General features: G+C 42.1%; 1 long non-coding RNA gene across 3 annotated transcripts; it reads left to right on the forward strand.

Annotated features, from left to right (window-relative positions):
- Positions 1-18,658: 18,658 nt before the first annotated feature.
- On the forward strand, positions 18,659-48,227 carry LOC121720818. Of its 3 annotated transcripts, none has more exons than XR_006034636.1 (4): positions 18,659-18,914; positions 27,959-28,089; positions 28,541-28,629; positions 48,123-48,227. It is a non-coding gene; the product is annotated as an uncharacterized LOC121720818 (long non-coding RNA). The 3 variants fall into 3 exon arrangements; XR_006034634.1 differs by lacking the exon at positions 48,123-48,227 and adding an exon at positions 31,998-32,128; XR_006034635.1 differs by lacking the exon at positions 48,123-48,227 and adding an exon at positions 30,706-30,916.
- The last annotated feature ends 23,862 nt before the right edge of the window (positions 48,228-72,089 follow it).

The following is a 72,089-nucleotide window of genomic DNA, read 5'->3' on the forward strand; positions in this document are numbered from 1 at the left end:
TTTTTGTATGTTGCATGGCAATTGGAAGGGGAAAAAAAGAATGAAAATAACAGAAACGAAAAGAAATATCTTTTGGCACAGAATTGATGCTTTCCTTCCCGCAGCCGGTCTCAATGTTTCTGTGAGTGACGGGGAGAGCTCAGCTCAGCTGGAAAAAAGAGAAGAAAAAAGTCTTAAGTAGTCTACAGAACATTCACATGGAGTTTAAGGGCATACTCACACTATGCCATCCGTACCGTACCCGAGTATGTTTGACCACCAAAGTCCAGTTTGTTTTACCAGTGTGATCACTCTGTACTGTACCCGGGCACGGTACGCTTATCGGTGCTCAGGTTCGCTTATCCATGCCTGGGTTTGCTTGAGGAGGTGGACTCGGGCGCGGTACGGTTGGGTATGATCGCGCCTATGCAAAGATTCTACAGCACAGTAGTTCAACAGTGTCTGGGTACAGTTTGATAGTATGCAGTGTGAGTGCGGACCAAGAACAGGAGAGAACCGTACTCCGGCACGGTAGTGAACCGTGCCCAGTGTGAGTACGCTCTAAGACTAATGGAGGTAATACATTTTAGAAGAATGTTGCTTGGCAACTACATAACTCATACCATGTGCTCTGATGGGGATGATCACGATAATTTGCCGAATGATGATTCTCCAAAAATGACCAATTCCAGTGCTCCAATGGGAATATGCCCGAACACCAATCCTCATTTCACATTGTCCATCGGTTTAAGATCCTAAATGGACCTCAGCTTGTATTGAAGATGCAGTGCCAATGTCTCTTCACTAGTTCGCCCAACAGATTGCTTGATTAGGAGGCTGAGAATTTAAGCATGTTTGGCCTGGTAGCTAGCTGGCCGTGGTCTGGGATGGCAATAGCGGAGATCATGTGGAGGACACCCCCTATGGATGAGAGGTAATATAAGCGTTATAGTTATAGTGAAATGGAGGAGAAGGGGAAGAGGCGGGAGAGCTGAGGCGGGTGATGTAGTGGGCAGGTAAGGAGGGTTTAAATTTCCTACAAACGGAAGTGGGGTGAGTGATGGCTGTCAATCAACCCTATGGGCTCCTCCCAAACATAATTTGGGAACTGAAAGGCTGTAATCTCTTAGCAGCAGATACAGTTCTGAACATCAAGCACCAAGTCACATGACTCTACACAACAAATTACAAAACAGACCAATTAAGCCCTTTCTATGAATAAGTCTTAAAACATGAGTCAATATATTATTTTATCTGTCGCAATTGTATATTATTTTTAAATATATTATTTTATCTGTCGCAATTTGCATTAAGATGTAGAGAAGTAGGACCTCATGTTGTCTTATGCTTTTCAGAAGAACAGAGATACTTTTCAAGCTCCCTTTCACAGTTCCCACTGCACATAAGAAACAGCTGCATGAGAATCAGTGTCAGTGTGGATTTCAGATTCCCAGTTTGCAAAGGCACTTAACCTGAATTGGTGGTGCTGGAAATAACCCTTTCCATCAATCATTGAAAGCAAAGCGCTGCTAATACACTCACCAGTGAAAGTGAGGGGAAAGTGGGGGTCAGAGCTCATGAAAACATTATTGTACGGACGAAAAGCAGTCAAATGATCCGCTGTTAAATGAATGGATGACACTCTGTCGCCAGCTCCTTTGGAGCGACAAAGAGAGTGACTAATCAAAGTTTCATTAGCACGGCTCTGCAGTGACGGCGGGTCAGACACAACGCTGCCGTTGCTCTCTCTCTTTGTGTGGGGGTCGTTATGCTGAGCATTGTTCATTTCCCCTCCCCCTTATCAGGTATTCCACTACAAACACTTGCCAAAACATGCCCAGCCAGCACTTTTTTGGTATCGTAGCATGCCATGCAGCTAGAGAGCTTGTGTTCCATATGCGTGTAAATGAAGTAATTCATAATACTGTGTGGATTTGGGAATGACTGATACGTTCCTTGTGGAACATTCCAGTTTATGGATATTACTGTGGCGTGCATTTTTTGCGTTGACGATCACAATCACATTTCTTTTGCTACCGATCACTGTGGTTGTCTCTGGTGTTCCGTGCATTGCCTACCCTCTCCTTCGGTCTTGTGCCCACCTAAGCCTCTTATCTGCATATCTTTCATCCTCTATTAGTGTCTGAATCTGTCTCCGTATAGGCTCACTACTATATTAATGCTTGTGTCTGTAAGGCAGCTGATAGCACCATGGAGGTATATAGACTAGGGAGAGAAGTAGCCTACAGCCCCTATTCTGGCCACATTTTCTCAAATTTACATTTCTCAATTACATGCCACATTACTGTACATCTTTTGAGTCCACCAGTAATGTGGCTTGTTGAAAATGTAGAGCAAAAAAGTTATTGTGTGCACATCCCACCTTCTGGCTAACCTGACTCTCGCCAGATGAATTTCGTTCCGTCTAGCTCCACTTATCCATCTGGGATTGATCCATTGGGGTGGTGCTTCAGAAGGCTGGGCCTTATTAAAAAAACCCTTGCATAAGATTGGATAAGCCACTTGTCCATCATCTATTGACGTGCTACTTCAACCACTCACACGCCAACCTGTGATGCTCAGAACAGTCTCACAGTCGCTTCTACGCTACGTCACATCTATGAAACTCCTGCCCTGATTGGCTCATACAATCTCGTGCTGAAATCACTCTCAACAGAACTGATCCCAGATGGATGTGAGTGGAGCTAGGCGGAGCTAGGCAGAACCAAATTCATCTGGCGAGAGTCAGGTTACCTTCTGGCAGGTGCAGGACAAAAAAACCTTACCTAAATGAAAAGATACAATGTCCGCAACACTGCTTTTGACTACCATATATTTAATATACAAAAGGCAACGTTTCGACCCTGCTGGGTCTTCTTCAGGCAAATGAAGAAGCCTAAAGAAGACCCAGCAGGGTATAATTGATAAAACCAACATAGTTTCCATACACAGGCAACTCACATAGTGATGTGTAGCCTATCAGTGTTGTAAAATATATATCTGTGTTGCAATGCATTAGGTAAATGAATAAATGCAGGTCTAGTCACCCTTCCCTCCAATGCGGTACTCATTGGTTGTCTGCCTGGCCTCGCTGTGGTGTGATATTCGTGGCGTGAAAGTTTATGATGGCTGCTTCAAGGCACGCTGAAGTGGTAATGACTGGATAAACCAGTGAGCGGCAAAACAGACTGAATAAAATATGGGGGCTGTAAAATAGATCACCCTTAAGTGAGAGAGATGTTTATGAGCCTGTGCCGCCGATGCTACCGCTGCCACTGCTGTAACTGCGTGCTCGATGGCTCCCAGATGGATTGTGCCATGCCTCGCTGGTGCGGCGCAACGCCTGTTTACATGCGACGCGCTTAACCGCGAGAGGCTCCATCAGGACAGGAATTACAGCGTGGGCGCAGCCTTTTATGATGGATTAGCACGCCAATGCAGCAGAAAGGGGCCATGCTTTACATGACATTTATCACACGCAAAAGCAGCCTCTCAACAGCATGTGCAAGGCCAATAGATTGTCAATGTATAAAAGTCTTTATTTTCTGGTTGTTTACAAGTAGAAACATGGACTGTGTTATCTTGTAAGATTAATGGTGGAAGGAGATTGCCTTCCCTATTTCACCCTCTAACACTTGGAGGCGCAATGTCAATACTTAATACTTCTAAGTTGATGTAAAAAGCCATATGCTTCTTCTGATTGGAAGGTTACACTGGATAGCTTTGTGAGAGTTTAACCTATAAATGCTCATAAACATTTCTAGCACAATGTATCATCTTTCATCTCTTGCTTATGTAATTTCCAGGCAGAAGAAACCGATTTGACAAATAGATATTCATGCATTAATATTTGATTTGCATATGAATCCTTTTTGCCTTAACAGTATCTCTGAGAGAATCATGGTAACACTTTACATGACGGGTGAGTTCATAACACAGCTGAATGTAGGCTAGTTTACAAAAACGGCAATGCTGCTTTGCGATTGTTGGACTTTTATTTTGACAAGTTGTTGTCATTCTGTCTTCCACATTCATTAGAGGTTTGGTATGAATGTTGAGTAATGTCTCATAAAACAGTCATGAATGCTTTATGTGCAGTTTATGACAGCTGCTATGAATGTGTTATGAACTCACCTGTCAAGTAAAGTGTTACCAGAATCATATATCTGTGTACACCAAAACAAAAAATAATTTTCTCAATTTATCTGGTACATGGCACCATTTCTTTTCCCCAGATGTCTTAAGCAGGGGGCATTCAGACTGACTGATTCAGACTGAATTCAGGCTTTTTTCACCTCTAGGTCAAATGATGATTAGAAAGTAAGGTTGTGTGCTGATTGTCCAAAATCTTTCTCCATTTTGTTTTCACTTCACTTCCCTTTTAGAAACCAGAAGAATACCTGCTGCATTAGCAAAACAAATGTGCAATATGACACATGAATAGAACCACCTCAGCTGGATGTTCAGGTCTTTTTACACTGTACTTCCACGCGCTCACTCTAATATCACCACGATTCATTAAGTATTAATGTGGCCCATTGGACCTATGGTCACACATAGAGAACCCATCAGGGAGTGCCTTTGTTTCCGTGAGGAAAGAGCAGCAACGCTTTACCAAGCTTTCCATTTCATTAGACCTCACCTTGGCACCGTTGCACTTTCCATATCAATTGCAAAGTCTCCTTTTTGAATTTCAAGATAGAGAAATCAATCCACCCAAGGCAGGTTAGCCGAGTACAGTTTCTGAAATATTTATGTGTTCTCTGTCACAGTCATTACAAAGACTCCCTCAGCATGTTGCCCTGTCTGTGCTCTATTGAGTAATGCATTATTTTACACATGTTTATTTGCCTCATACATTGCAGCATCAGCACTGCAAACTCACGCTGAATGCCTATCACAGCTTAAAATATGCAGATTGTCTTCCTCCTTGAGCAAATCCTCAACAAACACATCCATATTTTCATGAGCTAGAGGTTGAAAAGGATTAGATAGAGGAAACATTTTTACCAATAAAATGGATGAGCTGGTGGTCTTCCTGCACTGGCACACATTCATCTGAGAGGAACACGGGGGCTTCTGTTGCACACTTGTGTTTAACAGTCCGACATCAATGACTTTAATAACCTGCTACACCCAATTACACATTGTTAGCAATGTGTGTGAAATGTGCACTTTTGACATTGATCTGTGTGGTATACTACCGTGAAACTGCTGTGTAATGCAGTATTGCATGCAAAAAAATTTAGGAAAAAGAACATTAGTACATCTTAACATTACTGTAGAACTGATTTCCAGTTGTGTCTCACAAGTGTGGTCTGTGAAAATGCAATATTTTACTGTAAAAATCTTGCTCTTGGCCACGATTGAACTCAGAAGCATGAAAAGAACAATTAATCTATAAAAATGAATAAATCAGGTCAGAACAAAATTTTGAAGCAGGAAAAGAGCATAGACGATAATTATGCTATTTAAATTCATAAATGAGGTGAGAAGGCAGAACTTTTTAATTTCTTTGCAAAGGTGACAAGCCAAGCACTAAAATGTGTAACAATATAAACTGATGCACAATGGCTATCAAGCTGTATGTGCGATTAGCACAGTACAGGTGTAAAAAGAGCATTAAAGGGCAGCAAGGGCATTTGCATCCAGGATATTGCTAGGATGGTATCCATGATTTTTCTAGATCCAGGATGTTGCTAGGATGGTATCAAAATCTTAAGTTGGGGAAATTTCACCAGAAAGGATTGAAGCAGAGCAAAGTAATCTGGGATTTTTGATTTCATCATGATGGGTTTTCCTAGATCCCACCACATACATCTTCATAGAATGTATTAATCAAATAACAAATACATGTGCGCGCAGGGAACTCACTTGTGCTTCAACTGTTCCATAAGTGGAAATCATTGTTCTCAGAAGAAGTCTGGAAGATCTGGGGCCGTATTCACAAAGAATTTTCAGGCTAAAAGTAGCTCCTAAGTGGCGAATTTAGGAGCTACTTTTATACAAAATATAACAAAAATAATGGGCGTGTCACTCCTAACTTTAGGACTCCTAATTTTTTTCACTAAAAGTAATTCACGAAGCATTTTAGACCTAAAAGTAGCACCTAAGTCTGGGACAGCCTAAAAGAAGTCGAGAGGACTCCTAACTCACTAAGACCTATTCACAAACAGCTTTTTGTGGCATTTCACGTTGCGATGTTTTGAAATGGGTATGCGCAACAGGAGCTTCCAATCGCGAGGGAACAATTTTGCATTGTAGGCATAAAAGGGATGCTATAACGCCACCAACAACAACCAAAACTACTCATTGTCAACATGTAAATTAAATGTAACGTTTCATTGTGAATCAAATTAAAATGTTCTCCTCTTTGCAAACGTAGGCATATGGTGACAGATTCATTTAATAATGTTGCAAAGATATCCTAGCCTACTGCATCAATCCGTAGGCCTATGTTTTATTAGGCTACTAGGCTATTTGTTTTGCCTTACTCTTTATTCATTTAGGCTAGGCCTTTTTATTCAGTTATTCATCATCTTCCGTCCTTCGCACTACTTGTGTAGCGCACGCATTCTCAGACCTGTCACCTGTCACTCATCATCGTAAGGGAGGTGTTTGGAATCATTCCCGCGTTACAATCATCAGCCAATCAAGGTGGTCACTTCAGTCACGCTCGTGCATGAGTAATGACGTCATCCATAGCAACGAAGACTCGCTCTTAGTTTAGGAGTTGTCATTTTTCCTTACTAAGAGTAGGTCTGAAAGGCTTTGTGAATAACTTTTAAGAGAAAACTCCTAGCTAAAATCTTTTAGTGCGATTTAGGAGTACTCCTAGTGGTAAGATAAAAGGCTTTGTGAATACGGCCCCTGAACAGTAATTTTTTGTACTTGGTGCAAACATTTCATCTGTGTCTTCATCAGAATTAAATGTGTGCGTTGGCAGAATGGTGGCACTAGGGTTAAGGTTAGGGGCCTTGAAGTCGACGGTCACAGCACTGCCTTTAAGTTGATGGTGGGGGAAATCAGGTAATTTTTAACTCCAAAATCGTTTTCCTTAGGGTCAACCCATGTTGGGGTAAGCAAAAAAAAAGACAAAAATTGATTTGATCAAACCGGAGATCTGCCCTGGCTGCAGCATTTCGTGGTGCTCCCAATGGGGGCAAGCTATTTAAAGTGCATATGTCAGGTTAAAAAACATTTTTGACAAATGAAGGGACATGAAGCAAGATACAGTAGTAGTGAGTAGTGATTTTTCTTGAAAAATCAACTTTAAATACAATAGAACAATATTTACAGCTATTTTTATAACTGAATTTATGAACATTCCAGGAAACATTCCAGACACAATGATGACCTCATAAGAGGGAGTCCAGCAAAGTTGGTCAATTAAAACACATGGGATAAGGGATCACACAGTAGGTTTTTTTTACACTGTTGAGGCCAAAAACATGACTTCATTCCAGTATGTCATGCTAGAGTGTACTACCTGCCTGACATAAAAATATTCCGATACCTTTTTTCTTTACTGGCAGCCATTATTGATCTTAAAATGTGATGAAGAGGATATGGGTAAGTAGCAATGCTTGAAAATGCCAGTTGTGTCACTTGCCATCACATATAGGCCATTATATAGCCTAAACTAAGTAGAATCAGTAAGAAACTCATTAGTCTGTGTTAGCCAACCATGGGTATATATGCTTTTCTTTAGAGACCTGACTATAACCATCAATGTGCTACCACACATTTGCTCTTTATACATCTGCTTATCAACTAATGTTAGCTATAGACAGACTATTAATTTGCTTACTGATTCTACTTAACTTGAAAGCCTATGTGATGGCAAATGACACAACTGCCATTTTGAAGCCATGATACATACTAATAGTGATCCGATCCTACTCACACCCCTAATCAATTTCTCACTGATGATTTGATGGCCATGATTTACCTAAATTTTGTAGCCTATTCGTCTTTACTTTGTCCCTGCCAGTCAGGCTCATGCTTATGAACCACTGGTATGTCATAGAGAACGTTTTTGGCCTTATCAGTGTAAAAGAAAATGTAGTTAAAACCCATTCTCCCCTATAGACCCTTTCAACAATAAAAACAAAAACAATGCTTGAACGTTCTATTTGGGCCCCAATCTACTTCCTCTGCATTAAGATAACATATGGAATGTTAAAAAGGAAGTCTTGTGGGGCCAACTATGATGCTGATAATGGAACTCTCTTGAAAGGGTCCATATGCTCAACTTTGCTGGACTCCCTCTTATGAGGTCATCACTGTGTCTGGAATGTTCATAAATTCAGTTATGGACCCTTTCAAGAGAGTTCCATTATATGACCACCGCTCAGTCCTGTACATCCGTTCCGCTTCCGTTTACGTTTACTCCATCCCCCACTCTTGAAACTTTTGTGTATGCTTGTTTGGCATGCCTGAGTGTGTGTGTGCGGCTGCACAGAAAGTAGCCTACTGGTGCTGAAAAGGTGAATAGATTGTAGAATAGCCAAAGAAGATGTAGCATTGTTATAAAACCTTTAAAATCTCTAAACAATCACAAGTAGGGCAGTTCATCACAGTTCATCCATTGCAACTGGATTGATGAAAGGTCACTTGCACCTGTAGGCTACATTGTATTTGGGAAAAGCAAAAGGTATCAGCATAATGTTATTTATTTATTTATTTATTTATTTATAAACAAAAACATCTCTGTCAGTTCCATGCCGTTTTCAACAGCTATCAAAAACAAAGATAAGATTTTAGTCATCTTTAGTTCATGTAATACTTTATTGTCAATGCACAAATTAAGTAACAGTAGTCTGAAACGTTATTGTTAATGCACAAATTAAGTAACAGTAGTCTGAAACGAAATGCTGTTTTACATCTAACCAGTGGTGCAAATAACTGACATGATGAAATGCATCGCTAGACTGTTCATACACATTTTAACGGGCCAAAGTTGAAGAGCCGTTGTCCGTTATTGTTCGTGCAAATATAGGCTGATTCATGTTCCCTTGCATTGTGTAACTGAGGTCCATGGCTAGTCTGGCTTTCACCAGACCAAGCTCAATCTTTTAAGAAATCAAAAAAATAAATAGCGGGCAGATCAGGCTGGGTTCACCAAAACAAAACTGTAACTAACAAACTAGATCCTAATAGAAAGCTGTTAGCTTCCCTAAGCTACAGGCAGGCTTATAAGGTAGGCCTATTTACAACATAAATTGTCAATAGGCTGTGCTGGCGACACAAATAAAATCTCCTTTGGAAACCAATGGCTTACGCCTTACAGTATCAAGCAGACTTAAACTGCCATATCGTGGCGAAAATTTGTAATAAAATTCACACAGCTCCATGAGTCAAGGAAAGCGCGAATGAAGTAGCCACTTCTAAATGGGACCCACTACCCAGTAGCTTAAGGTGTGTTGCTAAAGCAGCCATAATGAAATGAAGGTGTCATTGTTTGGATACTTCACACACACGTGCTTTTTAATTTCACAGACTACAACTACCAAGCTGGAACCAAAGCACATCGATTCCCCTCTTACACCCTGCACGTACTTAAAACAAAATAAACAGGCGTCTCAGTCTCACGCATGTATAGGCAAAACTGTATCAGACTGGTGTAACGTTGGTAAATCTTCCATTGCACAGAATGATTTTTGTAGCACGTGCAACAAATGACAGTCGAAAGATACAATTACAGTGCTGCTATCAATTTGCTTGGTATAACCGCATTTATAGTTTTCTACAAATGCAATCAATCAAATTGGCCTCCATCACTCAACCAACGCTAATGGTACATTACCTAGGTCCTTATTGATATTATAAGATTAACGTACCTGCAGTTAAAACCAAGCATGTCCGATAAACATCCTCAGATTTATTTCGGCTTCAAGAAGAAATGGGAATTACATTTCATGTGAACATCATCCTATCCTTATTAGACGTTCTCTGCGGTAAACTACAGTCCTTGTAGGAAGCGTCCATTGTTTTTCCAACCCACTTTTAACTTCCAACAAAATTACGTCTCACTACTAGCCTGGCTAGCGCCACATGGGAACACCCAGGCTATCTCACTGCAACGATGTGCCATCTAGTGGACAAACGACTACTTATCGCCAATACTGGAAATGCAGCCATGATGATGATGAATATTTATTTTGGCTTTCTTTTAATCCTGCTGAATTTGTAATTATGTATCGGCCGTTCTAATACCGATAGTATGTGGGTGCCTGTGTGTGTGTGCATGTGTATATGTGTGCACCGCCATCTACAGGCCAATGAGTGTACAGTCACTAAATGTACACATAACCTAATTTTTTTTAGACCCCCCCATGGATGAAATTCTACGAAAATTGGCATACCCCCAGAGAATGCCAGGTCAATCATACACATAAAATTTGGTGCAGTTCTGAACATCTTAACTCAGGGGTTCTCAAAGTTTTAATTGGTGAGGGCCAATTCAGGAACCCAACATTGAACTGAGGGCCGCCAAAGGGGCGGGGGGAGAAAAAGAAAAAAAAAAAACCTTCTTTGTAATCATTTTAATGACCAGGTTGCATCTCCACAGTTTATATATATTGCATTAAACACATTTTAATTCATAACTGAGGCTAAACCTGGCAAAACTTGGAAATCTTAAGAAAAATTGCAATGCACACACAATCCCTGGGGTTCTCTACCCTCTAACAGATAAATTTGGGATATAACAGTTCTGGTTGTAGTCCATTTCTTTTTTTTTTTTTTTTTTTTTTTTTATTGGTATCCAGAGCATTACAGAAAATATTCATCATTAAAGACACCTTGCATCCTGCCCAACAACTGTACACTCATAAGACATAAGACTTAGATAAGCAATACCACTCACATTAGTACAATCAAAAAAAACATCTGGCCAATCCCCAGGTTATTACCCGTCACATTTCTCATGTGATTCACATACAGAAAAAGCAAACATATAGTACAAGCAAACAAAGAAGACACTTGACTGTCTTTTGATAACTTGTCCATGGCCTTCAATAAAAGGTCTGTCTGGTACCATAAACAGAACTATATACATTATAGAACTGGGAGGAATGTGTGTACTTAAATTAAATATATACAGTATACGTTATATAAAATCTACTCTTCTGGGAGCAATATAAAAGGTCCACTTAACCCATATGCTGTCAAAATCTTCTTGCCGGAGTTGGAGATAATATGTCAATCTTTCCATTTTGTATATATCATAAACTATGTCTATCCAGTCATCAATCAAAGGAGCCTGTTGCTTTAGCCATTTACGAGTTATGGCCTTTCTACATGCTGCTAGTAAGATGGACATAAGTTTCTTGTCCTTAGCATGTATCTCTTTTGGAAAGTTACTCAAGTATAGAATGTCAAATCTAAAGGGAATAGTAACTCGGAAAACCTCTTGTAAAACCTGATGGACACTTATCCAGTAAGGGATTAGCACTGGGCAGGACCAAAATATGTGATAGTGATTTGCATTATCTGTTTGACATAGTCTCCAACAGTCTGAGTCAGTAGTGTAGTGTCGCTTTTGTTGGGGGGTTATGAAGAAACGTACAAGATTCTTCCAACAGAATTCCCGCCAGCATAGAGAACTAGTGGTTTTCCATTGTGTTTGGCAGATAATGTACCAATCCTCCTGAGAGATGACATCATTAATTTCACTATCCCATTTTTCCTTAATATACAGTGACTCTTGTGATTTCATCTGTGAGAAACAGCTGTATATCTTGGATATGATTTTAGAATTAGATTCACAGTTATAAGCAGATATGAAGATTTTCATCAATCCTTTCTCTAAATTTGCCATATCTACGTCTTTCTTAAGTGTATCAAAACAATGTCTCATCTGGAGGAATCTGTAAAAATCTTGCTGTTCAAGACCATAATCTTCCTTCATAATTTGGAAGTTCTTTAATGACCCCTTCTGTATAAGAGTACAGTAAGCAGTAACACCATTCTTTGCCCATGTCTTAAATCTTTCATCACTTAAGTTAGGGGGGAAATCACTATCAAAAGCGCACCATTTTAACAGTTTAGCTATTTTTTGTATTTTGCACCTTTTTTTAGTTTGTTCCCAAATTTGAAGAGATAAACCAATAAATGGATTTGGTTGTAGTCCATTTCAAGTACAAACTTATTTAGAACAAACAGTCTCAGTGTGCCTTGCTTCTTATCAGCATAGGCCTTATTCAGGGCCAATTCCAGCTACCAAAGCACCACAGGAAAACCTGACGGCCACGAAACACCACTAAATGGAGATTCATTCTTTTCAAAGCACACAGTACAGTTGTACAGTTTTAACAGTTTTACAGATGTTATCAGAGGTTATCGCGGGCCGCCAGAAATGTTTCCGTGGGCCGCCATTGGCCCCCGGGCCGCACTTTGAGAACCTATGTCTTAACTGAAGATAGGGGCGATTAAAGCAGAATAATATTGCATTTTCATTTTTTACCGGTGGGGGGTGCAAATCACAAATAAGTGATTATGGGCCAGATTGATGTGGGCCCTTGAGACCAACATACCATAAAAGATTCTTCATCCTCAGTGCCATGGTTTTTGCTTTTTTTGCGGTTCGGGGGTCTACATACCCACCAAATTTCATGTGCCCCGGTGGTTCAGTGTCCCAGGTATCGTTGACCAAAAATTCAGGAAGTAGATGACGGGGAAAAAAAAAAAAAACTTTGACAATCCCTATATGACCGCTTCGCTAACTTCGCTAGCGGTGGTCATAATAAATGGTTACAACCTCAAATTATAAATGTATTAAATAATAATCATTATATTGATGTTTTAAACACTTTCATTTTGTAAAACACCATTTCTTTTCTGTACATAAATGTTGATAAGGCATCTGTTGATACCTTGCTGACTATACTTAGTACAGCCATTGGGTACAATGACATGAGCTAAGAATAGATTGTAAACCTTTTTGGATGGGATGGTGGTGGGGTCAAGAATCTTCAAAAGTTGGAGAATCACCGTGGAGTAGCCATTTCCCCCGCCTCCATTACTGTGACTGAACATGAGTAGAAGTGGAGCACGCTGTGTTTTATTGGCTGACTGGCTGACCCTGTCCTCCACAAATCATGGTGTGGAAATGGGGAGGCTTGTCAGGGGGTTTAGAAAAGCCACACGTAAAGCAAACCTCCATCACGGGAGCGGGAAAGTACCTTTTAAGATCTGACAAAGCCCTTGCTAATGGTGGTGATTCATCCTGGGCTTTCAAAATGTCACATCCGTGTGTCGTTCATTTGCATAACCTCCACAGCAGCCCCTCATTGATTTAGCTGGAGACTCCGAGGGCGCTTGCCGTGTTGACACAGCCGACTCCATCAGTGCGCGGGCAAGGTCCCTAATCCACTCTGCCTCAGTCTCCTCAGATGCACTGGGCTCCTCCGCTCCACTCGGAGGAAAGAGTGTAGCGGTGTGCACCTGCACTCGAGAGCCTGTTACAACGCACACACACTCGCACAATCACACACACACACACTCAAACACATGTGAGTGTGCACACACTCACACACTCCACGCCACAGTGTAAACATCAATATGTTATTTTTGTGAAGTGGCTAAGTGCTGCGGAGAAATTATTTAACCTCAGAAATCAATTCCCATCCAGGAGATGTTTCCATCTTGTCTCTATTGACATGTATGATAATGGAATTAACCGCTGATTAGCAATATAAGGTTATCTGTTTCCCCTCTCTGAGGGCAAATGTCAGACATGTACAGACATGTAAAACAAAGGATCATTCAACCAGGTTTTTATGATGGGTGAGAGATCACCAAAATAGAGAATTGCATTATAAGACTTGCCCTGTAGATACGATTGTGTGTGTGTGTATGTGCATGTGTGTGTGTGTGTGTGTGTGTGTGTTGTGGGGGTGAGTGAAATGAGTTTGTTATTACATTCTGAATGTGGTATGATAACAGAGAGCTTTCTGTAAGCCAAAGACACATCTGAGGGAAGGTCACTGTTTCTGCCAGAGTCACCAGTGATGGTCAGGTACCGTCCTTGTGTGTGCCTTGGCTGGAAGTTCACACTATGAGTTAATGTGATGTAGCCACTCACAGTTGGCCGGCTACTTTTCACCGGTTTCACCGCTGCACTGCTGCAAGCTGAAGCAATACTATAGCACTACCGCTGTGCCCACCTCGCACTGACGGTGAGCAATGTTTTATTCAGACAGCTATTGCTTCCTGACTCTACTTTGCCAGACTTTGCCAGTGTGTTACGTGAGATTTACAGCATATATATATATATATGTGTGTGTGAGTGTGTGTGTGTCTGTATATGTGTTTGTATGACTGTGTGTGTGTGTGTGTGTGAGTGTATTGGGGCCCCTTTTTTTCTCTCGCAGTGAGCAGCCTGTTCTTGTGAACTCAGGGCAGTTGAATCGATCAGCACTCCAGCATGAGGCAGGCGATGGGAGCGTGCGGCAGCTCGGCGTGATTCATAGGGGGGCTATATGAGCGATGATGGAAATCAATGGCGAATAATAAATGAGAAACAACTGAGCAGATTATGGAGGTTATTAAGGCCTTTCTGGAGAGCTGGAGAAATGCTGGCATCATCCCCGCAAGCATAAGGGAACACATTATGAATAATTATGGAAAATAAAACCTCTACCCTTGTGTGGATTGGATGAGCATATTCCAATACATTGTAAAATGCCAAATTCACCCACTCACCCATGCATATGTGTATGTTTGTGTGTATGTGTATGTGTATGTGTGTGTGTGTGAGTGTGTGTGTGAGTGTGTGTGTGTGTGTGTGTGTGTGTGTTGAGAGACTGGTGGGGGGGAGTATACGTTTAAAATGTAAACATAAGCAAGGAGAAGTAGGCATTTTAGTTATGCAAATGTATGTCTGTTAATTGTGATTTGAGATGATATTTCAAATGAAATAATCAGCATCTTTTCTGGAATGCATCAAAATCCAGCTCGAAGGTATGAACGTGGCAGTGTAGCTCCAACTGTATACACAGGCAAAACTAGGCGGCCTCGTGACAAGTCGATAGAAAAATGAACAAGTGAGAAACTTTAATTTGCACAATGATGAGCACCCGTATAGTGCCAACACTCAAACAAAGACTGTCAGAAAATGCTCAGAAAATGGGGAACGTCACATTTCTTTATCTGCACAACACACAGGAGTTGTCCAACAGAAAAGAAGATTAATTAAAATTGTTATTGATTAGCCTGTGCCTGGAGAGAAATTGTACACAAAACAAAATGAGCAGTACACTACCTTCCAGTAGCTTTTAGCTGCTTAGTTGGGGGAGAAAATGACATAGTAATAAAAAAAGCAATCTGCGCGAGAGCAATGAGCAACAGGTGAGAGGCGAGATAGCAGGAGAGCTTCATCAGAATTAGTCAGAACTCATTTTAATAATAAGGCACTAGGTGTTGGGAGCTACTGTTTCAGGACTTCCATTAAATGACTGTTTGGACAGAAATGGAACGACTTTGTTGGTGCTCACCATGCATGTTAATTGAAAGGGGAAAAAAGTGACCAGTCAGTCTTAACAATAGTGGAGTGTTACTCGACCCCCAAGGTAGAGGTGCAACCTCTTGTTTGCTAATGCATGTTTTTGAATGTATCTTACTGGAAAACAAAGACAAAAAAAAAATCTTTTTGGCCATTATTTTTACTTTTCAATTATGTTAAGGGGAGGAGTCAACGTAATCTATTCATGTCCTGTAGTTTGTTACATGGTGGCCAATTGCAGTACACAACATGGCTACTGTATATGGATAACACAAGGTTCTCTTTAATCAGGAACACAGCACGGCTAAACGGATAGTTTAGCAGGTTCTCTTCAATCAGGTAAACAACATGGTTATAGGGATAGTTTAGCACGGCACTAGGTTCTCTTCAATCAGGAACACAACATGGCTAACGGGATAGTTTAGCACAGCGCGAGGTTCTCTTCAATCAGGAACACAACATACTGTAACTAACAGGATAGTTTAGCACGGCACTAGGTTCTCTGCAATCAGGAACACAGTTTAGTCTCGACAGTTATGAGAATGTTATAACATTACATTACATTACATTTGTCTGACGCTTTTCAGCCAAAGCCACTTACAGTACAACATGGTAAACAGTTTAAAGCTTTTAAAACAAGTCTCCCAACAATTCTAGAGCCATTTAAAACAAATTTAAAAGGTAGAGTACAATAAAAAAAGTGCATCAGTGAGTGCTGTTTATAATACAAGTGATGGGGAGTGAACACATCCACATTAAGGATTAAGGTGCACAGGGCAGGTTTGGGGTGAGTTAGTGGGGACGGAATGGCATTTGTGGTGATCATGATTAATTTTAACTTCAGCCATCCATCTTCACCACTTGTACATTGTGGCTAAATTTGATTGAGCGCGTTTAAAATACCTTGTGATGGCCTCGGTTAGTTCTCATTGATGAGCTGCAGCTTGAAGGCAGACAGGCCTTCAGAGTGTCGGACGACAAAGAACTCAAGCAGACTGGGCTCGGCTGTCAGGCCCGTTTCTGCTGCTCAGGGTCATTTTGGACACAGCGGCGACTGAAACGGACTTGGCCCTCTCATGTCACCATCATGTCAACCTGCCCATAATTAGAAAGGACGTACCCACAGACTGCTGCCGGATAGGAAGGAGCATCCTGCCCATATCTATGCACCTCCTCTGACTTGCTGTTTAGAATGCCATTTGTTCCATTTGAGTACACAGAACTTTAACAGTGCAACACAGACCAAAAAGTACACAATGTGTAAATGATTCAACTCCCCCAAACATTTATTTTGGCTTCTTTAGGAGGGCCAGAGCTTTAAATAGGGGTCAAGCCCCCTGTAATTCTCACCATGGTTGCACAGGACCTGCCATAGTGGTGTCTATACCGTAATGAGCAAATAAGTTCGGCCAGGTGAGATTAAATGGCCGCTCAGCGTTAACCTCTGGACTTGGGCACCAATTTAAACCTGCCAGTGGTGCCATCTGCTTGGCTCTCTAACAAGCAAAGCAGCACAAACAAACATCACTGGTGACGCAAAAGTGACACCATCCAATCATGAAACCCAGCCCCAGGCTTTGTAACTAGGCCTTCACTTTATGAATATACAGATGCTGGTTACATGACAAATAAGACTCTTGACTGGTCCCTATTCATTCCTGTGGTTTAAGGGATAGCATACTGAAGCTGATTTATATTGAGTTTTGCATTGTGATTATTAAGATGGATAATGTCTGAGTTTTGATTTGGGGATAGAAAAGATGCAGTGGCTTCCACCTTTCGTTAGATTTAGACTTCATTCACACGTACATGCTAGTAACAGCAATTGTGGACATTTGAACCCCGCACTGGCAAAACCCAACTGTAGGCTAAGCCTTCAATCAGCTCCCTTTCAACACAGGCAGTCCCATTTGCTATTTGGGCTGCGGACATTTCTCCTGGGGTGTAGGAAAGGCAAAGCTGGGAAAGTGTGTATGAGTGTGTTTGTGTGTGTGTGTGTGTGTGTGTGTGTGTGTGTGTGTGTGTGGTGGATGTATGGGGGTGTGCTTTCCTCAAGGTTGTGTCATACAGTAATATAGCAGAGAGAATAAAAGAAGATTTGATGGAGTGGCGGGTGGGGGTCAGGAGTGAGGGTGCCGGGGTGGGGGGGTGGGAGGAATGGGTTTGAGGCACACAGCTGTCTGCACTCAGGCCCAGGCGCCTGGATGCCGGGACGGAGTGGGGGATCGGAGCGGACATGAGGTCTTCCCGTACAGAGGGCTCCATCTGTTCCCCCCTCTCAAGGCTGATGGGAAGGGGACCGGTGCCAGAAGCTCTCTCTCTCTCTCTCTCTCTCTCACACACACACACACACACAAAACACCCTCGCTCGCTATCTCTTCCTTTCTGTCTTACACACAGAGACATGCTCCCAGGCATACAAGCACACATGCCCACACACCCACCCCCTCCAAACACATGCTCTCCCTCTGTCACAGATCTCCTCACCCACCCACATATACACACATCTGCACACACTTCAACTGAGGACAAGGTTTGACATTATGGCCAACAATAGAAGGGGAAAATTGAGGAAATTAAGCAAACAGCAGGGCTCACTGGTGGCAACACACACACACACACACTCTCTCTCTCTCTGTCACACACACACACACACACACACACACACACAGAGCTAGACACTTGAACAGGCGGTTATGGAGGCTGACATGGAGAGGCAATGCAGTAGCTCTGTCCTCCTTGTTTCCCATCTGCTTCGCTCTGCTTCTTGGGCTAATGATGAGGCTATTCCCTTGGCTGTGTTTGCTAGCCAAATTACTGTCTTACCATGGAGTTACAGGAAAATACAAAAGTTATCATACAAAGAATGTTTTTTTCTATTGCTTAAAAATCTTGTTTTGGGGGTTTACTCAAAGTCAAAAGCGCATTCTAGAAATTATTTGCTGACTTAAAATGAACCCTGACAGTTCATGTTTTTGCTTTAACAGAAATAAGGTATATCAGTCAGTGTGTGTTAATTTGTATTACACTTTATCCATAATATCCACATACACATTGTCACTGAAAATGATACTTTTAAAAAATGCCCTCTGAGGTGTCTTCATTTGAAAACACCAGGTCTGTGTGGACAGGGAAAGGGGAAAGTTCCAGAAACAATGATGCATTGTTGCCACAACAACAAACACTTCTAAAAGCTAATTTATACACTATGGAGGGAATTGAGAGAGACTCGGATAACAATACCAGTCTCTATTAGGCCTACACACGAATCAAGAGACAGGCGAATATAAACGCTGCTCAACAATAGTCCAGACGTCTGTGCAATGTATGGATGACTTCGGTCAAATTGGGAAGAAATGGACAGATGAACGAGGGAGGCTCTGGGATTATGACTTCACGGCAAGTTAAAACTGAAGATGCACAGTCGGTAAGCTCCAATATCCAAAGTGGGTGATTATAACGGGGTTTTCACTATTTAACAATGTAGTCTCATGGATAAGGTAATATCGGGAAATACATGTATGTGTGACACTGTAATGGAAAACATGAAGCTGTATATTAAGCAGTATATTAAGCACCAAATTTGATACTGTAATGTTAGTTTGTAACGTTCTGTGTAGCCTACATGTATTTAGAACTAGGCCTACTGCCGACGTCAAAGCAATATGCTGTTTCACCTTTTAGTGGCGCTCAACCTTAATACAGCCCTCCGGAGCACGTAGCTGGAAAGGTGCTTAAGCCATGGCAGAATGTGCGCAAGAGTTGTTGTATATATAAGAAACGCCCATATTTTGGGGTTGCTCCTTATAAAAGGCGTAACTCCCTCTATCACACATTAATGACAGATTTAAGCCAAGGGGAGAATTCGCGCAGAGGGAAATGCGCGTAGTTACGCGCTGTTTTTGACTTACGCACCCTTACGCACATGGAAGAATTCCCCCCTATATATCTAAGTACACATAGGTATAAATGGAGCCATCCATCCATACTCTTTCATTTTGTCTGTCTTCTGCATGTTTTCTGAAAGCTTATGGATACGGACAAAACGGATGTTTGAAATGGACGTATCTATGTTTGTAGGAAAAGAGAGCTTGAGGTTAGGGTATACAGGTTGGGGATGCAGAAGGTGTGGAACATGTAGAAAACTATACTGGCTGGAGTGCACCGAGTGTGGATGGAGAGTGTTTTTGCACATCTCCATTTTCAGATTTACCCGACTTAGTGTGTATGCAGTCAAAGAAATAGAAAGAGCAAGAAAAGAGAAAGATGCAGCTACTGTATAGGGTAAACGCTCCCTGCTGTTCTCCCCTGCCCGTGTGAGGGAGAGTGTACCCTGCCTTGCCTCCAGTGCACAGCTACATTAACCTCAAATGTAACTGGCTGCTGGGAGATCCATGAGGTCTGCAGGCCAGAACATCTTACAGTCCCTTCAGGGACACAGTAATTTAATTATCCACCCCCCATCCCACCCCACCCTAACTCACCACTGCCTTCATGCGTGACGTACAGAACTGCAGCTCATTTGTTCGAACAGGGAGGTTATCCTAATAAAACACCCGTCAGAGTAGAAGCTTTGTGAGCTGCACTTTTTTTCCCCCTTTACTGTCCTCTGCTGCCTCAGATGGACACGTCTCTCTCTCTCTCTCTCTATCTCAACTCCTTGCTCATGCATCTCCGTGCATTATCATTAGGCGCGAAGCTCGGATTAATATTTCATCAGGAGGGTGGCACTGGCAGGGGCCGAGGCTGGAGGCTGATATCTTTATTCGTACCACTTTAAATTACAGCCTGAAAATGACAGAAAAAAATCTGCCATTGTTTTTGTTTTTTCCAGTTATCTGTTTGTGATTGGTCAGCTGTCAAAAAACACTGTGACAGGGCATTTCTCAACTTTAAAAACAGCTCTGAGCTGCAGAAAAAGCAATTCGCATTTTGAAAGAGTCCGAGGACTTTTTTGAAAACACGGTCTACTCATAGGATTATAATTTAAATCGGACACTGGCAACTGCGAAAAAGACGCCTAGTATGAACATGCCCTAATGTGTCAAAGAGGGGTTTTTTGTAACCTTAACACCACACAAAAATTCAAAGTGTTATACAACTTCTGTAACCAACAACTATTTGATTATTATTATTATTATTATAACTATTTGTTAAGATAAAAATGTATTAATAAAAAATAAAGTAAAGCTTTTACCAAGTCCTTTCGAACAAGTCATACCACTCGGCCTCCATCTTGGTAATGCTTTCCGGCAGTTATTTCAGACTACCTCAGGCCCCTATTCAAATGAATGGAGAAGCATATATAACTCCAAATAGGGAGGTCATATTGACATAAAGGGCTATATTTTGGTGATCTAAAATGCATGGTCACTGGCAAATAGCTTAAACAAATTTTGGGGTTTGTCAAGTCCACGTTGGGGGTGGTTTTGTTATCAAACATCGGCGCCTGGCACAAAAAGATTGGTCTTATGTTTCTTAATCAACATGGATGTGTTTTAGGCGTAACATCCTTTAAAATGACATCTGTCATTCCCTTTAACAGCAAGCAGCGCAACTTCAAACATAGCATCAGTATTTTGATAGTTAGCAGCACATTTCAGTCCCTCCAGGATTTCGCAAGGATTTTTTGAGATTGTTGCAATCTAAAATGCCTGATTTCGCGACAACTTTTGTAAAAAATTGCGATGGAAGTTGCGTGTTTTTAGCTGTTTGTTGCGAAGAAATTGCGAGAGGAAGTGAAAATTGCACAAATAGTTTTTAATTGAGGGTAATTAAGGTTAGTCCCAGTATTAATGTAAGACCAAATTACACGGATTATCTTGATGCTTTTTAAAAAGGATAAATAAAGGTAAATAGTAAGGGTTACAGAAAATCAAAGTAGGCCTACTTTATTTGTGTAAATACTTTGACTGGGGTAATTCACAAAGCAGTAGGCCTATAACCTTTCGTAGAACTGTCCAAAAAAGACAGCCCCCTAAAGAGATGGCATAATGTCATATGTTTCAATACATTCATATATGTTGTAATTCATATTAAGTTCATATCTTTTTAATAATTCATATTCTGTGACTTGCATAATTACTGATAGCCAACTAAGTATCTAGTAATTTCATATTGATTTAAACTATTAGACTACACTTTTCTTTAATGTTATTACATTGGTGGTGTGTAAGTCTAATTGACTGCCTGCCACTTTAAGGACGTGAGAGTAGCGTAATAACATATCTAAGTGGATTGGAACACTTGCATCTCACTGTGTTCGGCTATGACTGGAAATAACTTTTTGCATAGTGCCTTACGATATGTGGATAGAATTCGGGATGTTTTCTATGTCATTAGTTAAACTAAATGTTAAAAAACTAGATGTACCGCATAGCGGTACAAAATATGACCGCTGCTCAGTCCTGTACATCCATTCCGCGAAAATAAATCATATTAATGAATTTGTCTCTATCTTCTACTCCATCCCCCACTCTTGAAACTTTTGTGTATGCTTGATTGGAATGTGTGTTTGCGGGCCGCACACAAAGTAGCCTACATTGCGCTGCAAAGGTGAATAGATTTGTAGTACTTGCCAAAAAATTTGTAGCATTGTTATAAAACCTTTAAAATATCTAAACAATCACAAGTAGGGCAGTTCATCACAGTCCATCCATTGCAACTGGACTGATGAAAGGTACACCTGTAGGCTACATTGTATTTGGGAAAAGCAGAAGGTAGCAGCATAATGTATTTATTTATTTATTTATTATTAAACAAAACAATCTCTGTCAGTTCCATGCAGTTTTCAACAGCTATCAAGAAGAGAGGTCATGTCATGGATTTTCTGTCTACATATGCATAAGTTTAGTCATCTAGTTCATATGATATTCAGCTTTATTGTCAATGTATAAATTAAATAGTCTAAAACAAAATGCCGTTTTACCCAGTGGTGCAAATAACTGACATGTCCAAAAGGGCCTTCATGAAATGCGTTGCTAGACTGTTCATACACATTTTAATGGGTCAACTTGAAGAGCTACTGTCCGTTATTGTTTGTGCAAATAATATGCTGATTCATGTTCCCTTGCATTTTGCAATTGGTCCATGGTTAGTCTGGCTTTCGCCATACCAAGCTCAATATTTTAAGAAATCAAAAAGGAATTGCCGGCAGATCAGGCTGAGTTCACCCAGCCTAGTCCATGGTAGGCGCCCGATAGAAATATTGTTTAATTTTGCGATTGAGATATCCACGCACCTGCGACGTGTTCGCCCCCGGGTTCAGAGCTATTCTAAATGCAAAAATGCATAGAGGGAGTTATGCTAGGCCTATTACACAACATAAATTGTCACTAGGCTATGCTGGCGACCCAAATAAAATCTTCTTTGGGAACCAATGGCTTACAGTATCAAGCGGACTTAAGCTGCCACCTCTTGGCGAAAAGTGAATAGTTTTGCATAAGTAGTAATACATTTCACGCAGCTGTGTGAATCACGGAAAGTGACACTTCTAAATGGAACCCAACCCACTGTACAGTAGCTCAAGGTCTGTGGCTAATGCAGCCATAATGAAAGCGTTATCATTGTTTGGATACTTCACACACACACGTGTTTTTTAATCGCATAGACTACTTGTACTACCAAGCTGGAATCAAAGCACATCGACTCCCCTCTCACACTCTAAACACGACTTCGAACAAACAAAAAACGTCTCAGTCTCACGGTATAGCCATATAGGCAAAACTGTATTGGACCGGTGTAACGTTGGTACTAAATCATCCATCGTAAAGAATGATTTTTGTAGCACGTGCAACAAATATGTGCCCTGCCCTGGATACATCTCTCAACGTGCACTCTAAAACATTTGGTTTAAAATTTAAACTTTAAATGGAGATGTAGATCACGGGTGCGTTATCTACATTGCGGCGAGTTGACACAAATTATTCACTCTGACGAATTTATGTAGTTTCAGTCCTAGTTACTTTACTTTGAGCCATGCTCTTCCTTACTTGAATCACCTTTGAAAATAGAGGATTGAAGTAGCCTATATGGGTGTTTGGGAATGAACGTTGACTCAGATGCTTTTTGAGACTTTGAGCTAAATTTCCCAGCCCGGTGTTTAGGATGCATCATAGACAGGTTATCTTTCAGGTAGCCTATATTTTCCATTAGAAAACCATCACGTAGCGAACGTGTTGTGGCTAACTCACTTAACTCCTGTTAGTAGCCTAGGTTAACCTGGCAATAGCCAGATGAATTTCGCTCCGCCTAGCTCCACTCATCCATCTGGAACCGATCCATTGAAGTGTTGCTTCAGAAGGCTGGGCCTAATCAAAAAATGCTTGCATATGATTGAATAAGCCACTTGTCCGTCATCTATTGACGTGCTACTTCAACCACTCACATCGAAGCCAACCTGTGACGCTAATAACAGACTCACAGTCGCTTCTACGCTATGTCACATCTATGAAACTCCCGCCCTGCGTCCTGATTGGCTAAACCATAAAGTTGGTTGGAGAAATCACTCTCAATGGAAGAGGTCCCAGATGGATGTGAGTGAAGCTAGGCGGAGCTAAGCGGAACGACATTCATCTGGCTAGGGTCAGGTTAAGCCTAGGTTTTGGTCATAAGCAAATGAGATGACAGTCGAAAGATGCAATTAGTGCTGTTATCAATTTTCTTGGTAGCCTATAACCGCATTTATGGTTTTCTACAAATAGATATAACTTAAGATTAACGTAGCCTACCTGCAGTAAAAACCAAGCATGTCCAATAAACATTCTCAGATTTATTTCGGCTTCAAGAAGAAATGGGAATTACATGTCATGCAGAAATCATCCTACCCTTATTAGACGTTCTCTGCGGTAAACTACAGTCTTGTCCTTGTAGGAAGCATAGTGTCTTTCCAACCCACTTTAGGTTACGTCTCACTGCAACGATGCGCCATCTGGTGGACAAACGACTACGTGAAGCCAATACTGGAAATGCAGCCAAATTATTATGATGAATATTTGGTTTTCCTTTAATCCTACTGAATTTGTAATTATGTATCGGCTGTTGTAATTGCCGATATTGATGGTATGTGCGTGCCTGTGTGCGTGTGTATATGTGTGCACCACCATCTACAGGCCAATGAGTGTACAGTCACTAAATGTACACATAACTTAATTTTTTTAGACCCCCCCCATGGATGAAATTCTACGAAACTTGGCCTACCCCCAGAGAATGTCAGGTTAATCATACACATAAAACTTGGTGCAGTTCTGAACATCTTAACTGAAGAGAGGGGCGATGAAAGCAGAATGATATTGCATTTTAATTTTTTACCGGGGCGGTGCAAATCACAAATGAGTGATTATGGGCTAGGTTGATGTGGGACCTTGAGACCAACATACCATAAAAATGTCTTCATCCTCGGTGCCACGGTTCAGGTAGTTATTTAGGAAAAACTGCATTTTTTGGGTTTCGGGGGGCCCATCGCGGGGAGGGAGTGGCCCCCGGGGACCAAATGAAATTTTTCCGTAAAAGTCTAGTGGGGCTACATACCCATCAAATTTCATGTGCCCCGGTGGTTCGGTGTCCTGGGTATCGTTGACCAAAAATTCAGGAAGTAGATGACGGGGAAAAAAAAAAAAAAACGTTGACAATCCCTATATGACCGCTTCGCTAGCGGCGGTCATAATAACTCGTATGAAATCATTCTTGGATCATAGAAGAGGTAAATGTCTTACAATGTTATTAATTTATATGATTTTGGTAGCACTGCACTACACAAACTGAGCCCACAAGCTAGCAAACATGACACGAGCTAAAAGGACATCTCCAGGTGTAAACGTTTGCCAATGGGTTGCATATTGTAGCCTACTTAAATGTCAGTAAACCAAGTAGGCCTTAATTAACTTACCATATGTGTTTGCCACACATTCACCTTCTAATCTAATCACTGTCTCTCTGTAATAGCATAGGTTTGCTTACATCTCCTTACTGAAGTTCAAATTGTTGCTGACATAAGCTACCTAAATGTCGGGTACAGCACATTTCTACACAATTGACATCTCGCCTTTACCTTCCGCAACTTTTGTGTGCACTTCATTCCATTTTGACGTGCTCACTGGATTTTGGCTCCAAGTGGGAGGGGTAGGGCGTGTGATAAAACTTGTTATTGGGCCAGTGTAGTGCCAGTATAGAAATTAAGCCAATGGCCGCTGTCTGTCCTTGTTGCCCATGTTTTAAAATAACAATAACTAATAGTAATTTAAAGGCGCTCTAAGCGATGCTGGGTAACGTCACTTCTGTTGACGTTCAAACAAAACAGAAAGCTAGCTAGTTACTTCCTCCCCCTCCTTCCTGTGCAATTAAAACTCTCCTAAACGCGTTGTGCATCTCGTCGGTGATTTGCTGGAACAGTTTGTTATGTTTTAATGGGCAAGGTTTGCCCAAGTTGTTTTGTGGCCGTTTTTGGAGCCTGGGTTGTCCGCAGAGATCACGTGTACTTAGGACACAGGCAGCTAGCGGATGCTGAGGTGATGTTTGCTGTAAGTGACAAAAAATGTTTTAGCCTAAAAAACGTATGACATCACTTAGAGCACCTGTAATTTGATTGGCCCAAAAGGTAGGCCAGGAAAATGCCCTATGCCATATGAATATGTCCAGCCCTGTGAATAAGTAAACAGAAGGCAAAATGTCAATCATACAGTTTCCAACAATGGATTGGTTACTGACATTACAGGGCAGGAAAACCTGTTTGGCTGATTAGAACGCTGATGAGCCAATGACAGTCCAGCCTCAACGGGACTCGGACATCAGCTCGGACAACTCCATAGGAAACAACAGGGGGCAGGCATAAAATTACAAATTAATGGTTATTTTTGGAGTTTATTAACTCAAAAAACCCCAACGGATAATACGTGTAATACTGATAGCCGGTACCCGGAGAAGCTAGAAAACGGGGTATATTTTCATCAAAAGTAGCCTACAGGACGTCTCTTGCGTTTGCAACAGCTTGACGTATAGGCAACTAAGCCAACAACGTGGGCACAGGTTCCCTGTTAAATCCCAAGATGAAAATGCTCATTAACCAACTACTATATTCTTACTACATCAAATATTAACGTAACCTAACATATCTTAGTATCAATCTTCCACTAGCTAGCTAGCATTAACGTCAGTAGGATTTGCACGGCTACTCGCCACAACTGCTTGTCACCTTGTATGTATTCTAAAGTTTTGAATACACCCCTCCATAGCATAATTAAGTCCCTTTTGATAGCTTCTGGAGGAAAGTAAATCCTTTTATCGACCAAAATGTGCTCAAAGCCTGCTTTCATATACTGTCAGCTGCCATTGTCCACAATGTATTTCTAATCAAGTCTGGATTGTTTGTCCGAGTTTTCACACGGTAACAATGGGGGGCGGGGCTTAGCGACAGGTCAATTGGCTTTTTTTTGCCCTCCTGTAATTCCTTGCTTAGGCTACCACAGAGAAATTTCAAGGTAGTACAGGTGAAAGGAAACGCATCATCAAATACGTTTTAATGTATTATTCATGAGATCAAGTCTAATCAAGCAAATTAAACAGCTTAAACTAAACTAAGTGTTGGACATCAGTGTCTTATCAGGTGGGACTTCGGTACTAACGCTTCTTGCTCACTTTGAATGGGCAACGTCATGCGTTGAATTGTGGGTCTGTTGCAACACTTTAATCTCATTACTTGTGGCAGAGTTGAGAACATTTAAACTTTACAAGAACCAGCACAAGAATCAGCCAATCAGATCGCATGTATACACATATACTGTACACACACCCTGTCTCTCTTGGTCTCTCTCTCTCACACACTAATCTTCACTGGGGAGTTGACTTAATGTCCTGGCTTGGGGCTGTCTCAAAACATACAGTAATAGATTTCGCTCCCTTTCTTTTCTGTACTGCTAATGTCAACATGAAATCTGAATGCTGCGTTTAAGTGCTCTCCAGGTGTTCTTGAATCCACTGCAGAACATGCACAAGCCGAGAGCAGACTGAAATTATTAAAATTAATGGAGAAGTGTAGTGCCTATCTCTTTAAAGTGTCTGATTTCTGACATCCTATGAACATGTCTGTGAATGTTCAAAGATGATATGATTTAACCTGCCACTGTTTGAAATATCAAAGGGGGCCATAAACCAACTCTGCAAATGTCACCACAGGGGATTCTAAACACTTTTTGATACACGTCTTTTTTAAACTGCAAAGATGACAGATTCAAAGGCAGTTTTAAAACCTGCTGTAGGCCTTGTGTGCATGTTTTTCCTTTGAGATAGTTACTTTGTCAATATTGAATATAGTCTCTTTTAGTCTAAGCTGTGTTCTGCTGCGTGTGTCACCAAAGACTTTTTTCCGAAACTGTTTCATTACCATGATCGTTTTCAGAGATTTTCCTTTCCCCACTTTGAAGTCACATCCAATGGTCTTTTAACGTGTGGTGGTGCCTTTCATCTCTTTCTTTTCAGCATACATCTTCATCACTGGGCTGGCATCAACTCATCTTGATGGAACAGGGTTCCTTGAGGCAGTACATGCTACACTACATCTTCTCCCAGCACTTCCCCTGTTAGAAGCTACTGCTGATAATGGACATCAGGTCAGACATACATAGGGCGCCTAAAACGTACCTGTCCTGTAAAGCTCCACACTCAACTGGGTTCCTGTCGTTTTAACTCATAATATGCCAAGAACATGGGTTTGATAACCAGGGGGAACACTCTTGCTAATGGATTTCTGTGGGAGAAAAATAACCATGGGAAGTAACAAAACTAAACTAGTAAAAGAGAATTTCTTGTGAACCTACTTGTATAAAACATTTCAAGGTTCTTAGAACATATGTCTCATGAGGATAGAGGGTTGGATAAGCAGGATACACACACTGTAGTATGCTTGGTCCCAGAGTACCTTTGCATTAAACATGAATAAAAGTCTTAAACCTATTCAGAGAATTTCTTGTCAGAACTATTATTATCCTTTCACAAGGACAAGCTGGAGAGGCCTGTTTGGTAAAAGTTTTGTTGCAACCTCCCTTTATATGTCGTTAACAGGGATGTCCATCACAGCCCCATTAAACCTTAGCAGATGTTGATCAGAGAGATAGGCGGGGTGGAGGGAGCAGAAGGCTGATAAGGTGAAAGTAAGTAGTTGGTCCACTTTACAGAGAGCATCTTATTCTATATTACATTCCCAGTTTACCATATGGTAACTTGTCTGCCAGTATGGGAGAATGCTTATGTAGTGTTTGCGAGACAGAACTACAGAGTTTGGGAGATAGTACTGAAGACGAGGGAGACAGATGGACTTAACCTGAGGACTTAAACTGAAGTGTCACTTTAGGGGCTGATTGACTCTAAACTGTGGAGAAAGAACAGCAGTGGAGAGCAAGAAATGCAAGAAATACCTTTTCTTTTCTGCCTTTCCCAAGTATTCCTGTATAATGTTAGACAGCTGATCACTTTGGGTTGCTTGAGCAAACGGAAATGCATATTTGGATGAGAGCCTGATAGGAGTGTACAGTTTTGCAGAGTCTGCTACTCATGAGATGCTGGTATGGGGAGCTGTCTTTACCGTTTAGAAGCAGTGTAAAAGAGGGCGACAGGCTCTCCCCTGGGATGACTTCTGGGAGTGCCCGTGTTTTGAGAAACACCGGGGTCCTGAATGTGAGCGGAGAGATGCATGCTGCTGCCGCCGCCGCACGCTCAGTGTGTGACTTCACCTTCATTTACAGGCCCTGCCACTGAAGAGATTTCAGTCACATTGAGCTCTTGAAGAGGGTTATTCGCCCCAGGCATTGTCGATTACTTTTGCATACAGTCCCACTTGGTTAACTTTCTCTTCCTGATCACAACTTAATCCTTGGTCCTGCGAAATGATGCGAAATTTACCTTACCCAGAACCCCATCCCTGCCATCGTGATGTATAGAAGTGCTTCATAAGCCTTGTCCAAAACGTGTATCTATATGTTACTAATCACCATTATCGCCACTTTGTGTTTCACTGAGTCATACACAGCAAAAAGCTCATTAACTCATCATGAAGAGTAGCACTAGTGGAAAATATGAGCTTGTACTGACAGCATGAAAAGCGCAGAAGTGAGTCCATTGAAGGGGTACGGCAGTGGAGAGGTCTCAAGTTGTTTTGGGAGCAGTTAAACAGAGGATGAGAGAGAGAGAGAGAAAGAGAGAGAGAGATGAGAGGCATGAAGGCAGAGTGGAAGAGAAGTGTGAGATTAATTACTCTTACCATGGAATTTCTGCAGAGTCAGTGGGACCACTGGGGAAAGCAGAGGTGAGACAGATTTCAGACCCAACTGACATGACATTTAAGAGTCTGTAACAAGCCTAAAACATCCCCCTTTCTCTTCCCCTCTCTGTGCTCCTTCATTATCTCTTAGTGACTGACTTACACTTTCTCTCACCCCACACACAAACATACCCACACAATTTTTCACACACACACACACACACACACACACACACACACACACACAGACTCTCTCTCTCTCTCCTTCACGTAATCATAGGGACACACACACACACACACACACACACACACACACAGACTCTCTCTCTCTCTCCTTCACGTAATCATAGGGACACACACACACACACACACACACACACAGACTCTCTCTCTCTCTCTCCTTCACGTAATCATAGGGACACACACACACACACACTCGCGTACAACAGCATGAACGTACGTCCCGTCTTGGGCTTTTCTTCCCTCTTTCCGTGCTTGTAAGTCCCATTCTCTTCCTTCCTTCCGTGGTTCTAATTAATCTTTCTTGTGTTCCCCTTCCGACTCCCTCATCCGGCGTCCGGTGCTGTCTCGTTGTCCCTCTCATCCTCATTCTCTCTGGCTGCACGTCTCGTCTGGTCTCGTCGAGGCTGGAGAGCGTCTAATGGAACTTAATTAAGCTGATTGCATTGCCCCTCTCGCCGCCGCGTCTCTGGTGCCTTGGCAAGTGATCAGGATGTGAAGGACCTCTGATAAAATGGGGGAGTGATTGTTATGCACACAATGTCAAATGTTAGCAGGGCATCACAACCGTCTAATCATCTTATCAATCGCACTAACGAGCAGTTGCCACGGTAATTGGTGCTGTTCCATCTTTCCCCCTCTATAGAGAGGAAGAGAAAAAGAAAGAGAGAGAAAAGGAAGGAAATGAGAGAATGTTTCTGCTGTTCCTCTTTGTGTTTATCATGAACAGGAGGAGGCTATGATGGCAGAGGAGACATGGAGTGAGGAGTCAGGAACTGGTAAAGGAAAGAGCGAGAGAGCTGTAGTTGTTCTGACAGGTTTCCAGAAGGTTCTGATGATCATTGGGAGTTTCGAGTAGAAATGATAACAGGGTTTTTTGCCATGAAGCTTTAACTTTGGCTTCATACGTCGGTTTTCTCTGCACTGCTACCTTCAGCTTGTTAACCCTCAGCGGCTCCTCAGCGGCTCCTTCCCCAGACATGTAATTCCTTACATGTTTCCTTGGCACTTTTCTCATCTCACTTATACCTCATTTTTTTTCTATTTTTTTTTGTTTACCTCTCTGTCTCCACTCCATACACACAATCTGTGCTAATTTCAAAACAGAGGCTATTCGCTTAGCTCAATATCCATAGCAACAACAAAAAAAAGGAAAGCAAGAAAATGTAATCTGTCTGTCTGCTGGGGAGGAGTTTCTTGGGTGCCCCTGGCCAGTGGGCGGCTCTTGCATGTGACACTGAGATAGAGTTCCCTTGGGGCAACACAGCGAGGCTCTGCTCAGAGAAAGATACATGTGTACACACACACAAACACATATACACATACACACACACACTCCCCTGCTGTGCCTTCCCTATCCTTTACCTTCGAGGCTCTAAATGAACCTGATCATTAACAAAAGTCTACACTGTTTTTCCCCCTTAAGCCGCTTATTTAAAATGGCTCTTAACTGAACTCATCCTGGATGCATGGAGATAATTACACAATTAGACTAGCAAAATCGAGTAGAAGGCCCTTGCCCATTCAAGTGTGCACACACTTGCACAAACACACACAGACGAACACACAAACATAACACACACCCACACGTTCGCACCAATACACATTACTACAAAGGAAACATCCCTGGCATTACAAGTTGTTATATTGTAGTACTGTTTTGTTGGAATTTTATAATTTGATTATAAAAATCCAACAAAACATTTTTTTTTTTCTTATACGTGTATATATGTGTGTGTATCTTTTTGTTATATATCTATCTATCCTGAGTGAGTGATAGAGAGAGGGAGAGAGAAGGAGAGAGTGCATGACGGTGTGAATGACTGAGTGTGTGTGTCTGTGTGTGAGAGAGAGAGAGAGAGAGAGAGAGGAGGAGAGGGAGAGAGAGAGAGAGAGAGGGGGGGGGAGAGAGAGAGAGAGAGAGAGAGAGAGAGAGAGAGAGAGAGAGAGAGAGTTTGAATGGTGCTGCAATGGCTGGGCCATGCTCCCTGGCTCAATTTGACATTCTGCTCCACTTCCCAGGGCAGGCTGCCCCTGCTGGCCTCTGGTGCCGCGGACGCTTCGCTTAGGCCAAGAGAGACTCTCTGGCCTCACGAGCAGATGACCTTCATTTTGCACACCTCTGGAAATAGAACGAAACACTTTTTTCATAAGATTCATACCATGAATATTTCATCATCCAAGTGGATACTGCCTGTGTGTGTGTGTGTGTGTGTGTGTGTGTGTGTGTGTGTGTGTGTGTGTTTGTGTGTGTGCGCATAATTTTTGTGTTTATCCGGCTTTATCTTTCACACATCTCCATTTTATTCACCTTACCCGAAACACAATTTCAAAATCAGAGTTGGATCGAATTGGCTCCAGGGGGATATATTTGGTCTAGCAGTGGCAGGAAATATATGGCTGCTTCTGTCTCAACATGCCGTTTCTCAGAGGCGGAAAAGTACAACTCACTCATCGCACCAGTGCGCCATTTCACAAATGTTTCCGCCTAGGCAGTGTCTCTCAGAACATTAGAACAGCTTATTTTATTCCTAAAAGAAAGAAATAAATAAAGAAGAGAGTCAGTAGAAGAGCCTTTTTGCTCTCATGTTCAGTCGTACTTCTTCATGACAAAGTTTTCCCCAAAGTAGAGAAGAACACTCCTCATTCCCATACCTTCTCCCCAGGGAGACCACTCCAGATGTACCGGTACTGGGAGTGTGGCATGCTCCTGCCGCTCCTGTTTTGTATACCAAGCTTCTCTGGACACTCCACCATTAATCTGAAAACAGGCGATTTCCCGGGCGACTCCCTCCACCCTCTCCCACCCCCCATCGCTCCCCCTAACTTCCAGCACGGTTGATGTGCAAGCTTGAAGAAGCCCCTCTGAAGTTTCCCCTAGGCTAAAGAGGAGGCAACAAAGGGGCCCTCCCTGTGCCATCACCGCTGCAAAGCACCCTGGGATTGGAATTTCCTGTTCGCTGGAGTGACTTGAAAGCGTCGCTGAGTGCCTTCAAATAGCACGGGCTCACTCGGAGCCGATTGCTATAATGTCAAATGCAGATTGCCTTAGCAGGGCTAATATAAGCAGCCTCCTGCAGATATAAAACAGAGTTATGATGTGTTGCGTGGTGTGTTTCCAGGAAAATCTCTCGATGTGAGTTGGGATGTTAATGATGTAATTTTGGCACAGCCCAGTAATCATTAAAAAAAGGGCTGCCAGTTTATTAGTTGAATCACAGGTAAATCAGTCCCCGATTCTCTAACATGTGCTAATGCAAGTGTGTAGCCTGTGATTGCACACATTCCCACTGAATGCCAGCATGACCCCCTGCTCTGTCCTCGCTCAAACATTCTGTCTAATGCATCCATTCAAGAAAACCTAAACTGAATTGATACACACACACACACACACTCACAGGCATCTACATTAATCTCATGTTCTGTGTGCTAAGTATCTTTACAAAGGTCAAATATATGGAGTTGTCCTTGGCCATTTAATCCATTAATGACCCACAGGCAGTTAAATTTAATGGTTACCCAGAGAGGACTGAGTGAGCTTCTGCCTTCTCCTAAAGTCATCATAGCTCTCTGAGTCGTGTTTAAACAGCAGTTTAGCATATAAGCACGACGCATGCAGGCAGAGCAGTGGGCATGTGTGCTCTGCAGGTTGTGAGAGGAAATGTATGGGTGTCGAGGCTGGACTGGAGGAGAGAGCAGCAGCAGCCAGAAGAGGGCTCTGCACAACACCAAACGAATGCCCGCACAGCAGGGAGGCAGCGTGTTTCCTCAACAGCCCCCACCACCACCATTACCAGCTACAAACACCACCACCACCACCATAACATCAGCAGCAGCATCGCAGAAACTAAAATCATCCTAATTAATTTGGTTGACATCATTTTGGCATGTGCTATCGGTGCAATTGCTAAATTGGTGATGCTGGTTTTATGGCTGTGATGAAAGTAACAAACAATACACTGCTTAGCACTCAAGTAGCCTATTAATTAGGAGCATTTTGTTCTCTACATTCATCACAAGCATATAACCAACAGTATCAATTAGTAAACTGCATCTGTTCATCAAAATGATGATCACATCTACTCAACTGATACATATCCTTTCTCTCATCAAACATATAATGTAAGTCCTCCACAAATCCAGCGGCAGCAGAATATTAGCATCCTGTGCAAGGTAGCTAAGACACAATGAATATTTCAGCACGTCAGTGTTTATGCGATGCCTCTGAGACCCTGGGAGAAGGCGGTGGTGGTGTGGATGCAGTGGGTTGATGTATAAGTGAAGACCCGCCTGAGGTGAGGTAGGAGAAGGCCGCACCACACCACAGCGCAACCTGACACCTCTTCCCTACCCACTGCTCGTTTGCACTCGCCTTGCCAACTCTCCATTCAGGCCCAGTAGCTAAAGGAATCAAACATTGAGCAGAGAGCGCACTGCAAAGTTCTCCACCCTCCTCCGCAGGCAAAGATTGACTCTATTGCACTGTTTTTCACACAAACACACACACACACACACACACACACACACACACACACACACACTTATTCTATCTCTATCAGCCACTCTGTTTTTGTCCTTCTCTTGTTCTACAGCTATTATAATGGAGTAGAGGGACGTTAGTTTAGCTATAATAATTTATGGCCGCCGTGTGAGTTAGAGGTTAAGACTAGCGCTGATCACTGTTACTTGGTTGGGGATTTATGATTCCCTGTGTCTAGATTATCAAGTTAATCAGCTTGATGAATTGAGCCTTTGAGATCTGATGGATATAGATCCTCGGCAGCCATACATGTGTGCCTTGGACAGGCTGTACAGGCTGCTATAGGAGTTAAGAAAACGGAACAGAGAGCAAAATGTCTGTTCCTTTTCAAAACTAAAACGTCTATTTCGTTTTTACTCGGCACATGCTATTTAGTTTGTCTTCCAAATTGATAGGCCTAATAGGTATTTCATATTTCCATTCTGAATTGGGTAAATGAAAATAACATGCCCTCACTTACCTCACTTCTTCATTTTCTCACAATTATGACAAATAACCTTATTATACAGGAATAGAAAACAATCATTATAGCCACTATATTAAGGCTATAATGATTGAGGGAGGGATCGAGGACATACAGCAGAGCTAGGGAAAAGGTTGAAGGTATAGTCATGGCCATACGCACCACTGAGATATATTTTTTCAAGGTGTAGAAAATAATAAATAGTTGCTATGAAATAAAAATAAAAAAAAACAGTGAAGAGCCTATATCAGTGTAACGTCAAGAAGACTATCTCATCTTATCATTGGTGTCGTCGGTCATTGCTTTACCATAGTGCAGTGATCTTGTATTGTTGCTATAAAGGTTTCTTCTCAGTAGCAAACACTGTTTAACCCAGGGGCGGGCAAACTTTTTGGCTCAAGGGCCACATTGGGTTTTGAAAATTGCCCGGCGGGCCGCACGACACACACATAAAAAAAAATAAATTTTTTATAGCCTATAATTTAGTATGAAAAGTATTTGTTTTAAAATGTGAATTGCTTAAAAATACTGCCAATTTTTTTGCTGTTTAACAAATGTATAAATTGTGCACTGTCGCTTTAAGACAGTCACTTTAATTCACGTTTATTTGTCAATGATCTTCTGCCTGCTCCGCTATGTGGGAACTACTGTTGACTTCATGATTTCCTTTTAAAAGTTTCTTATAAGAAGGACATACCACTTATCAACAATGACAAGCCAGAACCTGCGGCTCTCTCTCCCTCTCTTGAGTGCAGACGCGTTCCCAATTAAATGGATTGCATAATGTTCACGTTTAGGGTTGCCACCTGTCCAGGATTTTCCTGATTGTCCAGGATTTTCATGGTCTGTCCAGGAAAATAAAAATAAAAATCCTGAACACTGAATGTCCGGGATTTTTGTACATGATCCGCAAAATGTGTATTTCAGTTTAATTGAAGCGTGCCTACGTCCATAAACTTATGCACAGCCTTATTGGCTCTACAAAAATGACGTAGCATAACATGGGTGGTGGTGGTGGTGGGGGCACGCACCGTGGAGGTTCATTAGAAATGGTAAGGTGGAGATGGAGAGTGTGTGGGACAAGGAGAGACAGAGAAAGGAAAGTTTATTCCACATAAGCAAAAAAGCAGAACTTAATTATGTATTCTCCTTTTTTCTCAATACTGCCCCCAGGTGTCCACAACTAAAAACTGTTGAAAATATAACAAAATAATAAAGGTCTGCTATTAAATAAAGCAATTAACTAAACAAATAACTAGAAATTGTCATTCTTACTAATTTTAGCTATACAATTGTCGCTTAGAATGAAGGTCGATTGGATGGTCAAAATGTCCAGGATTTTTGTCAGACACAGGTGGCAACCCTATTCACGTTAGATCTGCTGCAAAGGAGATAACTAAGAGTTAACTTAGTTTAACATGATGTTATCTCTATTTAACATGATGTTTTGACATTGACATTGTAAACGTTCTCTAAGGAGAGTGAAAAGCAGTTTGCAGTAAAGCTAACCAACTATCGCAGGGAAAAAAATAGCGAGCAGCCTGATAACCAAATGAAATGCTCGGCGGGCCGGATGAAAGTGCTTGGCGGGCCGGATTCGGCCCGCGGGCCGCAGTTTGCCCACCCCTGGTTTAACCCTATCATTCCCAGACCTGCTGAGCAGAATGGGGTTTGGCTTCCTTGCATGTGTGACACCAGGCAGGGTTGCCGTTGTCCAGTAATTGCTGGACATTGGCCGGAAAAAAATGAAAAGTCCGACAAAATCTCTGGTCAAATTGTCCGATTGAAATTGGCTAATAATCCAGTCCCCCTAACACAATCTGAATTTGAGAATAAACCTAAAATGTAGGCCTATACTAAAGCAAGAATATGTCCTTTGGCTATGTTTGAAAGGAACAGGCTCTACCATTTGAAAGTCATTAGATAACACGCATATGCTGTATTTCAAAACAATGAACGAATGAGTGAGACGGTTGAAACATGACCAGGCCCAGGCAGACTAGCCTTAAAAGTTTTTTTCAGAGGCCAGACGCGATGCATGATGGTAAATCGGTAAGAGGAGTTCACTTGCTATCGTATCAAAGAGGAATGGGTAGATAGTTGTAGATGCAGAGCTGCCTGCAGAATGTATGATTACATGAGATGTACATTGAAATATAATTTTCTCACTGTTTGTCACAACAATTTGCAGCTAGAACCATTGGAAAGCTCAGGTTGTCTCGTTGCATGACATGGTGTAATTTCTAAAGCAAATTTGATGTGACCTCGCCAGTTTACAGTCCTATTCCAGCTTTTAGAGTGAAATTAAAAGACAGCATTAATCAAAGCTTTTGGGAAGGGAACAGAACAGGACAAGATTAGGAGACTGAGAGAAACAAGAATGAGATGGTGATGGAGATGAGCATTGTTGGAGAGTATCTAGTTTATCAAAGCTACAGAGATACATTTTGAACTATTGACTACTTCATGAAATTGTAAAAATGTAACCCAAAAGTCAAACTGTAGCAAAAATGTCACTATTCCAAATTCAATTCAAAGAAACGACTTCTGTACCTTCCATTTGAAACAGCTTTTACTGACTCCCGCCTTTTCCAGCCATTTCAGATTGTTAAAGGAGAATTCCGGTGTGATATTGACCTAAAGTGTTTTGAAACATGATACCGAGTGTGAACGTATGTCTCATACCCCATCTCGGCTTGTCCCCTGCACTCCAAAATCTGGCGCTAGTTAGCCGATGCTACCAACAGCTTTTTCAATGGTGGTGCTTCGGCATCGGGCTAGCCATGCAAATAAATCACTGTTTTACACCATTTACGAGGCTCAATGTATCTCCACACTTCATTGGTAGACTTCCGAGGGCCCTGACATTTAAAACGAGACATTGAGAACTTTGAAAAAGCACTGGTAGTTTACTTACAAGACGATTTATACAGACAGTATCTTCACGAAGTTTAGCGTTTGCAGCCATCTTGAATTTGATCACGATAAGTCGAGCGACGAGTAAGAATGAACAGGTATGATAAGGGATCAGATTCCATAAATAATTCAGTGGAAATGCATGGATTCCAGTTGCTGCTACTGGAAGAAACTGGAATCCATGCATTTCCACTGAATTATTTTTGTCTTGTTTTGCCCTGAAGGGACTTATTTTCCCATAATGACCGGCGTTCTATACATTATCCCGCTTATTATAGAGCTACTTGCCAAAACGAAATAATGAACTCCACGATATGACTTTAGCCTACATATAAGTCCCTTCAGGGCGGAACAAGACCCCTCCGCTGCGCGTTGGGGTCCGGTTCGCCCTGTCGGGACTTATTTTCCCAGTAATGACCGGCATTCTATACATTATCCCTTACGTAACAGGATGGACCGATGTGGGCATGAGGTGTAGTAATGGGACCAGTGCTGTGGGAGAGCCAGTAGGCCTACACTCAAACAGGAAGTGCCTAGGCCATTAGGGAAGACAGCCCTTTATAATGGTGCCAACAATGGCCCCTGGACCAACAATGGTCTCCTTTGTGTTCTGTGGGTAAGGTGGATGGTGTGCAGTGCAGTGGTGATTGCTGCTCTTTGGAACAGGGGAAGCTCTGATAAAAATTGTCAATTATTAAATTAATATAATTAAGGTGCTATATTGTTCTTTGAGGGCAAAAATTACCCTAAAACCCAGAATAGGCCAAACAGTATGCTATAGAGCTGGCATGGCAGACATGGCATAATGTACATGTAGCCTACACCGTTATAGCGCGCTACCTAACTTAACCTAAATACACAACTGAAACAAAGGCAAGTCACAAACTTTGTAACTCCACATTACGGTTTTATTATAGTGGATGAAATCCACTATCTTGAAATCTCCTGGCTTCTTCTTCTTCTTCTTCTTATAACCTTTTCTTTTTACCTTTTCAAGAATGAATGCGACTCTAACCGCTTAACGTACAGACATGTTGAAACAACCGTTCTGAAGGTCTGGAGTGGGGCAAGAGAGTTGTTATTTCAGATTTTTTTTAAAAATTATACTTTTTGAGAAATAGGGGATTAAAAATGTTAAAAAGCTATTTTTTCCCCCATAGACTTGAATGGCTGTGATGTCATAATGGCCTAAAGGCAGCTGCGCTCGTTAAGCTCCCAGAGTAGTTCCCGGGCTAATCAGAACACTGGCACAGGTGTCACCTGTGAATCCAACTGTCTCAGCTTCTAATGCATACAATGTGGTGCTCCCCAAAACTACACATCCTGTTTAAGTGTTTCCCGTGTGTCAAAATAAAAGTCACAGCCATATCTCATGCTTTGCGCATTATATCCCCAAAACGGCTTGACGCATATGCTTAAAATTTGGTACAAGTGTTTGTATGGACTCAAAGATGAAGTGAGTTGATGTTGGAGGTCAAAGGTCAAGGCCATGAATACTCTGAGCGTGATATCTCAAGAATGCCTTGACATACATGCCTGAAATTTGGTATGAGTGTTTATATGGACTCAAAGATAAAGTGAATTGATGTTGGAGGTCAAAGGTCAAATGTCAAGGTCAAAAACAACTTGAGTGTTATATCTCAAGAACGCCTTGACACACAAGGTTTTTTGGTACGAGGGTTTGTATGAACTCAAAGATTAAGTGATTCAATGTTTTTTTTTCAGGAATCTCCCCACCAACATTAAGCCAGCAGCTTTCTATCCACTATTGTAATTCCTCTGGCATTACATTTCTAGTTTACATTATGCTATTTACAAAGACAAATAGAAACCGACTGTATTGCTCCCAAATTATGAGAATTTTAGCTGCAACTTGCCTTGCCTCTTGACTTCACCTGCCAACACTAACGTTAACGCATCCCTTGAACTTGAACCACTTCCTGTCAGATCGCGACATATGCTGTCAATCAAAAAGAGTCCAGCCTCTATGACGGTTCCTCAAATCATCATACAGAAGCTAGACGTCCGGGCCATCCCACTGTCCCATTCACTCCCAGAGACGCCCGTGGAAATGACGATTTTGTGGCGCTTGTCCAATAAACGTGTAGCTTTTCTGCACTGAGATCAGCCCACTCTGTTGTGCCATTGAAAGTCCAGTGAAGCCGAGCGTCTATGGGTTTTTTGCATGTTTTTTTGATGGATCGTGTCGTCACAGCAATGTATTACGGGTGCGAAATCACGGTAAATGACCGGCAAAACCTTATTGCTGAACAAACTAGCCATGAAAATGAACATGTTTTCAGCATGTTCTAGTTGGAATAGTAGGCTAGAAGCTAATGTAATAGTGTTATTTGATATGTGATTTTCCGTGATATTTTAGAGGAGGCTGAGCTTCCCCTGTAGTCTTAGAGCAATCGCCTCTAGTGCAGTGGTTTGTTAGCTGCGTTGTTGTACTATGTGTGTGCTGTTGATGTGTGACTTTAGTTATTGGTTGATGATGTAGTGATGTCAAGTAATAGAGCAAGTTCACAACAATAGTCTCTGTTACAGTAACGTTGGATGTTTTGTGTTTGCTCGGAGTTAACTTTAAGTAGATGCGGTAGCCAAATGTATCAGTCTGTGTTTGAGTTGATGTATTGTTGTGTTTGACTCTTGATTTTGTTTGTGTCTTTTGAGAATACTTTGCTTAAGTCCCAGTCAGGGCATCTGACCTGTGCTGAGACTCTGCTCGCCGTCTAACTCTCCCAGGTGGCTCAGGGGTATTTCACAAAGGTAGAATTAAGAAATCCAAGATAAGTAAAATCCAAGATAAGTGATAAAGCAAGGCTTGACCTAGCTTTGTCTGGTCATCCTAGCTCAACATGTTTCACTAACGCCAATCCAGGATGAGTAGGAGCGACTAGGACAAGCCAGGTGTAAGTAATTCAGGATACATGCGCATTCTCGTTTCTCCTCCAAAGAACTCACGGTTGGAATAAAAAAGAAAATAGTCATTCACACAAATAACCGCTTTTGATATAGACTAACAGTGAAGTAAAGTTTTACTTTACTTTACTCTAAGTTTTCCTTTTTTGAATGGGGAAACATGGCTATTTCTGTAAAATAGCGAGAATAGGCCTGGTAGACCAACTGAATGCAAATTTACGTATGCACCCACGTGTCCTTGTCTCGGCATGCAACGTCATTAAGAAAGCGTTTCCCACTGCAAAAATGCATATATATGACTATATATGGTTTTATATTGTCTTTATAACCGAATTCGTTGAAAATGCCCTCCATTTCCAATCAACTACTACAGTAGGCTATTCATCAAACATCTATCAACAAAAGAAGCAAACGAGTAGCCTATACAGTATGTCAATAATTATAAGGCTATCACAATTAAAATGATAACCATATGGTATTAGGCAGACAATTTGTTTTGCAAGCAAATACTGCACTTGTAGCAAATAGTATATTAAACGGAATAAAGCTCTTAAAAAAATCACATTGAGGTCTGATTTGAATGATAGCTGGCTGAGAACGCTGCACCTCAGGAAACCTAGAAAATGCTTTTCTTATGTAGGAGAGAGCGTGTTGCTGAAGGAATGAATAAAAGAACACGTGTGTGCGAGGGCCGTCGAGGTGCTGCCATCATCATAGGGACTCCAGTCGTCGATATTTGTCAGCTCTGCACAGGTGCTGACTTATACATGCCTTATTAGACATAACCCACATGGTGTCCTTGACAGGTATATCATGCTGCACCATAGCTGAGGTTGAGAAAGAAACACATGCACCAATGAGCTCCCCGTACCCAATCCCTGAGTGGCTAATTCAAAGCAATCAGTCACTGCCTAAATTAGCCAAGAGCCTGTTTATTGTATCATCAACATTATCCTGCAATCATAATCAAAATGTTGATTTGGTGAGCAATACAGATGATTGTTTTAGAGCCTATAGCGACACCATTGCAGTGCCTAGTGCGGCCTGCACGATAACTAATCACACATCGAGTGCATTTCATTCCTGATCCTGATCCATCCTGATTTTGTTTTGCTTTGGGTGGGCGGTTAGCGTGTCTGCCGTCGTGCTTATCATGAAATCACAATGCTGTGTTTCCTCCACACAACTCCGCTGCATGCCAAATTGTGTGTGACTCCCAGGTGAGCTAGACCACAGACGCTGTGTGTGTGTGTGTGTGTGTGTGTGTGTGTGTGTGTGTGTGTGTGTGTGGCGTGGCGTGGAAAGCCCTGTGAGACACAGGAGAGGCTTCCTCTTTAACTTCCCACTGCACAGAGGAGTTAACGGATCAAGAGGGGTGAACAGGGGGAGGGAGTGAGGGAGAGAGAGTGGGAGTGATAGAGGGAGAGAGTGGGGGAGAGGGAGTGAGAGATAGAGTAGGAGAGGAGAGTGTATCGAGACCTCACAGTCCCTAATTGGTTTCTCATTCCGAAGCATCCCTCGCTCGCCCGCCCTAAGCACTGTGCTCGCTGGCAAGCCAAGGAAGAGAGCAAAGTGTGTGGATTTAACGTGAGTGTGTGTGTGCGTGCGCGTTTGTGTGTGTGAAGAGTGTGTAGTGGAGGAAGGGTGATGGGAGTACTGGGTGATGGAGCTTGCAGGGTGAGGGTGGGCGGTGGGGGACCCCACTTGAATCAATAATTTATAAGGCGTCTCCTTATTAGGGTTCTTCTGAGGGAGCCCTGTGTGCTTGAGCCAGGCTCTGTGTCGGATGAGAGGCGTCTTGGAGGGCAGTGTATCGAGAACGGCTCCTCCGCCACCACTGCCGTTTGTAACACCCACACCATCTCACTCTCTCTCTTTCTCTCTCTCTCTCTCTTTCCGTTTCCCCTTTTCTTCACTTCTCTGACATTTTTTTCTTCATCTCTCTCTCTCACACACACTCTTCTCTCTTTTCCTCTCTCTGTCTCTGTCTCTTTCTCTCTCCTTCTCCCTCTTTCTGTTTCCCCTTCTCTCCACGCTCTTTTGTTTTCTATCTCTCACACACTCTTCTCTCTTTCCCTATCTCTCTCTCTCTCTCTTTCTCTCATACACACACATACACAGATCATACACATATGCACATCCACACATCCCTCCCTTTTTTCATTCATGATCACTCAGAGTTGCCGGGTCCCAGATCCATTCCTCTGAGCATAACAATGAGGCTGGCGCTAAAAAACTTGGCTTTTAAAGATTGGGGCGCATTAAATAAAGTATGCAGCTTCTGCATTACCATTTCTCAAAAAACTCAGACTGAGAGAGAGAGAGAAAAAAAAGAAGAAGAATCAGCCTCATGTTTCCACCATGCACTGTTCCATTGGGAAAAGGCACAAAAAAAAAAAAAAACATTTTTTCTGTATCCACTGCATATAATTATTCTTCTTGGTTTATAACAAAAATAGTCAAGTATACTTAGCTGTTCTCGCTGCAGAACCAGCAGGATGAAGCTGAGGCTCTGGGCGGAATCATTCCATTATCGTGTACACAGCAAAACGCAGCAAAGCACTGGGGTGAAGCACAGGCACACTCTTAGCGCACTTACTCTAATGATTTGGAATGGGAAGACTATCCAGTCTGGTCAACATCCTACTGTGATTCTGCGCTGCTACTGAAGTACTGAACTTGCCAAGTGCAGTGTGGCCTTTTGGATAACTCTCTTCTTGAAGCCTTTTATATAATATAAAATATAACCTGTGACATAGCCTTGTCATGAAAACATAATGACAGATGCCAAAACTTGTCTTTATAGAATATATTGATATTCATTGACGGGAAGGAGTTATGTGGCCATCATCCTTAATTCCTGTGACAGCTCATAGCATCTTGACAGCCACAGGGTTTTATTGCAGGCCATGGCAATTAACTATAATGGTCACTGAACACTCTAATATTAGTGTACACTGGCTGTCTTGACAGTTTAAGACAAGCCAACTGTCTTGGCCTGTTTATAACATGTTTAACGCATGGTTATGCCCAGTTGTATGATGTACTGTAGGGTCATGGGAAGTGCCATGTCATGTCATGTGTGGGTTGGAGGTCTGTGGTTCAGAGACCAGGCTGTATCAGAGAGGACTACAGGCCAGGCTGGACTGCATGGAGCTTCAGTGAGCCAGGGCGACACCCAGACAGGTGATGGTTGGGCTCCTCTCTTGATCTCTCTCTGCCTCCCTCTGTCTCCCTCTTTTCTGAAGGGTCAGACTTCAGGTCTCAACTTTCTCTCTCTCTCTCTCTCTCTCTCTCTCTCTCTCTCTCTCTCTCTCTCCTTCCTCAGGCTTGGGCTCATTAGAGTGCAGCTGCAGCGCATTAGGGCAGATGAATTACTCATCGTCCATGTGATGAGATCTAATAATGTCAAACGTGCTCGTTGGCGGCTGCCCGTGTTTTATCATCCCCTCCCTCAAGTTCCCCTTCGCTTCTCATCTGGCTTGTGACGGATGGGCACATGTGAGGCGAGCAACGATCCGATGAACTCTGGAACGCCGCTTGGAAGTCGGAGTCTCATTTCAATGCGTTCGCCAGACACAAAAAAAAAAATGTTAAAAAATCCCAGCTTTTTGGACCCTGCTGGAAGTAAACGCAACCATTCTACAGTGCAAATGAAATTACATTACAGATATAGCCTTTGGTCCTGCAAAAAGTGAACAGAACAAAGATATCTCTCTCTCTCTCTCTCTCTCTCTCTCTCTCTCTCTCCCATAATGATAAATGAACAGCACAGCACAGTACTCACACAAGTTGCTAAAGTTCCCATTCATCTCCGTGCTGCTGTGTGTTCATAAAGGAGACTGTGAAAGGTCAGGATTCACTTGTTCTTGCTCTCGCTGAACGTCCGAAAAAGAAAAATTCTCTCGCAGGTGGGGAGAGTCCAATGGCGGCCTCTTGTATCCCTCAGTAAAGAAAAAGTTGCTGTGAGGCTCAGCATGGACCCCTGTGCTATAAATCAATTGCCGAATTTTGAGGCTGAATTTGCATTTGCAGCAAGTGTGTGTGTGTGTGTGTGGGTGGGTGGAGGAGCGAGGAACCAGTCCATAACACACACAATAATAGCTCCATATTTCTCACCTGCTGCTTGGAAGCATAATCTCACCATGTTACTTTCCAACCAGACACAAAAGCCTGCATTTGTCTCCGTGGTTACTGAGTCTCTTATCTCATTAGCTGAGATCATCATGGTCTCTTCAAAGGGAGCTTGTGGTGAGGGGTGGATGCAAAGAGGACAGTCTGCGTGTGTGTGCGTGTGCGCGCATGTGTGTGTGTGTGTGTGTGCGTGTGCGCGCATGTGTGTGTGTGTGTGTGTGTGTGTGTGTGTGTGTGTGTGTGCATATGTGTAAAAAGATAAACATGCCAACAGAAGAACAAAAATGCCACAAATTGAATTTCTGTCAGTCAGCATTGAGTCTCCAGCTGATTCCACTGAGTATAGGTTGGGGGAACTGTTATATTTTCGCTGGACAGGATCATTTTGTCCGGTAATTTACTTTACTTCCAAACTGAAGGACTCGCAGACCAAAAGAAATAGCAGACCAAAACAGCTGCGCACAAATCATGCACTCAGACATCACCTAACAATCTCAGATTGATTGTCCTGAATAGGCATAACAGGGGCATCTGCTGTCATAGCAGTGAATATCCACCTTCTTCCCTCCCACCTCAGTCTCTGAAATTGCTGATGTGTTCCTATTGGTATTGCTCTATGTAATGTTGTTGCAGTTAGGAGCATGGCCCTATATATGAACTCCAATAATTACACCCCCTTTATTTGCATTTCGTAAGAATTCAGTCCACATTAACCTCATGAAACAGCACCTCTGCATTATGTTTTCCCCTCCACAGGCATCTGTGAGTAGGAAGGGTGAAGCCTGTGGTGGCGACATTCATCGTCAACTAGCATGCACCATAAATTTAACAATGTGACAGGAAATGAAAGTCGAATGCTATAAAAAGGCATTAGTGAGATTTTCACCTGAGCAACATAATTAGTTTAGTCAATATGTTGAGCCTGGCTCCAGTGAGGGAGGGACCGTAAATTGCCGAGCTAGGTTGGATCAGAGGTATTTAGAGACAGAGAGACCACTGAAATCAATATTTCTGTAATACCTCATTTGCTCTGCTGATTGAAGTCGAAAAACATATTGTTTCGGTGACTGTGTTTGGGATATATGCCTGGCACCCTGGCTCCCATTCAGACGATCATTGGTTCGTGCATGATATGCTCATATATAATAATGTTGCTGGGCACCCAGGGGAAGGTTATGCATTGGAATTCAAAGACACATTTCACCCCAGGAACGTTTCTGAATCCAATAAGCCTGAGAGCTAATCAATCCAAACCCGATGATTTCCCAGCAACACACTAACAGTCAGATCAATTTCATTCCCAGGAACTACACCACATGTTGTGTGTGTGTGTGTGTGTGTGTGTGTGTGTGTATGTGTGTGTATGTGTGTGTGTCTGTCAAATGAAAAAAGGTTTCATAATGTGGCATTCTTGTGAAAGATTCACACTAGACTCTTGGAGTACTCCTCTGGCTCCTTTAACTCCCACATCCCTTTGCTCCCTGGTTACTGTTTGCCATCTATTGAGGCACATCTTGAAAGGAATAACTGTCGGGTTTTGTCATTTCTTATCATTTTTTATGCTAATAATTTTATTACTTAACTGGTTGCTTACTTCACATTTTTTTTAAATAGCAAAGTACCCATAGCCACCCAAGCTATTTATCATGAATTTGTTTTATTCGGTCTGAGACCCAGCAAAATCTTAACCGTATTTGACAGTATTGCCGTTGTTGTCACATAAATGTCCCAAATTGATTAATTGATTGATTAATGTATCATACACACAAAATTGTTTTACTGCTATAAATAAATAAATAAATGCATCAATAAATTAATTACCAATTAGCAAATTCATTACAACTCTGCCAACTGCCAAAACATGTGCTTGTGGACACAGAGGACTTAACCAAAGAAATACTCTCTAGACCATTTGATGGAATGATAATGTATTTCAAGTAGTCGAGTAAAGTTTAAAGTTGTACATTACTTGTACTTGTTGTGATATATAGTCTTTTGGGGCCCCACCGTTGACTTCAAGGCAGTGCAGCCTGGAAGGCACTAGGGTTAGGCAGGGATTAGGGTTAGGTGCCTTGAAGTCGACGGTGGCAGCACTGCCTTGAATCGGGGGGTACAAAAGACCATCAAGCAATTACCGGTAGTATACAGTTAGTATAAGTATACATAGAACATGTGAGAGAATGTCTGTAGTCAACTACTGCAGATATGAATGTCTTTGGCGCTCTGACAACACCGTACTGACAAACAACTGACAAACACCAGACTAACAATATCAATTCCAATATAATTATGAATCAGTTACACATGTATTTTAGATGCACCCATTGGCTTCCCTTTCCATGACTGGGGATCATAAAGTAGCCCTCAATCTTACATAACGGTATCATTAAATACAATATTATACATTAATAATTACATGTTTGGATGGGCTCTTAATCCAAACTCTAGTTGGATGTATTTCCAAAGTGGTAATATGTACTGAATTTTGAATTGTATAGCATATTACGTTATTATAAGGGCAGTATAATGAAATGTGTAGCCAAGTGCACAACTATGTGCACAGCATTGTGACTTTTTTTTTCTGGCTATACCCAAACTACATGCCCAAAAATACATCTGTGCAAAGCTGCACACTTTGTTCCATTTATCAGCAAGCATTGTGGAGTCCTCTAGACAACTTTCATTAGCTATGTCCCCTTCAAGTTAAAATGTCGTAGTTGAACGTACTGTAGTTGAAAAGGTGACAGATCAATCATGTTAATATGTTTATGGATTATTAGTAATATGATTATTAACATAATCATTCTATAACAGTGGCTTTGGCAAACCTAGCAAATAAGCAACAAATAAACAACAACAAAAAAACAGTAAATATCAGTGCAAGCAAATAAGCTGCAGGCTGCAAGCCTTCTCATTAGTAGGAACTGCTGAGCTGTTCTTGTGTAAAACATAACCTAGAAATGGTTTTAACGGGAACATACCCCAAGGATAGGAATGGGAATTGTAACAAGAGAGAGCAATTATGGCAAGAAGTTAAACACAAGCAAATTAAATAATTATCATCTTTTTGAAATCATAACAACTACCATGTTCTATTCATTCTAACTAACAACAGTTCTTTTTTGACTCTAAATTGATTGTGATTTTTCTGTATCTCCTCATTTTAAAGGCACAGCACCGTGTCTCTTTAAGTGTGTTTGTGGGGGTGGTCTCCAACATTCTCCGTACCTGCCTTCCAGACAGCTGTGGGAGGCATAACGTTAGTGGGCTCAAATTACCTGCTGGCCTGCTTTGGACAACATCCACCCACCTTTGGCCTCTACAGTTTTCCCTCAGGATACTGAGCTAGTTTCTCCATAAAATGGCTTTAGAAAAACTCTCTAAAAAATCTACCAGAAAGACGCAGGATTTGTTCGTGTTTTTTGTTTGTATCATATTTGATACTTTGGCCATTACACACAATTTTTGTTTGTATCATATTTGATACTTTGGCCATTACTCACAATTTGGGCAATAACAAGAACTTTGCAATCTGTAAGATCTTTGGATATCCATAACATTCAAATCTTTCTTTCTTTAAACAGCTGCCTTTGTCCATCCTTTTCTTTTATTTTGAACTTCAAAAACTCTTTCTTTGTATAACATCTGCATCTTTGAATGTTGAAACAACAGTCTTTTCTTTCCTTTACTTACATTGCATTTTACACCGAACACATAGGAAAAGTGAAGAGTTTATTTGCAGTGCTTGCACCTTTGTCGTTGTGCCCAGGATGGGAAGTGGTCAACCCCATCTCTCCTCACATCTGGAGGAACACTGCATAGTGGCCTCTTCCGTGGTGGGGTACAGTATGTGTTTTTGATGGTGATGAGTGTGGCGAAGGGGAATGTGATGGAGAGGACAGTGGCCTACCGAGCCTGACTTTGCCTTTTCCTGCTCTTATCAAGCAAGAGCCAACTGAGGCCTGAAACCTTCTCAGGGGCATGGCGTCTTTCTCCTGGTCTTGTGCCCGCAAGTCTTTTCAGTACAGGTTCCAGGTATTGATCAGAGCCATTGTGATACTATGCCACCAAATATACAAGTACCATCTTCTGGTTTTCAAGCTGTATTTGTACAGGGCAGAGAGCATATCCAAAAACTCAACACCACCCATAAATTTGTTGTAGGTCTCCACAATGGCTGGTTTGGGAACCATAACGTATGTCTTCCGATCCCAGTGTTTCACCTGACCTTGGGGAGTGATGTCCAAAAGTCCAATTTCTATCTTCAACTTCATCATCTCTCTCTACAAGGCCCTGTATGTCACTCAAATTGCCATCAAGGAAGTTCAGGACATATTCAGTAGAGAACTTCCTTTTAGCCTTTTTCCTTTTAGCCATCTATAAATTAGCCATAGCATAGATATTTATGAATTATGAATAAGAGTTATCAATTATTTGTTGTAAATATCACATTTCAATCTGTAATTTGTGTAATTGATTCATTAAAACACTGTATTATGGACTATGGAAGACATAATATACATATAACATTCAGAAAAAAATAACTATGCCCATTGAAAAATTTACCCCTAAATACCTGCTGTATCAGTTTTGATACAAACATTTTCTGCTCGATTTTACACCAAACTACATTTAAAAATTTTCAGAAATGTTAAGTTTTTTGAACAAAGTAATTTTTTATCTTAAAATATTGATAAATATGTAAAGGTAAATCTCACCATAAAATTATCAAATTACCAATATCCTTGACCTTTACATAATCAGCAGGGTACTAATGAGATTCCGCCATTTTGAATTCTAACAAACTACATGTCAGAAATGTTGTAGTGCAAAAGGTATCCAACAGGCGGCATCGGACAAGTAATAGATTGTATACAACAGGGTTTTATGCAAAGTTTATATCTTATGGTGATGCAATGGGTCTCAGAAATGCATGTCTCATATATGATACGCACGGCATTAAACGACTAATGAAATGGCACAGTTTGAATGGATAAGGGTAACACTTTATTTTGATAAATACACCTACGCCTACGGAGACTTTACTGATGGTTTGTTGAAATTCAAGTTGTTGAACAATTACTGAACATCTAGCATTTTGTCTTACGCATAAATGTAAAATGTGTGTAAAGCGACCTTGGGTGCTTTGAAAGGCGCTATGTAACAAATAAAATGTATTATTATTATTATTATCATTAACTGAATTAAGGTGATGGGGGGGGGGGGGGGGGGGGGGTGATAACATTACAGATGTAAAAGAAGCTTTATAATACATCTAAACATCTAAATGCTTTATGAGTGCAGTTATATAAATAATTATAGGCCTATGCACAGGTGTCAATCTTCAAGAGGCTTTATAAATGTTTTATACCCTTTTATGAATGTATGTATAACGCTGGATGGATACTGCGTACATAAACAGTGCTACCGAAAACCTCTACTGTAAGCTTGTCTGTCTCACTTTCATTGGCTTGATGAGAGTCGCATGTTTTCCCCCATCACTACGAAATTGCCTACAAGATCCTCAAACCAAAAGGCTGCCGCTGGCTGTCCTCTCTTTCTTTCCACATGATTACAGAAAAAAGGAGTTGCATGTTTGCAATCACTACGATGGAGATTCGGTATTACATCTTCATGATTTGCCTGGATAAGCAGCCCTCATGCACTGCAGGTACTTTCTGCAGGCCAATCATCCTCAACATTAAATGCTAATATATGCCATTAAACGAATTTAGCTGTGGTATGTTTGAGTTGCCCTAGGCTGTTGAGTGCATGTACAGAACTCATTGGTATTAATTTATCAAGGAATTATTCCATGCGTCTGCCTCTTACCTGTCAGATCTTGTAATGGTCCTTTGACTGTGGAATGAGCCCTCTCTGCTAAAGCGTTCAGAATTACGTTTTAATATATTCCCTCTTCAGACCACACAAGAGAATGTAAATCAGGAGCTCTCGTGGAACAGCAAAGGCTTTGGGTGAGGAGAGGCAGACCTTCTGGAGCGTAGAATCCCAAGAACCTAAATTGAAGCCAGATCTAGATAGATAGATAGATAGATAGATAGATAGATAGATAGATACTTTATTGATCCTCAAGGGGAAATTCAAGGGTCTCAGTAGCATACAGAAATAACACACAACATGCACTTACAGCAGAAATGGTAAACATAAGTATAAGTATAAACATATAACTAAACTCCACTGTACAATAAAGACAGTAGAAGATAAGACAGATAAGATAAGACAGCAGTGATGTAGTACTCGAGTCCGGTCTCGGACTCGAGACCGATTTCTGCTTTCTCGGACTCGACTCGGACTTGTTCCTTCAAAGACTCGGTCTTGACTCGGTCTCGGACCACAGTGGGAGGAGAAGGACTCGTAATTTCAGACCGAGTCCTCGAGACCAGCGCATTTTTTTATGTTCATATTTAAAAAAAATGAAAATGAAATTTCACGGCAGCCACGTCTTTGCCCCTTGCGTTGGCCTTGGTGCCCCCTTCTTTCAATATTCTGCTTTGTGTCCGTTTAATAGCGATTTTTATTTAGCCTATAGCCTGTCAAAATAATCTTAGCAGCGCAAACTAATTCAGTCTTACACAGTGGAGAAAATGACAGAGCATGGCAAGTCCAAACTCACCCATTCTTCTCAGTTGAAATACTCGCAATCATTAAGCCTACTCATTACACAGACACATCTACATAAGGCTCCCCTACCCATTCATCTCGGTGGAATACTTCACGAACCCTTAGTTCAACACATGACAAACCATATATCAGAATAAACAGCAGACCTTACCAGAAATAAAGCAGTCCCCTGTACAGTAAGCCGTTCCAGAGTATATTCCAGTTAAATTAAAAATGTAATCTGCAGCAAGGTCTACATTCATGTCTCCAACTTTGGTCTTTAGGTTTCAAAATGTGTTTAAATCGTTCTTCATGATTTTATAACAGGCCAAATACAAAATAAATGTTACAAATATTGCCTAGATATAGGTAAATATTAAAATCAGAGGATATACAGTAAGTAAGAGTTTGTGAAAGGAGTCTTAATGATCAAAAAATGCTAAGCATGCATCTAGGCTATTTGAGTTTCTTAAAGCTGAACTGTGCTTAAATTGTTCAATACATGATTCCATAACAGGCCAAATATAAAATAAATATAAATATTAAATATAGCCTAGACATCTAAATATTAGATGATCAGATGATTTACAGTTCTATGTAATATGTCATGTTTCATGTTTTTGTAATGTTTCATACAGTGATGCAGGTCTACTGCTGTGAATAGGCTGAATACAACTTTGATTATTTTTATAGCCCACTACTGTATAGTTAACTTTGGCCTTGGTGCCCTGACATGTGGCCTTTGTGCCCCCCACCAAATATGCCCAACTGAAGGCCAAGTGGCCTTGCCCCTAAAATGGTGAAATTCCAAGCCTGGGCCTAACTGTTGATTATTAATTGGGGTGATATTAAATCATGAATATGAAAACTGACATGTTTTTATGGTCTTGGTCTCGACTCGGTCTCGACTCGGACTTGCTTCCTCAAAGACTCGGTCTTGACTCGGACTCGACTGTATTTGAAAACCAACGGACTCGGTCTCGAGGGTCTCGACCCTTCAAAGACTCGGTCTTGTCTCGGACTCGGCATAGGCGGTCTCGTCCCCATCACTATAAGACAGATATAACTAACAAAACTAAATACTAAATACACTATATAAGTTAAATTAAGAAAGTCCAATGTGCTTGAGGGTGATTAAGCATAAGTAGTGACAGGGCCGGGACTGGTGAGGTGCTAAAGGGAGTGAGTGTCATGGTGAAGGTGCAAACAGTAGTCCAACCATAGTCCTTAGTTATGTGTGCCTGGCAAGGTGCTCAAGAGAGTGAGTGTCATGGTGGAGGTGCAAAAAGTAGTCCAACATTAGTCCAACAGTGCAACAGTGCAAGAGTAAGGTCTAGAGACCAGCATAAATAATATAGACAAATAGGAGAGTAAAGTGTAATGTAGACAAGGTAAAATAAAAAACTATTTCAGTGGAAGAACAGGTTGAGGTAATAGGGTTATAGCCATTCATTCATTCAGTATTGTATCAGAAGCCTGACCGCAGCCATTGATCATGTGTGCTAATATAGCATGAAAAACACTGTAGCAGTAAAACAGTAGTGAAAACATTAGGCTGTGTACAATAGTAAAACAGTAGTAAAACAGTAGTAAGCAGTAGTGGGCAGTCAGTACTCAAAAAACATGGACATGGAGAGGGTGGAAAGGCAGACAGACTAAGCAGAGAAGTCTATCTCTCCTCTTCCCTTTAGTGAGGCATTGAACAGTTCAATGGCCCTAGGAACAAATGACTTCCTCAGCCTTTCAGTTGTGCATGGCAGTGAGCGAAGTCTCCAGCTGATCAAGCTCTTTTGGTTTTTGATAGTGCTGTAGAGCGGATGACATTCATTGTCCAAGATGTTGATCAGTTTGTTTAGGGTCCTTTTGTCAGATATTGAAGTGATGCACTCCAGTTCAGCTCCCACTACAGAGCCAGCCTTCCTTACCAGCCTGTCAAGTCGCCCAGCATCCTTCTTCTTTGGGCTTCCTCCCCAGCATACCACTGCATAGAAGAGGACGCTGGCCACAACAGACTGATAGAACATCCTGAGGAACATGTTGAAGGACCGCAGCCTCCTCAGGAAGTACAGCCTGCTCTGTCCTTTCTTGTAGAGTGCATCAGTGTTGGCGGACCAGTCCAGTTTATTGTCCAGGTGGAGACCCAGATACTTGTAGGTGCTTACCACCTCCACATTGACCCCATCAATGGAGACTGGTAGCAGAGCGGGCTTAGACCTGTGGAAATCCACCACCATCTCCTTGGTCTTTGAAGTGTTTAGTTGAAGGTGATTGAGTTTGCACCACTGCACAAAGTCCTCCACCAGGCTCCTGTACTCCTCCTCTTGCTTGTCCCTGATACACCCCACAATTGCAGTATCATCAGAAAACTTCTGCATGTGGCATGACTCGGTGTTGTAGCAGAAGTCAGATGTGTACAGGGTGAACAGGACTGGAGAGAGCACAGTTCCCTGTGGCGCTCCGGTGCTGCTGATCACAGTGTCAGAGAGGCAGTTCTTCAGTCTGACAAACTGTGGTCACTCGGTCAGGTAATCTGTAATCCAGGTTACCAGGTGAGCGTCCACACCCATCTGCAAGAGATTGTCTCCCAGTCTGAGGGGTTGGATGGTGTTAAAAGCACTTGAGAAATCAAAGAACATGATTCTCACAGCACTTTTCCCCTTGTCTAGGTGAGAATGTGTCCTGTGTAGAATGTGTCCTGTGTAGATGGAATCGTCCACGCCCACTTTCTCCTGGTATGCAAACTCTAACGGGTCTAGTGCATGGCGTACCTGGGGTCTGAGCATACTGAGCTCTATAACGGGTCCAAAGCAGAGAGACCCTAGAACCCAGATAAAAAGCCAGTGTTGTAACGGATCTAGAACAGAGAATCCCTAGAAGCCAGTGCTGTAACGGGTATAAAGCAGAGGCCCTAGAACTCGGAGAGAAGCCAGTGCTGTAATTTATCTAAAACAGAAAAAGTCTAAAACCCAGGTAAAACGGCAGCGCTTTAATGGATCTAGAAAAGAGACGTACCAAAACCCAGGTAGAAGCCAGTGCTGTAATGGATCTAGAACAGAGACGTTCTGAAACCCAGGTAGAAGCCAGTGCTGTAACAGTTCTGGCTTAAATCTCTCTGACATCGGGCCCATTGGCTATATGAGCAGGAGGTGGAGCGGAGGAATGAATGACTGACTAATGACTGAACTGGCTTCAAAAATATACTGCTCTGCATGCCTTGCTCTCAGCTCATAATTATATAATTTATTTTTTAATGTCTCTTTTAATGTTAACCATAACAGTATCAACTGAATTCATTCAAATGCAGATAGGTTTTTTATGAATCACACATGAATAATGCCCATCTGGTGAACAGCATTTAGCTCATTCCCTCTGTAGGCTAAGTGTGCACATGCATATCCAGTCAATGGGTAACTGATTTTTCATCATGAGGGATATAACCATGAAACATATTTCAGCATAAACAGTCCCAAAAGCATTTGCTCACTAAGGCATCTAACACCTTGAACAATCAAAGTTGACTGCTAAACAGCTTTGTCCAAAATCTCTTTTTTAATGTCTATTTTGTTCAGAATATCTGTCAGGGAATGAAACAATGTATGTCAGTGAAAAGTGCCAATCTCTTACAGCTCAGCTTTGTTCCTTGCATTTAAAATTTTTTTTTTAAAAAGAGTAGAATAGACTTCCTAGGCATTGTTTACCAAGAAAAAATAATCAAAATGTGTTTATAGTAGAAAGACTGTTCTAATGCAGTATTCTCTTTGATATAATGAACTGCAACGAGATGAAAACAGGGCAATTTCCTAATCCAATCCTGTCTATGTACTGGCCTATTACCCCCGAGTATAGGCATATTTGTTTATTTCCTTCATTGTCCTCAAGAATAACACATAATAGAAAATGGTATCATGTCTTCCTGGTACTTTTTCCCACTCCATTTTTGCATAGACTAGGTATTTTGCATATTCTGGATATGCCATTGACTATACTGTTCTATTAGCTAAAACTCTCACTGACTGTTACGGTCAGGTTGAGGGATAACACACACTGATGAATGGCTGCCTGAGTACCAGCTGACTGCTGGGTGTGGCAGGCGCGATGGTTTAAAAATTGATTACAGGTGGATACCTGACAGAGCGTGAAAACGCCAGTCTCGTCCTAGGTGTGGAAAAAGAAATGCTACTCGCCAACGCTGACTGTGGATTACTTGTTTCTCCGACGCCCTCTCGGACGATTGTGATTTTTGTTTCTGTTTGTATAACGTTTTCGTTTGCCACCTGGACTTTTTTAACAAAACTTGAACTCCCGAACCGAACAACCGCAAGAGAGCTGGCCGCTCTTGGGAAAGAGCAAGACCTGTGCTGGCCCGGTACGCACGCTCGCCTGGGAAGTCGGTAAGCTGGTTCCTTTTCTTCACCCACACCACTGACATAGACTCCCAACTCAAGTTACCACATATACGCAGGGCAAGTTGCACTGAGGGCTCAATTTAGCTAAACCCCCCTAGACTAACGAGCTATCTTGGTAAATTAGGTAGGCTGGCTTTTGGGTTGTTTCGCGTTTGACTTTGGCATTCACGGAATTTGCGTCTGTGGGTCGCAGGGTCCCTCGGTCGTAACACTGACCCATACTCATACCTAGAACCAACATGTACTGTATAATACCTTTTCGATAGTTCCTACACCCATGGACATTGATCAGTCTAAGGAGCTTTTATGGCACTGTTTACATGTGTTACAATTTGAAAGAACAAACAAACAAACAATAACAGAAATTCTGTCTATAAACAGAAAGGTCTTTGAGGAGCCAGGCAGAAATGTAGCTGAAAGGGCAGTGTGTGTGTGTGTGTGTGTGTGTGTGTGTGTGTGTGCGTTTGTGTCTCTCTCTCTCTCTGTGTGTGTGTGTGTGTGTGGTGTGTGCGTTTCTGTGTGTCTCTCTCTCTCTCTCTCTCTCTGTGTCTGTGTTTGTGTGTGTGTAGCAGACTGCCTGGAGCTGAGGGCTGGAGGGATCAGCAGCCTGCACCCGGGCGGCGGGGAGCCAGAGAAGTGGACCGCTCGCTTGCTCGCTCTCGTTCATTTACCATTAATTCCTGCTTCTCCCCACGTCAGCATTTCCCCTGGTCCACCGCCAACTTTCGGAACCGAGCCGGCCCGACATCCATGTGAAAGATTGCACTCTTTGTTCTCCTTCCGGATGGAACAATGTCCCTTTTAAAAAACCTCCTTGGCATTATCCGCCAAATTGCATCTCTCGCGAGTCCCTGTCTGGCCAGTCCACCTTTCATTAACCTTTTAGCACTGGTTTACGACAGTGAAACGCTGTCGCCTAGCCAGGGCAATGATTAAGGGTGAGTCCAACCAGGGAGGGGTGGGAGGGAAGGAGGGGGAAAAGTGCAAGGCTTACTACAGATGGAAACTTTGGGGCCGGCAGCAGGGGCCAGAGAGACTGAGAGGCCCCTCTTAGCTTCTGTTGGGTGGACATCTCCTTACCTCATGCTTGTCACTTAGCTGTGGACCACAGAAGTTAAAAATAGCTCTTCTTTTTTCCCCTTTCTGTTTTCTTTTTTCTCTCTCTCCTTCTCTCTCTCTCTCTCTCTTGCTCCTGTGCAGATGTGTGCTGTTACTCACTCAGCAATGCTGTCACAGGCTGTTTACGCACAAACAGCCCCTCCTCTGGTCTGCGGCCCTCATACTGTCAAATTCCATTGGCCAGACACAGTGCGATGGCCCATTCGGATAGCGGTGGGGGTGGGGGGACCGGCCTTAACCAGCTTCAGGCTTTACTAAAAAGGGGGGGGGGAGTCACGCAGGAAAGGTAGGGGATTGATAGGTCACCTGAGAGAAGGGGACTGGGGCTACAGATTGAGACAGAGAGAGAGAGAGAGGGAGAGAGACAGGGAGAGAGAGAGAAAAAGAAAGAGAAAGAAAGTGAGGGCAAAAGAGAGAGAAAAACAGAGCATGAAAGGACAGTGAGGAAGAGATACAAATAATATAACAGACATAGATAAGATAACAGAAACGATAGAGAACAAGAGGTTTGGACGCAGAGAAAGAGTGAACAAAAAAGCTGGAGGGACAAAGACTAGAAAAAAAGTAGTATGATGATGAGAAAAGGAGGAGAAGAAGACGGATGAACGAGAAACAGCAGGATAACATGATGGAGACAGACTGATAAAGAGAGTCAGGAGAGTAGGATGTATAGCACAATGAGAAAAGAAAGACAGCACGATGGAGGGGGAGAGGAAGGGAAGCAGAGAGCAGGGTGAGGAGAGAGAGAGAGAGAGAGAGAGAAGGACAGCAAGATGGAGGGGGAGAGGAAGGGAAGCAAAGAGCAGGGTGAGGAGAGAGTGAGAGAGAGAGAGAGAAGGACAGCAAGATGGAGGGGGAGAGGAAGGAGAGCAGAGAGCTGAGTGAGGAGAGAGAGAGAGAGAGAGAGAGAGAGGACAGCAAGATGGAGGGGGAGAGGAAGGAGAGCAGAGAGCTGAGTGAGGAGAGAGAGAGAGAGAGAGAGAGAAGGACAGCAAGATGGAGGGGGAGAGGAAGGAGAGCAGAGAGCTGAGTGAGGAGAGAGAGAGAGAGAGAGAGAGAAGGACAGTGACCGCAGTCAGCAGTGTCAGGTTATGCAGTGACAGCAGATGAGCGGAGGGGTGGTGCAGGGGAGGAGAGAGCAGGGGAGGGGGAGCGTAGCTGAGCGTAGGGACTGAGCCCCCCCACCCCACGTGACCACCTGCCTGCGGGCCCGCCGCTCAGGCAGGGCCCTGTCATCCTGGATTACCCTCGTCGCAAAGAGCAGCGCTCCCTGGGCCTGCCCAGCTCCCTGATTCACTGTTGTGTCTGGTGTCCCAGCGCATTTGTGTCCACTGTCCAGGCTTTGCGGCGGCGGCAGTGGTGGCCTGAGGGTTGGAGGTTGGGACTGGGGGGTGGGGAGGTGTGTTACTCACACGCAAACATGGAAGCACCGCATGAACAGAAGGTGAACTTCATCTGCGCTCAGATACCCAGAGTTCAGCTGTGAGGGTCTGGCAGGTGAGGAGCAAATGTCTGTGTTGTTGTCACTGGCGCCTGGACACATAGCAGGCGGGAGTCATATTTGGACTCTACTTTTTGCTTGTTAAAAAGGGACAGTTTACTTATACAATCACAATTATAAACATGAATGGAAATTTTGTTACTTCTATATGATGAATTTTGAATAAAATGTTTAATGTGAATTGTGAATAAAAAAGTTCAATGTGTTTTTCAACCTTTTTTGTGAGATGACACTGAAAAGATCCCATGGCACACCAACATCCCAAATGTTACAAAAATAAAATGTGACATGTTTCTTATAATAATCAAGTCTCCAACAAGCGCAGGTCCCTTACAATCGCCTTTATGCAAGACCCTTTCAGTAAAATAAACATGGGGACATGATGTGGATTTTTGTGAGTATAAAACAAACAATGGGTTAACATGATTACAGTTTCACTATTTAATGTCCATGACAACCGGTTTTGAAAAGGATGGCACTTTGTCCGAGCATCAAATCATCCATTGTATCAAGGAGAGTGAAACAAGTGAATTATGCATCATGGAGAAGTTAACATTACCCATGAAATCTAATGAACAGCTAATGAACAGTGTTTTGTTTGTCTGTAAATCAACAATGGACTTATTAGTAGTTGTGCTACATACCAGGAGTTTCATTCAAGTCTAATTTCATATTCATTGACAGCATATACAATAGCACAGCCATACGCTCAATGAGACCAGTACAATATAAACAATTATTTAATGAAAGATTATCTTTTTGGGCCAATGAAGTAAAATTAGATAATTTTCCACAGCACACCGGACGATCTCTCACGGCACACTAGCTTTTAACTACTAGAGTTGATTTGTGATGTACTCAAATCTTGTGATGTACTCAATCTTAAAGCTTATTACATCTTAAAGCTTACATTATTCTTCCTCTGTTTAAAAAGCCGTACAAACACATTCAGACTGAAGGCAAATACAGAGTGTTCAAATGGTCAACACTCAAGAGCACGATGCAACACAGACTGTGCTCAATAACCAGCGTGCTCAGTTTCCTCTGGAAAAAGGCCAGTCGCACATGCTATGGATTTTTCTGACAGTGCAATTTGTGCAGGTAATGAATGTGTCATATCTGTGAGGCTGGTTGGGGCAGTGCTGGGTGAATACTGGGGGGAGGGGGGGGGGCTTTTTGGGCACGCTCAGCCGCCCGCCGGGGTCATGGTGGCGGTGGGCACAGCTGCTCGCCTGGGGCAGGAGGGACGGTTCAGTGCCCAGGGTGACAGTCATAATGGCAGTGCTTCAGACTGAGGGCTGCTGTTAAGCCTGCTGGGCCTACTGTCACATGGGCGCCTCCTGGCAAGCCTCTCCTCTACTCTGCTCTCTATCTCCCTGCCGGCACTGTTTCCACTCTACGCCTCTCTCTCTCTCCAACTTTTTGCCTCTCACTCTTTCTGCACTTCATAACTCTTTCCATTCTTTCTCTCTCTCTCTCTCTCTCTCTCTCTGTCTCCCTGCTCTCCTGTCTTTCCTCTCTACATTGTAGGTCTCCCTCTTTTAAGAAGCTCCTCATCTCTCCTTGTCTTCCTGTTTTCCTGTTCTTTTTCTTTATAGTTTCCTCATATCACTTCATCTCCCTTTCTCTCTATCCATCTGCCTCTTGTTTGTTCTAGCATCTACCTCCCTTACTCTCTCCGTCTCTGTCTTTCTCTACCCCTCTCGCCTCTGCCTGTTTTCTTTTTTGACTTTGCTCACATCACTCTCTTTCCTTACTGAGTATCTTCTCATCTGTGGGGCAGCCGTGGCCCACTGGTTAGCACTCTGGACTTGTAACCGGAGGGTTGCCGGTGGGCCGCGGCTGAAGTGCCCTTGAGCCCCTCACTGCTCCCAGAGCGCCGCCATTGTAGCAGGCAGCTCACTGCGCCTGGATTAGTGTGTGCTTCACTTCACTGTGTGTTCACTGTGTGCTGTTTGTGTTTCACTAATTCACCGATTAGGTTAAATGCAAAGACCAAATTTCCCTCACAGGATCAAAAAAGTATATATACTTACATACTTATCTCTCTCTCTATCTCTGTCTTTCTTTACTGAGTATCTCTATCATTCTGTCACCTCTGTCTGCTTTCTTTTTTCTTTTTTGCCTTTCAATTTAATTCACTCTCTGTCTGCCTCTCTCTGTCTTCTCTACGTTTCTTTATCTCTTCTCTACTTATTCTTCGCTGCTTTCCTGTTTTTCTCTCTACTTTCCTACTTTACTATGCAGCTTTCTCATCTCTTTCTATCTCTGTAAGCCTGGTGTTGTACTTGGTTTCGAGCACACACACACACACACATACGCGCACACACATGCACACGCACAAGCACACGCGCACACACACACACACGCACACACACACACACACACACACACACACACACACACACATACGCACACACACATGCACAAGCACACGCGCACACACACACACACGCACACACACACACACACACACACACACACACACACACACACACTCACACTCACACCACACTGTGACTGTTCTTATAGTAGGCTATTACAGTATGGTTGCTTAGAGACTTTCTTTCTACAGTTTTTCTCAGTCGTTTTGGTGCATGTCTCAAATCATCATTAACTTTTGCACAATACTTAGTATATTTCTCAAAACAATTAGCAAACTGCACCGCATGTGGATTACCTGCAAACCCACGTATGTTGCTCAAAATGCTTTATTTTCTGTCTCAAAAGAAAATATTTATACCAATGAAACTGTCAGTGCAATCAAAATGCACTGAAAATTGTTTATGTCAATTTAGTCAAACTTATTTGTCTTATTTGTCAATATGGCAGTTTACTCTGTAAGTATTTTCTAATGACCAATGCGCAAGCTAGTACTATTGACACATTTTGTGTATGGAGAGGGTTGATTGCAAGACAGTGGATATGTTTCAGAGTTTTCTCTGTTGTCAGACATTATGAAAGTATAAATAAAACAAAGGCTTTTACAACATTGTGCAAATGAAAAATGACCAATATACAGTAAAACACCCCTTGGTCAGAGCTGTGCACCACTGTACATCTTTCTATAAATCCTGACGTTCCTGTCTGTCAGGTCAAATGTATAAATGCTAGACAGACTATGACAACTAGTTATGACAGCTACAGTAGTTCAACACATTTGCATGTAATGACACAAGCAATGAAATGAAGCCAATTTGTTTTTTTGGGTACAGTAAGACTATTCAGCGGGGAACCAGTACTGTATGTGCATTTTGACCAACATGACATTAGCAATTGAACATTTAAAAAAAAGCAGACATTTGTTCAAATGATGTGCACAAGTGATACGATGATATGGAGTTTGAACAAACAGTTTTGAGAATTTCAATTCTGATCTGAGAAATGCGCCAAAGCAACTGAGAAAAACTATAACATGAGATTGCTTAAGGTGGCATAATGTTCGAAAACAGTGATCTATGCTCCAAATTGATCTCATACTTGTCTTGTCATCAACACTTACACCGGTCAGCAAATCAGGACTGAAATCCTATGAGTATGGACATTACATTACTGTAAGTGTTTTGCTCTCCATTGAAGCAACCTAAAAGTAAAAGGCTTAGGGTGACATATTTTAATGTTTCAAAGTAGTGTTCAATAGTGACCAAATTTTCCAACATCAATTGTCATTTAGTATCATCTACTATCAAAAAAGCAAAACTGTAAGGAATATTATAATATATATTTTCTAGGTGTTCTTTGTAGGGTCTTTGTGTACACACAGCTATAGAAAGTGTAACACTAGACAAATACTGTGGCACATCTTTGTGGTCAGCCTTATGTCTGCCCTGTAGTCACACAAAACAAAACTTCCACATCTTGAATTGAGGTTTTATTTATTTATTTATTTATTTATTTATGTATGTATGTATGTATTTATGTATTTAAAGAAAATGGGAACAACAAAATATAAGGTGAATCTGGATTTATTGAGCAATTCCAGGGTATTATCTATTAAAAAGTATCTAAACTGAGCGTAAAATTGATGCAGTACACCTTGCTTATATCCCCCAAATGTTAGACAAGGAAATGATGGGTAAGAATTAGCTGACACTTCTCTTTTTTTGAGGGGTAAGTTGCGGGGGTGGGGGGGGGTTCTCATCTTTGAAACATCTTCATTCTCCACAGAAACACTTTTCTTTCGTGCCGAGAGCGAGGCATGTGCCAGTGAGGTCTGTGGGAGGGAACTGGATTGTGTGTATGTAGATCCAATTAGTCTCTCTGTCCAATGCACAGCCAAACGTCTAGGCACATAACTCATCAACCTCAATATCTCTGCACAGATGTTTCGAAAAATCGACCAATTTTATTTGCATGCAATTTTCGATCAGACGGTAGACAATCAATTTGCACATTTATAGAGCTATCAGGTTCATATAGGAAAAAAGGCCAAATATTTGAGGCCCAAACTGAAATTACTTTAACATGACTTTATTAGGGTTAAAGGATTTTTTGGTTACACTTTACTTGACAGTATCGACATAAGAGTGACGTGACACTGTCATGAATGTGTCATAAACAAGTCATAAACATTTATGACATAACTCTTCTGTTAATAAGTGACATTCGGTTTTTGTCATAACAAGTAAGGTTTAGGATTAGGATTAGGATTAGGTTTAGGTTTAGGGTTAGGGTTAGGGTTAGTTTTAGGGTTAGAGGTTAGGATTAGGGTTAGGGTTCATGTGTCATGACAGTGTCATATGTTCATGACAGTGTCATGTCACTCTTATGTCGATACTGTCAAGTAAAGTGTTACCGATTTTCTTTTTTTTTTTAAAGAAACATGCATCAGTTAAATGGATAATTATCTAAATGTCATAATATCTTGTAACTTGTTTTGTCTCTACATGCTAGGGATGCTAATGCTGGGCCAAGCCACTTGGCTTCAGTGAGAATTAATAAGGTCTATCTGACATGTCCATAATGTGATTTTGTTGCAGTAAATAATATAAAATTATATAACTTGGAGCTAAATAATATTGTATTATGTAGAAATATGATAAGATAAAGTCATGAATTCCATAGAATGGTTACTTGAGTCTGGATCTTCAATGGCAATTTTCTCAAAAGTGCACTTGCCAATGCGCCGATCAGATTTTGGACCCATGCATAGCCCAGAGGGATGTGAGATGAGCTATTGGTTTCTGCACCAGATGCTTTGGCTGGGGGGTGGGGGGTCGGGGTCAGGGTGAAGGGTCTTAGATCAGAGTGCTCCTGAGGGACCAAAGAGCTGCCGATCACTCAGGTCAGGTCAATGTGTAGATCTTTAAAGTGTCGATGGCCTTTTCACCTGCTCTGCTACACATCTGTCCTCAGGGCAAATTGAAACTTTCCAATGCATTCTAGAAATAGCCGAAAGCATGCAGGGGGAACAAGATCGAGGCGCGCTTGCAGGTGTACGTCCGTACGCACTATGCGTACCATCAGGCTACTCAACAGCGAGAGAAAATTTCCCTTGTGTGTGTGTATTCACACCAAATTGGCCTACCATACCTTCCCAACTATGCACAGTATCCCATTAGCTGCATGCCATCAGGCTATTTACCATTTTCTATTACGTAAAGTTAGTGAACACGTTATCAAAATTAACATGCACACATTTTGTTTGAGCAGGAGAGAGAATACGCACGCAGGCACGCAATAGGCTATTTGTTGTTTTCTTTTACTCGGCTATCTATATATGGTTATCAGCACACAATCTTGAGCTAATTCATGAACTCAATACTCATCATGGATATCACAAGTTTTAAACAACGAAAACAGAAAGGATGGAGGCAACGCTAGGAGTTATTCCAGATGGACAAGAACAAGGTAGGCAATTGGTGTGCTTGTCAGGCGTCACGTTACTCTAGAACAAAACTAAAGGTAACTTTAGCCTGTATAGGGCTGTATCAAGTTGTCCAAATGAATAGGTCATTGTAGACGTTGTCATGGGGGTGGGTGTGCGTACCATAGCATTAATTCCTGCAGGCGGCCCTGACAAGATCAACAGTAAGCAGTTATTTTCTTTGCTAGGACATCGCATGATGTTCATGGAAATGTAACCCTGCCCCCAACACAGACCCATACACACACTTCTTGCATATGGCCAGGATGTTTCACTGATCCATAAAGTGGCCATTGAAGTGTCACTCTATGAATGGGTGCCTGATTACGCTGGCGCTGTTGGCATGGCGACGGTCAGAGAGAAGGCAGGTATGGATCAGCAGTGATTGCACGCACTGGAGAGTGGTTGATGAGTGGACGAGGCTGGTCGCGCAATCAGGGCCTGTATGTCATTTTGAAGGAGGGCCCAAAAGATATATATATATATATATATATATAATATATATATCTCTCTCTCTCTATATATATATATATAGAGAGAGAGAGAGAAAGAAAAGGGAGGGTTTTGGTTGGAGCTAAAGTGATTTTCAGACTCAGGAAGATGACAGTGATTTTCTATGTGCTGCGAAAAAGAAAGGAAAGTGAGTCCTCGCAATTCACAAGCATAATGTGGTGCCTTAGCAGCAGGGAGCTCAAATGATTTTTAGGGCTTGGGTTTCAGAGACAGAGGCAACATGAAAGCAATGACAATTAAATTGATTATCCAAACTTCCATTCATAGTTAAGTTAGCTAGCTACAGATACAAACTAATTCTGTATTTTTATTTTTTAGAGAGGCTATAAAGCTTTACTGTAATATAATGAATGATCATCACTATTTTGTTTGATTTTAAATTCTGAGACTATTATTGATAACATGTCATCACAAGCTTCCTTTTGATGCATTAGACTTTAACTTGTGCAATGTAATGTTTAAAAGAAATCTTCCCTTCCAAATTTCAATTTCCTTCCAAATACTGTTATATTGATGTCTTTGACACACTAAGTGGATTACATTGCATTGTAGCCATGTTAAAAAAAACAGTCCTTATACCCTTTAATCGGCTGCACTCTGGAGTTAAAAATAGCCGTCTTGGTGGGTGCGTGTGTGTGTGTGTGTGTGGTGGTGGTGGTGGTGGTGGGGGGGGTGTTCAGGTGTCTCTGTACAGGGCAGAAGCTGAGCAGTGACAGCGGCATGTTTGGAGAAAAGAAAGCACATTCTGCAGTGCCTGTCAGTTGCTAGAGCTAGCTGGCAGGAGCTTGAAAGAAAAGCGGTGGGGGTTGGGTGTTTGGGTTGGCCATGGCTGACACTGTCGCAACGCGAATAACCAGAAATTGTGACGGGTGTTTAGCGTCTTTCTAAACGGGAGTTTGGGGTGGTTGAGGGTTGGCTGAGGGTGAGACATGAGCTTCTTTGGAGATGGTAGTCGAGCGCATAACCGTCCACGCAGTAGTGTTGTGATGAGTGTCTTGAATTTGTACTATAGAGGTTGTGAATGGAAGCTCAGTGAGTGAGGGGAGGAGGGGGCAGTGTAACACTACAGGGGCCAGCTCCACTCATTGGTGCTAACAGTGACAGGGCCACCTGGCCCCCTCATAATTAGCAGAATTCAGACTTCTAGAGAGAGTGATTTCCACCTGGAGGGTCTCATTATTTTGAATGAATAGGCCCCATTTGAGCAGACGTCATCAGCCATATAATCACTACTCTGAGAATTTTAGGCCAAATGTGTCTTCAGAATTGTGCTGAAAAACTGAAAGCGCAAGGTAAGACTCATGTGTGCCAACCACTGTTTTTCTTTTACCATGCTTGTAATTCAATCATATCCCCTTACCATAATTTACAGATCTTTATTTTTTATAGACTAACCAAAGATCTTTCTTTCATAGGTTTTTCTTCCAAATCACTGATCTGTATGTAAGTATTCCTCTGAAGCTTTGAACAAAGCCACAATGCCTGTAACAGACCAACACTCATGCAAAACCAATTTTGTAAGCCTCCCTAACACACATCCACTTGTCTAGCACTAAAGAGTTCACTCCAATCAAACCACTTTTTAAAAGCCTGTTATGGAGCTCAAAGCCTGTTATAGTACAGTATGTCTTGTAATGTAGGATACAGCTGCACTGACTGACTAATTCCAATGAAATTGATTAAATTAAGATTACATGAAATGGCAATATTTCTTCATTTACATGATCCACTTTAGAGTGTAATATGGGTTTGGTAAGAGCATACACAATGAGCATAATTGTATACAGACTGCGATGGTACAGATGAATACCGTGTCTGTGTCCTGAAATGACACATTCTGAATAAGCCAAAGCGACATTTTGTGTTTTTTACTGTGTTTTACTCAGTAAAGCAACCATCCTTTGGTGCTTTGTAAGGCACTGTGCAAGAAATAAAATGAATGATTATTATGATGATCAGAAACAATTAGAACCAATCTTTACTTTCAGGCATCAAAGCAATGGAGCCACAGAACTCTTGATTGTGATCAATACCTGACAGGCTCACGGTGGGATTAAATGACAGCACATTTCTAAGTACACACAGAGGCAGACACTAATAAAGACATAACGATGAAGTGAAACATGAAGCTAACAGTCAATGCCCTCAATTCCTTTTTGTAGAGCTAGCATGAACAAACACATATAAAAAGCATTGACACTAATGACTAACTTGATTATTTCAACGATCTGGCAAAGACTTTATTTTAACTAGTTTTAATTAGGGAATTAATTTAACAATGAAGTAGTGGCAGCAAGGTGATCATTGGCTCATCCGTCCACTCCACCCCTGTTGTTAATTCAGCTTGACTCCACCCTTAGCTTTGATCCTCATATCAAATCACTCACTAAGACTGCTTTTTTTCACCTCCGTAACATTGCACGCCTCCAACCCTTCCTCTCTGCTAGTGATGCACAGACTTTGGTTCACTCTTTCATTATGTCCCGTTTAGATTACTGCAACTCACTTTTCCTTGGTCTCCCCACTAAAACCCTTCAAAGACTACAATATATTCAAAACTCTGCAGCTAGGCTCCTCACCCATACCAGACGATCAGCACACATCACCCCCATTCTCCATCAACTCCATTGGCTACCAGTTCCGTCCCGGATCAAATACAAAGTACTACTACTCACCTTCAAAGCCCTCCACAACCTTGCTCCCCCCTACATCTGCGACCTCCTGACCCCTTACACTCCTTCCCGCTCACTCAGATCCTCTGACCAAAACCTCTTGGCTATCCCCCGCTCCAGACTCTCCACCCTGGGTGGCAGGTCCTTCAGTGCCTTGGCCCCCAAACTCTGGAACTCCCTCCCCCAACCCCTTCGTGCCTGTCCTTCTCTTCCTTTCTTCAAAGCACATCTCAAGACCTTTCTGTTTAATGATCACTTCTCCTCCACACCCAACACATAGTTCCTACAGATAACTTGTCTTTGTTGTTTTGTTTTGTTTGTTTGTTATTGTATTTCCCTGCCTTTGTCTCTGTTGTATTGTTTGTTTGTTTGTTATTGTGTTTCTCTGCCTTCCTACTATGTAAAGCGACCTTGGGTTTGAGAAAGGCGCTATATAAAATAAACGCATTATTATTATTATTATTATTACTTTATGACTTTAGGCTACTCTCATTTTACATGATTTAGTGGGATAGACTGAATGCAGTGTACAAATATGTTAGTTCAACATAATTACAATATGTTTAAAGATAAACAACTCATTTGTGTGATTTCAGTGAAATGTGGTTCAGTGCTGCTGACAATCCTTTTCCTCTTTTATCCCAGTGTGGCCTTTGACAAAAAAGCCAAACTACAAGAGACCAAATTATTAGAGGTGTAATTACTGCACACTGCACTGAACCCTGGAACATCCAAAATGTATGTATATCCTGAATTATTCAATTCAGGTCATTTAAACAAGCTCTGCTTATGTAAATGTTAGAATTCATGTGGAGCTCTTGTTGCATTTATCTGCTTTACTACTTAACCTCCACCCCCACCTATCCCCATGCCCTCCAGTCTTGCAAGCTTCTCAATTTTAAATATATCCACATGCATCTACACTAAAACAAACAGAGAAAAATACCAGCTCTACACTGCACAACGTTTACTATCTGGAGGCAAGGTAAATGGTTCCAGCTTCGGTGGCGCTTCTATTTAAAGTCTAGCCAATTCAATTATGTAGCCCGGGAGAACATGCCAAATTATTCTAACAATGCTGAATGCATACATCCACATGTGCACATGCATATTCATGTTACTGGGCAGGACTTTAAGTGCTCTCATCGTGGATCTCTCATGGAGGAAGAAAGCTGTAATTGCGCTGGCTCGCAGATAGATAAAGGGGAAGCTGGCCCAGGAGGCCTTACTACACCCTGAGCTAAACTGCGTGCTGTGGGATCTCGCCGCGGCCATTTATTATTCCATGTCAGCGCAGCTCAAACATTTGGGATGTGGTCCAGTCCAGGCCTCGTCGAAAGGGAGCCAGGAACCAGAAGTGCTGGCTGGCTTCACTCGGAAGCAGTGGTCCAGTCCGGTCTGTCGCTTAGGTGGTAAACCACAGCTGTTGATGAATAGCAAACGCCCCCGAGGATTGAACGGACAAGTGCAGCTAGCGCACAGGGAACCAAATAATCTTTCAGCAATGACCATAAAGCCCCCGTGGGATCACTGCTGTTTGTGGAGTGACTGATTCTGTCGACCAGGAGTGTGTTTCCCCAAAAGTGCCGTTGAGCAACTGCTGCTCGGGAACGATCATTTTTGAGCAGTCTCTCTTTGCTTCTCCACAGTGGTGCTTGCTCAGCAACACTTTTAGGAAATTTTTTCCAGCTTTTAAATCATGCTAAAATCACAGCATAACAAAATAATATTAAGGACAGCTTGTGGTTTTTGGGTTCAGTGCAATAGTATTATTTGACATTAACACAGTTAGGACAGACATGTGAGGGTCCTTCCACTAGAATCTGTACATTTAGCCATTGGGTTAAGTGAAACTCTTGGCCCTTTGCCATGGTTGCATTTCAAAAAGACTGCTTTAATTCCTTTTAACATGCACACCAATTGATTGTCAGTCTACCTGTGATTAAACACATACGGACATTTCCAGATGAGCTGCACATTGAGGGAGAGCCAATCGTTAGTGCCCCTTTGGGTCGGTTTAATATACTCCGATGCCTCTGGGCTCTTTTGCCTGCACGGAGGGGAGAGGCAGGCCAAGCCTGACATCAGCCTACCCGGCCCACACGGTGTCATAGCAGATCAGCGACAGTTGAAAAACACACACAACCACAGTCTCACTTTCCCCACCAGCACTACTTCCAAACCTGCCCATCTTCCCCCATTTTGAAGTAGTTTGGATTTTATTAGCTTTTCTTTACTGTCCGGGAGTCCTGGCTTTGTTAAGGAGGTAATTTGAGCGCTCGCTGTGAATCAACCCCCTGCAGGGAACCGTCAAATGTGCCACTGCCCTCCAACAGGGAAAGAAGAAACGAGGATAAAAAGGGTGACATTAAACGCAAAGCCCCGGGATTATGAGTGTAGAGGTGTCGGTTAGTGCAGCGAGGCGTCCTGCGTGTGTGCTTTTTGTTACAGTGGCATAATTTGTTTCTCATCAGAAGGAAACCTGCCATCATCAGTGTTGATTGACAGAGCATACAAGAATACAGAATACATGAATACAGAGTTTAAGAACGTCACCGTATTAGTGATCAGGACAGGCCAAAGAGCTGTGAGATCATGACAGATTAGCTGTGTAAATCACTTCGTTCAGGAGAGATTGAGTCAAATGTGCTGATCTTAAGTGGATATAAGCCACTGCACTGCCTTATAATAAATGAATGATGGTTTAGTTGAATACATTCCATAGTAATAACATTTAAAATCACATTAATGTTGTTAAGCTTGTTGACAGCGAATCCAAGTTTTCTTGGCGCTGGGTGATATCAGGCGTGGACATTTCATATTTTTGTGTTGTGCTCACACTCCAATACAAATATTTTATACATGTTCAATGACATTTTAAATATGAATTAGTGCTGGCATTTTACATTCACACAGGATTTTTATTAGATGCCCTTGGTTGATCTCTGTCAGGAGTAGGCTAGACTTTCTAGAATGAACGAGACACCCCAACAAATAAAATTAAAAAGAAAATGAAAATCAATCTCATTCCCAGCGGAAATGGATCACTTATGCATCCGACGACTGTGTGTTTTTATGGCAAATTAATTAGTTTAGTCATTTTGGTTGGTGTTCAGTAGATCAACACTGAGTGCCCTAGCCCTGGGTCATGTCAGTTCAATAGCAAATCAATGGGGTTATTAGTCAGCTGCCCAAGGCTCTGACCCACACCCGGTTCTGTCGAGTCAAGGCCCCTATGGGTCAGCCCCAGGGTTGCTATGACTCCCCAGGGTGATGGGGAGCATGCATGTTTAATTATGTTTTCCTTCCATCACACACTTCCGACCGAATGTAGAGCAGAGATTTGGATGTGAGCACTTTGTATTGGACCCCCCCCTCTCTCTATCTATCTATCTATCGCTCTCTCTCTCCCTGTGTATTTGTGGTTTCTGTGGTCAGGAAATCCAATAATATTGCTTTAGAGGAGCTTTTGTCTTTGTTCTCTCCATCCAGCCAAAAATATGAAGAGAGGAAAACAGCCTAATGAATGAAAACAATGCAGTAAAAACCTGGCATTACAACATTATTCTAAATTCAATATAAACTGAAATAGATTCACTTTTAGTGTTACAGATTCAGACATGATTATTACAAATATATATGTTTTGACAATACAGAATATGTCAGTCAAACCCAAACAAGGTTAAATACTCACTAATAGACTCAAATTACACAGCTAGAAACTTGGGATGCCCACAAAAATGTGCAATATTCACCCTACAGGCAGAATCTGTCTCACTGTGTACCACTGTCTACCACTCATCATTTTGGACAAAATCCCTAGCAGATTCCACTACTCATACATCACCCTTTCCTTTCAGTCGTGCATTCACACAAACTATGGCCCTTTTGGCATGGGGCTATTAGCTGTGACTATCATGTTGAGCATCTGCCAAGCACCAGCCAGGCTGTACAAAAATAAGTGGTGGGTGGAATGTTTCTCGGCATCTTCTCTTGGCTACTGGTGGTGGGGAGTAGCGGGTGCGAAGAGGAGGAGGAAGAGGAAGATGAGGAGGAAGAGGAGGAGGATTTGGGGGAGGCAGTAGAGTCTGACTAATCAGAGGCTGCTTGGGAGAGCATTAAGACAGACGTGAGGATGGGGTATGTGACACCTGGAAATTACACAATGTAATGGAATCAGCCAAGTGGTAAATGTAGCTTTTAAATAGGTTTTGTGTTCTCCATTAACTTCCTAGACACTGATTGGTCCTGACAGTCGGGAAAGCGCCGGTCAGCATGTTCAGTGCAACACCCTCCCATCCCCATCCTCACCCAAACACACACACACACACACACACACACACACACACACACACACACACACACACACACACACACACACACACTACCACCACCTTACCCCCACCCCTGCTTCTCTTCTTCAACACACACACACACA

Source organism: Alosa sapidissima, chromosome 10 (genome assembly GCF_018492685.1).
Source record: "Alosa sapidissima isolate fAloSap1 chromosome 10, fAloSap1.pri, whole genome shotgun sequence".
In the NCBI taxonomy this organism is placed as follows: Eukaryota; Metazoa; Chordata; class Actinopteri; order Clupeiformes; family Clupeidae; genus Alosa; species Alosa sapidissima.